The 71,873-nt window shown below is 46.2% G+C and overlaps 1 protein-coding gene and 1 pseudogene across 1 annotated transcript; one reads left to right on the top strand and one right to left on the bottom strand.

Moving 5' to 3' along the window:
* Positions 1-11,349: 11,349 nt before the first annotated feature.
* On the bottom strand, positions 11,350-65,553 carry BLM (BLM RecQ like helicase). Its single transcript, XM_028502191.2, has 23 exons — positions 65,439-65,553; positions 61,718-61,819; positions 60,106-60,815; positions 58,843-59,002; positions 56,323-56,447; positions 52,698-52,830; positions 51,702-52,402; positions 49,455-49,646; positions 47,350-47,468; positions 46,317-46,430; positions 43,882-43,980; positions 43,529-43,677; positions 35,240-35,346; positions 33,753-33,913; positions 30,654-30,849; positions 28,092-28,282; positions 25,409-25,553; positions 20,394-20,593; positions 19,753-19,945; positions 17,182-17,304; positions 15,059-15,235; positions 12,221-12,245; positions 11,350-11,977 (listed from the first exon to the last, which is right to left on the bottom strand). The coding sequence occupies exons 2-23, from the start codon at positions 61,813-61,815 to the stop codon at positions 11,800-11,802; spliced, it is 4,296 nt and encodes a 1,431-aa protein (XP_028357992.1). The 5' UTR covers positions 61,816-61,819; positions 65,439-65,553; the 3' UTR covers positions 11,350-11,799.
* LOC114488715 lies at positions 17,638-17,756 on the top strand (annotated as a pseudogene).
* Positions 65,554-71,873: the final 6,320 nt, after the last annotated feature.

Raw genomic sequence — 71,873 nt, 5'->3', positions numbered from 1 at the left:
CTGAGACGAAAAACGTGACTGCTCCCCTCAGACGACCTCCCTCCCTCTGCCCCCGGCGCCCGATTTTGATTCTGGTGCGTTCGCCTGGTCAGGGCTGAGAGCTCACCTTCTCTGTTCTGCTACCATAACTCTCCGAGATTTTCATCTCGGTACTGTATTTCATTCGATTCCATTGCTTTTTTTTTAAAAAAAAACTTTTTTATTGAATTTATTGGGGTGACACTGGTTCATAAAACTGATTCCATTGCATTTTTAAAGCACATTTTGTCCCTGAGTTTTGCATTTGGAGTCATCTTGTGCTCGTATCAGGAAAAACTGGAATGACTTTGAAATGGACAAAAAAAAAAAAAAAGGCTCCTGTGTGAGTCATGACTTTACCTTTAAAAAAATCAACCCTTTTCACGGTCAGCTAGATCTCACTGCTGAGTAATTTTCTTAAAGATTTATTTTATTCTCATTTGAGAGAGAGGAGAAGAGAGAGTGAGAGAGAGACGTCAGTGTGGGAGAGAGGCACCCATCCGCTGCCTCCTGCACACACCCCAGCGGGGTCCCAGCCCGCAACCTGGGCCCGTGCCCTGACCGAGAACCCAACCGGTGACTTTCTGGTTACAGGGCAATGCTTCAACCAACTGAGTCACGCCAGCCAGGGCAGCGATTTCATTTTCAAAAAGGCTTGTGGGCGCCACCTTCCCTGACCCTTTCTATAAAGTGGAACCTCCCTGGGTGTAATATTCTTGGTTTCCCCTTTTTCACACAGCTTTGAAGACTCAGCTCCTTTGTCTTCGAGTGTTGACGGTTGCTGTGGAAAAATCTGAAGCCAGACTGATCTTTCTCTCCTTGGTGGTGACGTGGTATTTCCCCCTGGAGCCCGAAGGGTTGTTTTCCTTATCTCCAAGTTCAGTGACAGCCTGGCTCGGCCTGTTCCCGACGCTGACCCTCCCTGTGGCCTCCCAGGCGGTACACTGGGTTCTCCCTTCGTTGCGGGGAGAGTTTCTCTGGCTGTTCTTTTGCTTCAGCTGTCGGGGAGTCCGCTTCGGGGACTCCAATCCCTTTCGTGTCGGAAGGTCTGGGTCCCACGACCGCCTCCTCTCACACTGTCTGACTGTATTTGTCCCTTTTCTCTGCATTCATCGTGATGAATTCAAGTTGCTCTCTGTGCTGCTAATCTGCTTTTCAGATGTGTGCACGGCACTGGAATTCAGTGTGAGATGTGCGGCGGGCCTGCGTTTGTCCTCCGCGTGTGCCGTCCCCTCTGCAAGCTCTCTTCGTACCTTCTGATGTTGTTTTTTAATCGTCTCTTCTTACATCCAATTTGTGCCCTCATTAGCTCCTCTCTATCCCGAAGCCGTTAGTTTCAAGGAGGCTGCTTTGACCCCTCTTCCGCTCGTGCCCTCGCGTGACTCCCTTCCCTTTCCTGGCACTCGGCGGGGCGGCCGTGCTCGATCTTTCCCTCTCGCTCCGGTCATTCGGCGACGCCGGCAGACGTTCCGCTCAGTGTGACACAGACGCCGCACCACCTTCCCCTCGAAGGTACCCGGGGGAGCGGGGAGCAGAGTCACCCCCCAAGGCCGCCCTCACAGGGGCCTGCAGGTCTTCCCTTCCCCGCCATGCCTCCCTGACACACTCCGCACCGAGGGCCCCTGCCCGCACGCACGGTGTGGCCAGGGCCGTGAGGATGGAGAGCCCGGGAGGCCACGGCCGTGGAAATTGTCTCTTGGTTTACTGGCACATTCTTTTTTTTTTAAGTTTCCATATCATTTATTTATTGATTGATTTTTTAAAAGAAGATTTTACTTATTTAATTTTTAGAGAAAGGGAAAGGGAGGGAGAAAGAGAGGGAGAGAAACACTGGCGTGCGGGAGAAACATCGATCTGTCGCCTCTTGCACACGCCCACCTGGGGTCCTGGCCGGCAACCCAGGCGCGTGCCCCGGCTGGGAACCGAACCATCGACCTTCTGGTTTGTGGGATGTCGCCCAGCCCATGGAGCCACACCAGTCAGGGCTATTGATTGATTTTAGAGAGAGAGAAACAGGAAGGGAAAGAGAGAAACCCTGATTTGTTTTCCCACTTATTTATGCATCCACGGGTTGATTCTAGCGTGTGCCGTGACCAGGCAACAAGCCTGTGAACTTGGTGTATTGGGACGATGCCCCAGTCAGCCGAGCCACTCAGCCAGGGCTATGAGCACATTCTCTTCACAAACACTTTGTGACTGTGACTCATTGTGTCAGGTGTTGGGATAGAGATGACTACCCTGTAATCCCACGGGGACAGGGACATTCTGCCTTCTACAGTCTGAACTCCTCTCCTAGGCAGCCTTACAAGTGCACATCTCCACGTGCTGCCCACCCGGAGGCCCACAGAGAGTCTCATTTTGTGGTTCTGGACAGGACCTGTGCCTCCGCGCCCAGAGCAATGTGGGTGTGCAGGCCTGGGGTTGAGGACCGCTGAGTCAGCCACCAGAGCCATTTGCATTTTTGTCAAATTAAAGGAATGCTGTTCTGATTATGTAAAAGGTCATACCTCGGGACATTTCAGGGTTTTGGAATGTCAGAGTGGGTGGACAAATGGGACCATGCATTCCATTGGTGAGGCACAGAGAGGGGAAGTGACTTGCACAAGGTCACACAGCAAATCAGCAACAGACAGGCACGAAGAATTAGAAATGCCAACTCCAGAGCTGGAGACTGGGGGTCAGGGTAGCCTCCCTCCCAGGGCAGGAAGGCCATTGCCCGTGGCATGACGACCTCCCACTCTGGGCCTTGAAGGGAGGACACAGCTGCAGCGCTGCCCCTGGGGAACTCGGAGCTTCGCTGGGGCTGGTGGTCAGACAGGAGGCAGCCATCAATCTCAGCCCTCCCAGGAGGAGTCACCCCACGTCCCCTCATGCCTGTCTCACCCTGTTCGCCCACTGCCCGGCAGCCCTGCTCTCAGCACGAGGAGGGCCTGGGAAGGACCTTGGGCCAGGTGGCAAGTGGGGCCGTCTGCCCGAGGAAGCAGCATCAGACAAGTGGGGGGTGCGGGATTAGCGCTGCGGCATGGGTGGGTCAGGCCTTTCTGGGAGGCCCCCATCTCCGCAGGGAAGGCGCTGCAGAGCGGACTGGGCCATGACCGGGCAGTGCAGCCCGACCCTCTGAGGAGAGAACTGGGCCGGGACGCTCAGGCCTATTGAGCCAGGCTGCTGGGGGCGTCCTGGGTATCGTCAGCCTCTGGCTGCGTCCTAGCCTGGTAACGGACATCAGGGAGCCCGTAACCACTCCTCGATGGGCCTGCCCCTGGCTCATTCCAGGGCCCTCCACGCCTCAGTGGCCCAAGGAAACCCACAGGGGCCTCTCCACGGGTCGAGGTGCGGACCACGTCCTGCAAAGGCAGGGAAGCAGCACCACGCTCGGTAACGGAGGCGCTGAGCTCAGAATAGATTCATTCTGCAAGGTACCGAGACATGGTTCACCGGAGACTTTTTGTGCGGAGACGAGGAAGGAAGCCCCATGTTGCCATTGTGCCGCAATTTAACTTCTCTCCGGGACACTTCTGTCCCTGCTAAATCCCCCCTGTGCCTCTTCTCCCACCTACCTGTCCCAGAAGCCCTTCTGCTGCTCAGTCCCGGCACCTAACGAACGACCGGTTGACGGAGGCCCCCAAGTGTGTCCTGGGGGGGGGGGGGTGTAAATCATGATGATGGCTACAGCTTGAGTGGCATTTATCATGCTCTGGGAAGCACTTGAAGCGACCTTGTGGTGGGGTCAAACAGCGCGGGGAGGCAGATTACCTCCTCAGGAAGCCCGGGCCCAGCTGCTCCCGCGGCTGACACCAGACACATCGCATCACCCGCATTCCCGGGCTTCACAGAGGCCCCGGTGGGAGGACAGGCCAGGCGGCCACCACCGACCCACAGAGCCCCACTTCTTGGGAGAGGAGGTGCAGCTAAGAGAGGCTCAGGGCTCATGTGGCCGATCAGCCACGGAGCCTGGACTTACCCGTTCGGCAGCAACTCGGGCCACTTCTGCGGGAGCTGCACCGTGGACTCCACACACCCTTCTGGTCCGTGGCTGGTTCCTGGCCTCCATGGCCGCCCTGCCGAGCGGCCCATCTGCTCGGCCTGTGCCGGGGCGGGTCTGCTCACCGTTCCACAACACTATCTCCCCGACAAGATTGCAGACAGTTTGTTGTTACGGCTAATTGTCATCGTATTTTTGCCAGGGGCTTTGCGCTTCCTGACTTGCTCTCACCGTGTTATTGGCTGAGTCCTCCCCTGACTTGGGAGAAGGCCTGGCTCTCATGAAAGGAGATGCAGGTGCGAGCTGCTCCCGTCTGTCCTGGCATCTCGGTTTCAGACGGGACCCGGTGTGCCTGGGAGTGGCGGCCCTGTCCAGGGAGCCTGCTGAGGCCTCTTTAGTGAAAGCCATGGCCGCTCTTCCAGAAATCTGCATAGACACACAAAATCAGTACATGAAATTTAAGGGTTTATACACCCTCTCATGTCTGTATCTTGATCTCCCAGGGGTCTGGGTGTAGACCCCCTATGCTATGGGGTGCCATCTGCCAATCCCCAGAACCGCAGAATCTGGATGCTTAATGATGGTTGGCTAGCTGGGTATGGCCATGCCTGAAGCAGGCTTCTTTTTCTGAGCGATCTCACAAAAGGATGAATTTGAGACTGGCCGAGCCCACTGAGGGAGAGCTATGCAGTCGCCTTCCGCACAAATCTATGCAACAAACACACCGTGGGTCTGTGCTCTGACAGCAGCAGCTCGTGTCCCGTGAGTGCCGGGCACTGTGCCACCTGCTGACCATGCGTCATCTCGTCAGATCCTCACACCAATCAGTTCTATAGGGTTGTGCTATTATTACCTCTCTGAGGCACAGAGAAGGTAAGTCACTTACTCAAGGTCACACAGTAAGTCGACTCTGCTGGCCTTGAACCTCAAGCCCTCTGACCCCAGAGCCATAGTCTTTCTGCTTATGAACTGGTGAAGCTCAGAGCTGGGGGAGGCTGGCCCCAGCCTGTTCGGAGGCTTTGTTCCCAGTTTGGCAGTTGGGTCCTGTTGGGCCCAGGTAGAGGGCAGGCTCTAAACAAACACAGAAATGGTGTTTTTCTGGAAAGCCTCTGAAACACACTGGCGGCCCAGGGCCCCTGTCTAGGAGTCCTCAAAGGATCGTATCATGAAGGGGCATTTGCCTGGCCTGGCAGGGAGACAGAACTCCACTCTCAGGCAAATTTGAGGGTAATGCGACCCCATTTGACTGCACAGGTTGGCAAGTCCTGGAAAACGTCAGCTTACACTCATTCCCACCGATTTCAAGGAGGTTCCTTTGCCTCCAGTTCACTCAGCAGAGCGCCCGCCGGGAGCGGCGGTTCTGCTTCTGCTTGCTGTGGCTGGGTCCCGCTTTCAGATGCACTTTGGTGCAGGAAGTGGCTCTAGAGCCTCGGCTTTCTCTTGACACCAGGCCCTTGCCTGCAAATGGCTCGCACCAAATAAGGCTAGTCCACATTCTTTCAGGCAGTTCCAAATCATCCAACTGCAGATGGAAGTAGCTTAGCCTTCATGGGAAACCAAGAATAAGAGGAGACACCTTACCCAAGGCTCAAAGCTAACATTCCCAGAAGCTGAGGTCTGCATTCACCTGAAGGCTGACACCTGGGCTGAGGAAGCGGCAGCAGCAGCATCACCAGGGAGCTCAGCTAGAAAGCAGGCCCTGGCTGGCATAGCTCAGTGGATTGAGCGTGGGCTGCGAACCAGGCATTGCAGGTTCGATTCCCAGTCACAGCATATGCCTAGGTTGCAGGCCATGACCCCCAGCAACCACACATTGATGTTTCTCTCTCTCCCTTCCCTCTCTAAAAATAAATAAATAAAATCTTAAAAAAAAAAAAAAGGCAGACCCTTGGGCCCCACCCCAGGCCTGCTGACTCCAAATTTTACGGCCCTCCTGTCAAGCTGAAGCTGTAAAAACCACTGCCTGGGGCCTCTGCCCTCTCAGCTGGGAATCTGAAACTCTGCAAAGTTAGGAATGACTAAACGTTTGGATCTCACCCCCAGCAGGCGTCTTGGTCCCCCACAAAGCCTTCCCTACTTGGGAGTGCAGACCAAGGAGCTGGAAACAAAAGCTGAGGACTGTACAAGTCTTAGCCGGGGGACTAGGGGGCTAACAACCGTCCAGCAAGGTTGTCAGGCTCTGCTGTGTGCCAGGTCCTCCAGGCCAGAACCCCTCGGCTGGCCCCTCTCCCCTGGGCAGTGCTCCTTTAGCCAGAATTCCCGCTGTGCTCCCTCCTGTCACTGGGCGGGTGGCCCAGTCCAGGGCCCTGGTCTCCTCAAAGGGAAGAGGGTGGCGAGGTAGGGAAGTGTTGCTTCCTTCTCAAGGAATGGGGTCCTCAAGGTAGTCAAGTGGTTGTCCCTTTGCTGTATTCTGATTATAAAAATGACAAATGATACAGAGCTTGTTGTAAAAAAACAAATCATTCAGAAAAGCAAAAATCACCACTGTTAATGTTTTGGTGAGCAACCTTGCTCACACACACACACACGTAAAGTTACAAATAAAATCTTTACTAGTCATGTTGTCCATAGCCTTATGCTTAAAAAGAAAAAAAGGAAAAGACAAAAAAAGAGCTGTCCTTTAGGAGACATGCAGACTGCTGAGCGGGGTGTGTGTGTGTGTGTGTGTGTGTGTGTGTGTGTGTGTCTGGCCCCGCCCACAGCCCACGTGGGAACCGGGGTCCCAGGCTGCGAACCATGGCAGCAGTGGGCCAGTACCATGTTGTCCTCCTCAACACGCTGCAGATGACTTTCAAGGTCATCCACATTCATCACATGCTCTTTAGTAAAAAACAAATTATTACAGAGTTAGCATTTTGTGTGTGTGGGGAAGTGTGTCCTTTGAGGAATTACTTGCCAGGCTCGAGGGCAGCGTGGGGTGGAGAGAATACCCGCACACACATGTGCGCACCCCACATACTGTAGGAGATCCTCCTGTCAAGGGGGCTGAGATGGGGCCTGGGCGGGGACCCCCAAGTGACCCTCCAGGCAACAGAGCATTCTTCTGGTCGGGAGGGGCCGGGACTGTGGGTTTCACTGACCAGAAGCACCATCTCTCTGGGATGTCTTCAAAGCATGTCGACAGCCCCGACCCTGCCCTACGTCCCCTCCTGGCCAGTGGGATCTGCCCACTCCTGTCACCTGTTACCCTGAAAGCTGCTACGTTTCTCACTGGACAAACAAGAGCCTCCTGCCCGTCTGCAGGTGTCCGGCCTTACCCTCTCCAAAAAGACCGTGTTTCTCTCCTGCTTCAGCGTCTTCCCTGAGGACAAGTCCAGAGTCCTCAGCCAGGACCGATTCGGCAAGCTGCCCCACCTCCTTCCGCCTGTCCTGAGCCCTGGGAGAACCCCTCACAGGCCCTCCTCCGTCCCACCTCCAGCCCTTTACCTCTGCCTTTCCCTTTCGCCTGGAGTCTCCTCCTCTTGTTCTCAACTCCTCCCCATTCTGCAAGGCTCCAAGTTCACTTCTTGTGACCCCCAGACTAAATGAGGGCTCACCTTGGGGCTCCCACAGCACCCTCAACATCCCAATATTGCTTCTGTTCTTCTGGGGTGTTAGAGTGTTTCCCTCACTGACTGTGACCTCACCGAGGACCAGGGCCATGCCTGGGTCTCCATGTCCTGGCCACCAAATGTTTGTGGAGTATCGGACCAAAAGGGTGCCCACAACACTTTGGGAGGAAGGGACTTGGCAATGCATTCATGGTGCCAATGAGAAGTTGAGGCTCAGAGAGGGCCCGAGCGTGCAAAGGCCACTCAGCTAGTTTGGAAGGAGCAGGTTCGCTGAAGACAGACGGAGTGTGGTCTCTGCTCACAGTGCACGTGGAGACACGTGGGTGGCAAGTTGCAGTGGGGCTCACGTGGGTGGCCTTCTATTTGGCACGAACTGTTAAACCACGGCCGCCGCAGACACTCATGCTTCTGTCTTGAGGTTAGCAGGGTTACTGCCTCCCGGGTCACGAGAGGCCCACGGCCTCTCACTGGGGAAGAGGCCTGAGGGTGCTGGGTGCTCTAGACTCCAGCCGTAGGTCTAGTTCTCAGAAGCCTTTCTTTCCAGAGGAAGGAGATTTTGACGTCTGTTAAAGGAGGTTCCTCAGACCCTTCCTGACTGCAGTGAAGGTCAGCACCAAGCCTCGTGGCTCCGTTCTCTGCTCCACAAAGGGTCCTCGTGGGAGGCAAGGACCTGGGAGCCCCACCAGGATTTGATCTTCGTGGATCCTCAAGGCTCCTGGCGGGGGCAGATACATGGGGCCAAGACAGGTTGATCGATGCCTGCGGCCTGCGTGTGGGGCCCACAGGGACAGACAGCTGGGGCAAAGTGCATCCCGGGGAGGCCTAGGCCCAGGGGCCGTCTGAGTCACTGCATCTTCTGTGGGGTGCAATGACACCGAAACCCCGTCATCCACACCTGCAGGCCCCAGGGATCCAGGCTCAGGCCCACATCCCTGCATGCGAGAGTGCCTCCTTCCTCTGCTGGGGGTTCTGTCTACTGTCTCGTCCCGTCCTCTCCGCAGTGACCAGGAGAACAGGGACCTGTTCCCTTCTTCCTTCCTCTCAGCCAGCAGGGAACATGGGTCTGGTTGGGAAAAACTATTCTGGGGCTGGGAAGAACAGGAACATGAGTGTTGCAGAAAGCCAAAGCTTTCTAAAGGCCAAGGGTGCTTGTCCTAGCAGCGTTGGTGGTGCCCTGCCCAGATGTAGAAATTGAGTCCTTGCCTCATAGCAACCGAGGGCTGAGCCCATAGACTGAAGCCCCTGGCAAAGTCTGGTCAGGGACTGGCTCCCAGAGCACGTCCCCCAGCCTGCCTCTCTGCACTCTGTCTGTGAGGCCACATGGAGGCTGTGGCTGCTGTACTGTGGGACAAGTGGCTGCTGGAGCCTCTTGGACACTCTACCCTGGCCTCCATAAAGGGTCCACAGGCCACTGCCCTCTGCCCAAAAGCCTCTGTAGAGGTGGGAGCCCAGGGCTTGGTGAGCCCCACGGCTGCTGCTGAGAGCTGGAGAGGCTGGCTGGGACTCTGGGAGCCTTCCAAGGACAGGGTGGGCCCCTGAGCAGCTCCAAGCTGTGGGAGGAGAAGCAGCAGTTTCTTAGGAAGAGCAAGGGGGCCTGGACCACAGCCTCTGCTTCCTCTTCTGGAGAAAAAAACTGCAGCTCAGCTGTGTTGGCTAATTCTGAGGCTTCTGTCCTTGGAGCCAGCTCCAGGGTCCTAAAGTTTTGAGCAGGTGGTGGCAGATGGCCCCTGAGGCTCTGGATGGAAAAACAGGGTTGGGAGAGGAGGTTGGATTGTCCAGGGAAAGAGCAGAAACCTGGATTCCTTATACTGTATTGTCCACACTGGAGCACTTTTGAGAATGCAAGGATGCGGTCTTGACCATTACACCAGGGCAGCGCATGTACACCGGGACTCTTCAGGCCAGACCAGGATGTATGTTACCCTACTTACTACCACTTCCTAGCTGTGTAGATTCGAGCAATTACATAACTGCTTTCACTTCTAGTTTCTGCATAAAAAAGGCTAATATCATGTGCCTGCCTCCGAGGGTTGTTCAGGGGGGATTAAAGGAGTAAATTCAATTCTGTGAAACTTCCTAGAACAGCCCTTGGCACAGGGTAGACGCTCCATGTTTCTTCTCTTCTTGAGAGGTAGCAGGTTCCCTGTCCCAGGAGGTAAAAGCAAGAACCTCTCAGCTCTCTTGAGTGTTCATGGTGGGACAGTGTGTATGTACAGTTGAAGAGTCAGATTCCAGTCCTTTCAGTGTCCTCCAGAGTGTGATGGGGACGGTGGGCCAGTGAAGCATCCTAGGCTGGAAGTCCCTGGTGGACTGGTCCCCTCCCCTCCTCCCAGGTGGCAGTGACTTCTGTGCCCACAGAGGGCCCCCACCAGGACCCAGCCTGGAGCGGCTTTGCTGTCACCAGCTCTGTGGCTGCGGAAGTACCCAGTTTGGGTCAGGACAAGCCCGTGGGCTTCTGTTCTCCTGAGGTCGCCCCTTGTGGATGCAGCCGCATCCTCCGGGGCTGTTGGTGGGGGATGGATGTTCTGGGAAGGCTGGAGGCTGAATTGAATGAGGCCACTTGCATTTTCTGTGCTTGCTCTGGGCCCTTATGGAATCGAAACCAGGATTGTTAAAAAGAGCTGGCTGTGGGGCATGGCTCTGTGATTTGATCCTATGCTACTCAAATGTCTCCAGGCCTCAGATCCCTGCTGGGAGGTGGAAATGCGTCAGCTCTGTCCTCGGGGCTGTGGTGAGAGACACAGGTGACAGTGCTGTGCACAGTGCTAGCTGGTCACAGCTTCTACACTGCATCCCTAGGGCTCCCACTGCACTTCCTTCATCCATCTTCCCTGTTGCCTGGGAACCCTAGAGGCAGAGTGGACACCCCTGAGGGGACAGTAGCCTTCAGTGTCTGGGCAGATGAGGTCCTCGGTAAAGGAATAAATGCATTCCTTTCCTATCTGTAGCATCAGCTTTGTGCAGAAGCTGCCCCTGATCCCTCAAAGCCAGACCACGGTAGGCGGAAAGTATGATCTCCTGCAAGATGCCTTTGTGCACCGCCAGCTCTGCAAACGTGACCTCATGCTGGGGACATCCCAGCAGCCTCCACTACTCCTGGCTACTTTGTCCCCCATCTCCTCTCCTCACTCCAAGAAGGTGCTTCTGGCCACTTGAGTCAGGACTTGCTGAAAAGATGGTTTCTTGAAATATGTCAGCTCCAGAAGGCATCGGAGGTTACAGTGCACAGCCCCAGCAGGCTCCTGCCGAGCCAGTCAGTAGGGGTGTGCTCCCATGGTGGCCCCTTAGGGTGGGTACAGGGTCCACCTCAGCACTGATCTCCAGGCAGAGGCCACGAGGCTCCCAGCTGACTCTGCTCTTAACTTTGCCTCAGTCCGGGCCGAGCCAGCTCTATCCTCTTGACTGAGGTCAAGAAATGGGCACCAAACAGGTCACCAAAGTTACTTAGAGCTACCGAACAAAATGTCTCCAAAAATGGGGTACTGGAGTTCTGAAAAGAGGTGCCAAAATTCCACGTTAAGACTTTCTGGCCAATCAGCCTATTAATGAAGGGTCTGGCAAAGAAAGGTGCTTCACAAGGAAGGACTACACCAACATTTAATCTATTCTCACCAACAGAGTGGCCGTTCTCTTGTTGTTCCCAGATTTGGGGATATTAGTGTTGACAGTTCGATAGGCAAAAGAAAAGGCATTTTATTGTTTTAAATTTATATTTTTTACTAGGCAGGCTGAGTATCTTCCCCATATTGTGGGTCATTTTTACCTCTTCTGAAAAGAGCCTATTCGCATCCCTTTTTCCTACTGGTCTGCCTTTCGTTAACGATTTAGGGGTACTCTTTGTGTATTGCAAATACGAGTCCTTTGTCATGTATCTTTCCTGTTTGTCTTCTAATTTTGCTTACATCTTCTAGAGAAAGCTCTACCCTTTTACAGTGCTGCATGCATGTCTTTTCCTTTGGCTTCTGTTTCATGTCGTGCTGAGAATCTCTCTCGCCGAGATGATTCAGCTGCCACTTCAGATGTTCTCAGAAACAGCAGCCACAAGGCTTGCAGAGGCAGCAAATCTTGCTTATTCAAAAGAAAATGGTTATTTAAAAAAACAGAACCATCACCCCAAGCATTTATTTAAATATTAATAGATACGGGTAAAAATCACAAATGGAATAATGCAACTAACGACTTTATATTCACAGATGGTCAGACGACAACAGACAAGAAACGGGATCTCTGCACACTGAGGTTTGGTTGTTATGAAAATGCGTATGAAGGCCTGAGGAACGCTCTGTTTACAGGCTTTGGTGGGGCCATAATCCCCAATTTTCTACTGGCTCCTGGTGCCATCTGAGAACCATGCCCAGCTGATCTTGGCCCAACTGTGCCGGAGGATTTACTTTTAGAAGACATCTTTCTGCATGCGGTGGAGCCCCTAAAATGTGAAAAAAGAAAATTGGAATGTTAAATAAAACCTCAAGTGAGCAGTGTTTTTTCTCAACCTGAAAGAGCTATGCAGCCCGTGATTTCCTTTGGTGTTAGAGTCTCTCTGCCTATAGCCCCTCGGTGAGGTTAGTTCATTTTACAATTCAAGGAGGAAAGGACCGCTGTTCTTCAGACACAGTTGTCTCCCTGAAATGTCAAGGGTTGTTTCTGAATTCTGTGACTTGAGGCCAACCCATGTGCCTTTTCTCCACCCACACCTTCACAGCTGATAATCGCAACCCTCCCTCCAAACAACAGCCAGATCCACATTCCCAGATCTATCCTGACCAAATACAGGAAGCTAGGCTACCTTGTTTTAAGGACCCAGATGCTCAGACGACAGACACTCTGGAATTACTGTGCTCACACAGTCCAGAGAGAGGTAGCTGGCTGCGTGGAGATGGGGCGGAGCAGAGCCCAGCTTCTTTCCACCCGGCCCCAGCCAGGAGACGGCTGCCGATGTGGTTCCCCGGGGGCCTGTGAGTGGCTGCTCGGGCCTGGCACATCTCTGTCACGGCCACGTCACCGGCAGCTTGCTGGATTGCCTACACTCCCAGATCTGTGTGCTCGCACCTCCCACTCGCTGCCTTTAGAGCTAGGAAAGAAGCCCCCGCCATAGCTTCACAGCTTATTACAAAGTCCTTCCAGAATTTTACTTCCCTCACTGGCCTAAGATAATGGATATTCTTTTTCCTTCCTCCAAAGTAAAAAAAAAAAAAAAAAAAAAAAAAAAAAAAAATCACAGGGTCGCATGTTTACAAGAATAACAGCTGGCCACATTCTCTAAAGAAGTCTTTTCTTACTCAAGTATTTCTTGCTGCTTTGCTTTGTAACCAGGCTGAATTTATGCCCAACACTAATTCCATAGCATCAGGGCAAGCCAGTGGCCTCTCGTGTCTGAATTCAGGGGCTACCTGTGTGTGGTAATGACATTCTGGTGGGGCTAGGTGAAGAACGGTTTTCAACGCTGGTAACTTTTGCTCCAGGGCAGTGTTACTGCAGACCTGGCGGAGATGTGCTAAAAGAACAGAGAAGCAGCCCTGCATTTCCCCACACTGATTTCCTGCCGGGAAATGAAGCCCCGAGCAAAAACCTGCAGTTTATGTTGACTTGTGGAATGCATCTGCCAACAGGAGCCTCCATCTCACCTGGCCACCCATCTCACTCCCACTCAGAGAGCCCAGACACAGCTCCTTCGTGGTGCGTTATTCTGAAGGTGCAAAGTCCTGGGGGGGTAGGGTGGAGTGTTAAGGTCCCTGGCAAGGAACCACATTTATTCTGTCACTGTGCAGAGCCCTTCAACCAGGTGAGCAGCGTGGAAACCGTGGGAACTAGCTGCCGAAGAGGCTGGGTAGAAATGAGGAGAGTGAAGCGCAGATACAAAGAGGCTGTCACAAAGGTAAAGGGAAGTTACGCCACTAACTGGTCTCAGCCAGCAGGGATCAGAGGAGAATCCCCTGTTGGACACACAGGCTAATTAAAAACCAGCATCGCAGTTGGGACCAGTGTGAGCCCAGGCTCGGGGCCAGAAGGCAAAGCGCTTCACTCATAAACAAAAGTTCTGAAAACGGAGTATGGGATCAGCTGGCAACGAGCACTAAAATATGGTTTGCTTTGTCCTCACAAGTGAACACAAGGTCAGAACTGTTTTAGGGACGATGTGTAGAAAGGAAAGTGCTTTGTGAAGGCGTGGGCAAGCCAGTGTCCAGTCCCCCCTGTGAAACCGACGTCGGGCCGGGTGCGAGCTGGCACCAGCCTCGCGGAGGCCAGGCCTCGGCTTCCTCCTCATAAACCCCAGAGGGTGGGACCAGATGCCTTTTAAGGACTCTTGCTCTGTGTGGGCTCCTGGGGAAATCAGTATTTCCCAAAACGGAGGAGGAATAAATGAAGAAAATAAAATGTCCCTGCTGAAGAACATCTGCTGGTGGGTCACTTGCGCATGAAAAACCACAAAATTAAACTAGCATTTACTAATGCCTTTAATTTCTGTATCCTGGCAGAAGGATTAGCACATACAAGATGTTTGTTTATGGAATTAGCAAGAAAATGAAATTTGGTAACATGTGCCTTTCCCTCTCTTCCTTCACTCAATTTTTTATTACCCAGAAGGAAAAGAGGTATAAAAACTGCAAAAGAAAAACACAACAGCTTGCGGAAATTTACTGAGGACTTGTTTCCCTTTTCTGCAAGCATCTCTGTGACAATACGCAGGGATCTGGGGGCCACACTGCCCAGACTGATGGGACGGTCACAACCCTGCCAGGCCTTATCTACAGGGCGAGGACACAGGGCAGAAGACAGGAAAGGGGCTGCCCGAGCAGTTCTGACGGGAGGCTGACGCTGCCCAGGCCCTCGCCCCCGCCCGACAACACTATCTTTGTTCCCCTTTGATGTGCGAGGAGCCCTGCAGCACAGCAGCCCCAGCCCAGGGCCAGGCACGTGGGAAAGGACGCATTACCCCTGGAGCCCCTACAGGCCTGCACGGCCTGACCTCCTGCTTGTCCTGCTGTGGCCTCTCCTCTGCGGCCCTGTGGGGACTGGGGCGTGGCCCTCCCGGGTGTTAGTGAACCACAGGGACTGCGCAGGGCGTCCAGGTGGAGGCCCACGGATTCTGCTCGAATGGAAGCTGTGTAGCGAGAACGGACAGAATCACACAGCAATGAGGAAACGAAGCCCTGTATTTACTCAGCTAGTATACGATTTAGAGTATTTTGGGTGGAAAAGTCTCTTAAAGAAGAGCAATTATAAAAAATTTCTTTTCTCCCTAAGTTAAGGTCAATACTGGAGGTTTTTCAAACCAGAAAATTTTAGTGATAATTGACTTAGGAGTAGATAGTTTAAAAATCTGAAGTGAATGTTTCGGATACAACTTTAATCTTCACTCCAGTAATTACAGAGATAACATTTAATAATGGCTTATTTTTAAAAATGCCTCAAAGGAAACCAGAGCTGTTATACTTTTGGAGTTTTCTCCCTTACACCCTACATTGCAGAACACGCCATGGAACTTACACTTTTGTTTTGAAGTCACCAGTTTTTCTCCTTTTGCTCCTTTGGCAGGCTGGTGCCCTTTTCCTCTTCCTTTCATTTTTGGTTTTATTTGCAAAGTAGTGAGAAGACACAGGCGCTTCCTCATCGAAGCCCTCAGAGTCGTTTCTCCCCGTGCCTCTGCTGCTGGACGGGCTCGGCCGCGGGGGAGCGTCCTCAGCTACAAGCGGACAACGCAGACGTTTACCGGGACGCCCTGCCGCCCGGCGTGTGAGTCTACCGCAAGGAGACGCACAGCACGGGGCAGCTCGGCTGGCACCTACCTGCTCTCCTGGTGTCTCTCCTTGCCACACGGGTTTGACAATTCCTCAAGAATGGAACCCCCCCCCCTTTTTTTCAATTTATTGCATAAAGCCCCAAAGTGCTCAGTGGCCATTTATTTTTTAAAGAAAGAGGATTAGAATTCATTAAAAAACCTGTGATGCTCTTTAACGTAACTAGAGACCTCAGGTTTTGCTCCTGCTGTGTTGTGTACGGCCTACCCACTACTGCTTGGGCAGTTAGTCCTGTTAAGCCCTTTGAAAGTATAAAGTGCCATGTAAAAGACAAGTTAATGTATCATTTTACATATGCTGAAAAAACAGCCCAATATAAGAGAAACATACTCTGCCCTGTACCTCACTTGTGAACGCCAGTCACTCAGTAAATGACTGTCAGAAAATTCGACACCATAATTCCCTCTTCAAAGACAAAAACGTCTCCGTGCACAGCGGCTGTGAACATTTCAGGTGCCACGCAGGCCGTGGGCCTGTATGAAAGCACACGTTGGCAAAGCTGGCAATTTCCACAAGCGTCTGCAACCCCACACACACACAGAACACGGAGCCCCTCCTCACAGGCCCACAGTGGCCCCGCTCCCTTTCGTGAAGGGTGGTACTTTCTGGCTGGTCTGGATCACCCTCGGGCCACCCTGCTGCCTGGGAGGAAGGGCCCTGTCCCCCCAGCACGGGCTCTCACAGGGAGGCACTGCAGCTGGGATGAAGTGTGCTGTCATCCCTGCGGTGGGACGCCAGGGAAACGAAAAGGCCTCACCCACGTCCACCTGTAAAATGGGTGATGTGATCGTCACCACCCTGGCTGTCCCCACAGAGCGGCCCCGTCTGATGTGGGGAAGCCCTCCCAGGAAGTCCCCGCACTGACCAAACGTGAAGTTCCCACAGCGACTGTCGGTGCAGTCACAGCAAGACATCCAACACGGCAGTGACCACACAGAGGCCGACATGAAAACCCTGCTTTCTGGCACTTTGTCCATGGGTCAAAAGCGACGATGCACAGACAGGACTTGAAATGCATACTCGCTCATTCCTCAGCCTGCTTACCGTTCCCATCGGCCTGGAGAAGAGGCCCCTCCCACGTCTCCTTACAGACACAGGGAAGACACTGAGCATGGCCTGTGGGTTGCGTTCTGCCCCTCGGCGGCCGTGTGTTGGAGGAGGCCCTACAGACTTCCGCAGCCATCCTGTCTCCCACGCCTTTCTTTGTTCTCAGTTTTCCCTTAGTCGGTGCTTTCTCCAGCCCACTGAGGAGGCTCGTAATTGGAAGTGCTTTGTGACCGGCCTAATGCAACCTTCGGGAACATCTGCTAGGATGCCCTCGGTCGGGCAGATTCTTTCCATGCTAGTAACAGTAAGATCTGCTAGCATTCCAACTCCATGTTCGTTTTTCCAGAACGCTTAAACTCCACTCTTAAGTTTTATCTTTAGAAATGCTTTCCAGATAACTTGTTCCTTCCTCAGATAAGGAAGCTGGAGCACAAAGAGGTTATTTGTGGCCTGCCAAGGACCACAGAGCGCGAGGGTGGCAGACCCGCGAACTGCACTCAGCACTCCTGTTCCCTCGGGCATTTACCTGAAGAGCGCCAGCAACTTCTGGGCTCAGAGGTTAGCGGGTTCAGTAGCTGGCACTCCCCAGGGGGCCTAAGCACCACTGTCTTGTAAGAGGGGCTGGCACATCACCGGGGGCTGCCCTGAGCACCGGAGCACCAGTGTGACAAGGTGCAGGAGGCATGAACACAACCCAGAAGCCACAGAATTTTAATCTAGTGAGATGCATCGCTTAACATTAAAACAGGCTTTTAGAAAACACATATTTGGCTGTATACTGAACCTGGCAACGTCCACTCAGAGTATTTCTGTAATATTGGAATCACTTCTGCACCATATTTTTCCAGTTTGTCTTCAGTGACACCATCAATTTGAAGCAAAACCTCAGGATCAGAAGATAAAGACTCTGTGCATGAACATAAAATCAGGAATTTAAATTACCACCAATAGAAAACCCACTGCATTCATGGTCATTCACCCATTCAGCACGTTTGTTAAGTGCCAACCAACTGCAGAGCACTGGGCACATGAGCCAATTTTCTACAAGGCAGCTGGTGCCAACAGAGGCAGCAGACAGGCCCAGAGGGTAGGATCCCATCATCCAGTTCCGGCAGCCGAGGTGCGTTAAGTCAGGGCAGAGACGGTGGGAGAGGAAAGGACGGGGGAGAAACTGGAGGGGGGACCTGTGCACTGTGCCTCAGAGCTTAACCAGACTTCGCCCTGTTCTCACAACAAAGACATATCCGAGGACATTATATTAAATGGGTTTTTGGAGCTGGGAGATGGAATAGGAGCTTGCTCCATCCATTCCACGCACTGACCTGGTATTGCAGGACTTCCAGGAAAGGTGCGCTCGCGCGTGCATACACACACACACACACACACACACACACAGAGTAAGTGAATTCTTACACTCCCCCAACCCAAACCTGTTCTTCCTCCAATCTTTCTGCCTACAGGGCGAAGCAGGTAATATGACTTTAACAGTCAGGCTGCTGAGTCCTCTGCATGCAGATGGCGCATCAGTCTTGTAGCTGGATAAGCCTGTCATTTATAGATCATTCTGGCTGCTGTATGGAGAATGGATTATGAGGGAAAGAGTAGAGACTGGGAGCCCAGTGGGAGCCGCTGAGGACCCAGCGAGGGTGCAGTGCATTGGGACGTAGCAGCAGAGAGAAGAAGAGAGGGGCTCGGATGCACTCGGAGGCTGGTCTGGTTGCGCCATCGATGCACTGGCTATGGGGAGTGAGGGAGTAATAATCCCTTCGCATTTGACTTGAGCAAAGCATGGATTTCCAATCTGTGATTTTCACATCATCTCTGTGTGTGGAGGAAAAGCAACAGACCTCTGGGAGAGACTAGAAGGTTTATGGAGGGAGTTAGTGGAAGATAAAGTGGGAAAGTCAGTAGAAATGCAAATCCTTGATAGACTTTGTACTTTATCTGGAGAACTGTTGGAGCTTTGGCAGAAGTCTTGCAAGATTAAAATGTATACCACATTCATATCTGGAGTTAAGGAGACCAGTGAGAAAACTTTCCTAATAGCCCAGGAACAAGATACTGTATTTCATCAACTCTAAGACACACTAACTCATGGTTTGACCTCCCCGAGGTCAAAGGGTCTTACAAGTGCTGACGGAACGGCAGCTGCACTGCGGCTGCCGCTGCCTGTGCACGTGAGAACTCGGTCACAGCTCTTAGCACTGTCGGCACGTCCGCAGCGTGATGGCGGTGCCGGGTCCTCATGTGTTGAGCTTAACAGCCACATGAAATGACCACAGAAAGACTGATTAGCATGTGAAGGCAGGAAACCACAGAAACGTAGGGACAGGAAAAAAATTTGGCAACTTGCTTTAATTTTATGCATTTTTCATGCATGCAAAGTATAAACAAGTCAAAATAATCTACAACAAAAACACTGCTTAGTAGAATTTGTTCTTTTTTAAAAATAATTTATTTATTAATTTTCAGAGAGGGGAAGAGAGGGAGAGAGAGAGAGAGAGAGAGAGAGAGAGACATCAATCGGCTGCCTCTCGCACAACCCCAGCTGGGGACCTGGCCAGCAAGCCAGGCCATGTTCCGTGACCGGGAATCAAACTAGTGACCTCTCGGTTCACAGGCCAGCACTCAACCTGCTGAGCCATACCAGCCAGGGCAAATTTTTTTCTTTCTTAATAGTTCATGAAGTAACAGTGTCATAAAATAGATGGCATCTTAGAACTGATGAAGTACCGCAATGACCTGTGGTGGCGGGAGTGGGAATGGAGGAGAGAGAAGGCAACGACTGTCGGATTTACGGAGGAAGAACAGGGAAGGTAGCGGACACTGCTAGTCAGTCCCTGACATCGTAACTTGTTTTCCAGGGACTTCCCTACTAGAACTCTGGTTGAGCTGCGTGAAGCTATGGCCGTAGCTCAGGACGGCAGGCATGTGTGGACGGGAGACACAGAACAGTGCCAGAGCCAGATTCAAAGAAGCGGGAGACATCGCCTCTTCCCATAAGGAACTTAGCTTCTCACTGCAAAGACATCTGCACACAGCACAGCTAAACATCGCCCAGGCAGGCAAAAGTGGACAGAAAAATCATCGAGTACCATCTGGAGTCAGAGGCTGCAATTACCCGTATCTGACATCCAGCACGGGAGGAAGGCATAAAATTAAAATTATGTCAAAGCACTACATATCTCTTACAGAGTATATTTTATCTCAAGAATAAGTTTAAATTGTTTCTCTGAGGTTTCAGTGTAGTGATTAACTAAAAATACCAAAGACTGAGCTATATTTATGCACCTTAGCAAGGCTAACTTTCGGCCTGTAACGTACGCCACACAACAGAAGACTCGCGCACACCTACCTGCAAGCTTCTTGAGAGTGGCGGTGTTGAAGATGTTGAAGTAATGGACTCCAAAAACTTTCCCCAGAGATTTGCAGACTTCTGTTAGTTCTCCAAGACATTTCTTCACCACCTCTTCCCTCTGAGATATCTCTGTCACTAAGGCTTTTTGTTTTTTTATAAGGCTGGAATTTTCCGTTTCCATAAAGTCTACCTTTGTGTGTGTGTGACAGAGGGAGAGAGAGAGAGAGATCATAGGAGCGGGTGTGGGCACATTTATTTAATATATAATTGCATTTTGGGGGATATTTCTGTCATGCCCAATAGACAGTGAGCCCCTTGGGAAGGGGAACTGTGCATTCTCCATCTTTGTATCCCCAGCACCTCGTACAGAACTGCTTCTTGATAAGTGTTAATTTAGTAAACATATGATGATCCAGCGATCTGATAACCCATTAAATTCACTTTGACAGGTATTATATTACTTGGGTTCAGTTTTAAGATCTCTTAGCAGATTAATAGGAAAGAATACGTTCATATAAAACAGTAAAAATAAATTCAGTATCCCTAAGCTTTGGAAAGGACAGTTTAATTTTCAGTAATATGTCTTCGTGCTCTCACTGTTTAATAATAAAATGAAAAAAACTTTTAGAACATCATACCTTTAAATGCCCATTCAGTAAAGTTTGGGCCTTACTGCCAGGCATCACATAGGCAATTGGCTGGTCAACGGCATTGATAAACAAGTCTTCATCCAGGATCTTGTCAAGGATCAGCTTTTTGAAAAGTCTCTCGGCATTGTGTCGTGAATACGCAGACCCCTTCCCAAAAATCCCCGACTGAATCTTCGCACTCTTGCTACCTGGTGAGAAGGTAAAAGAAGTTAAATGTAGGTGCGCCATACCCTCTAACAGAAGAGGCTGAGGAGGCCGTTCACGGGCAGGCCTGCGAGAGGGGGACCAATAATCTGCTCCATGGGAAAACCATGGTGTAGACGCTCGATCCCATGAAATGCTAATATCACTGTGGAACCCTAAAGTTTCCACGGTCCTCTGTGCTTTTCCTCATCTTTTTCTAACACACATACTGTTAGAAAAGTTAATCATTTAGAATGTTGCATAGCCTATAAAATTGTATCAGAGCAAGGAAATCAAAGACAGAGGTTTTTGTAAACTTTAGTAGCTTCGTATCACTGTGCTCTGTTAGGATAACTGCATTATTTTTCTGGTTACAAGAAATTTTTGACAATCAGTTTTATAAATCCTATCTCTATTGAACTCACTATTGTTTATAATCAAGCAGTATTCAAGCCCCTACTTTCTGTTACTCTCATGGACGGAGCCTATACGAATTTCAATCCAAAGGCGCCCCACTGCACAAGACCGCACGCTCCCCCTCTGCCGCCGGCCAAGGGCACCACACTGTGCTGGGTCCTCGGTTTCACATCCAGCTGCTATCATGACTCATGTCCTCGATGTAAATACAATTTACTATCAAAAATCTACTTAGGAAGCCTTGTGACACTGATAATAATCAGAATTAACAGTTACTTTGTAAAGCTTTAGCACTATTTTAATAGTTCCAAATAACTACATTATTATAAGTGCCAGATGACTTCTGGCCACATATTTTGAATCATTTACGTTTTACTTTGTTTGTGGGGTCTGTACCCCTGAAATGCCACACAGGATCAGGACCACTGCTCTGGTAATGGTGAGCTGGGAGATGTAGACCAACCCTTGTGCTGAGGGTAACTAGGAAAGTTGGATGAGATAGAAATAATTTTCTTGAAGACATAAAAGAACTTAATGAAAAACTGAAGAATGTGTCAGAAAATGTTTTAGTATTTTTTTTTAAGGAATTTAAATGAAAGGCAAAAGCAGAGATGTAGCTGAAGGTGTATGTAGAAGGCTATTTAACACACCATTACTTATAATAGAAAAATATGTCCTAAAATAAGGCCACTTAGATACATTTCATCAACACAGTAAAACATAATTAAAAACTACTTTAGCGTAAGTGTCACAGGTTCGATTCCCAGTCAGGGCACATGCCTGGGTTGCAGGCCATGACCCCCAGCAACCTCACATTGATGTTTCTCTCTCTCTATCTCCCTCCCTTCCCTCTCTAAAAATAAATAAATAAAATCTTAAAAAAGGAGGAAGTTTCTTAAAAAAAAAAAAAAACTACAATAAAAACATTAAGAACATGCTTACACACTGTTACACAAAAACAACATACATTAGATGCACAATATGACGGGCACGTGACTGGGAGCAGACACAGAACGTTAGCATCTCCTGGAGGTGTTTGCACCTTTCGGCTGTCTGCACACTGCAGTGCAGAGCGATCATATCTCACTCTTACACGAAGTTATTTATCTGCAACCCTTTGTCCTCCCTGAAAAAGGTCCAAACTATAAGGCAAGAATCCAGACAGGGAAGAGCAGAACTAAAAGCTGCTTTTGTCTTGAGAAAGGAGCAGACTTGGAGGAAACAGTTGAGAAACCAAGCAAACCATCTTCCTACTCCAATCTTAGGCTACTTTTTTTAAAAAATGAAAAAAAAAAAAGAATGAACCTGTTATTGCTTTCTATCTTTAATGAATGCAGCACACGGGGAATGGACAACAGTACAGAAGGGTGTATAATGGAGGCGACGCGCCTCTGTCCCGCCCTTCCCCTCCTCAGTCTCGCTTCCCCTTTCTAGGCAACCGCTCTTGAAGCAGCCTTTGTTTTCGCCCTGCGGTTTCCTCCACAACCGCCCCGGACCCGTGCCATCCTTCCCGCAGCCACCCCCTTCTCTTCACCCTGCTCTGCATTTTGCTGTAATCCTGGCTCATCGCTTCCATACTTCTGTAGCTTTAGATAGAACTTCTGACCACCGTCCCTCCCCTCTAGGTGTATTATTAGCACCCCGATCCTTCTGTGCATTCCCTTCTTTTATTTTTATTGGTTGCACGTTTATTTTTATGCCATCAAGATTAACACCCACAGCCTGTCCTGTCCTCTGGCCGTGTGTAAGTCTATACGTCGACTCCAACTGCTGTCGTGAATCAACAGCTCGGACGAGTTTCCTTCCGCACTTGGAATGCCGTGACTCTCGCACAGCCCTAAGGAGGATGTTTACTGCAACCAGACAAATGGATCATTTTTTGTAGGTTTTATCAATTACTCAAAATCGTTTAGCAGTTTCCTTTGTTTCACTTCTGACGTTGGCTCTCTTTCCCCTGAGTTTCTAAGTGCCTGTCTCCTTTTTTTGGTGAGAAGTAACATTTGTGTTCTGTGCTGCCATCAACAAAATATTTCGTTTCCTGTTCTTCCTCTCCATCGCTTGGGCCGACTTTCCTTGCCTTTGTTGCAGTCTGCACAGATGCTCACGGGACCGGCTCTGTGGCCGTGTCTCTGGGCCTTCTTCCCACGGCAGCCCTCGGCCAGTCCCCATTTCCAGTATCCTATGGTGTGTGTGCACTCACATTCTCGGCCTTCTAGTCTCCAGAACTGCTGACATTAACCTCAGACCAGTATGGTTTTGGTTTCAGGACTCTCTCTGAAGGGGTCCAGAATATGCCACTTGACATAAAAACCATTGAACAGAAGGCATTTGAATTCCTGAAATCTCAAGCACAGCCCCCTCCCCTGCCTCCCAAAGGACTCAACCAATCGTCCTAAACCCCCTCCTTGGGAGCAGGCAGGGATGGCTGGCTCTTCATCAGAAAGGAAGGCTCTGTGTCAAGTCCAACCAGACACTGTCTTGACGAGAATCCTCCCTCCCTCCCATCTGCTCTCCTCAAGGCCCACTTATCTTTCCGAAGTCATGTTTCCCCAGAAGCGTCCTTTCCCCTCTCCCCTTCTCTTAAGATGGTATGCAGGCCCCCAAATCTAACTGACCCTTTGAGTTGCATTTTTCTATGAATTCCCTTACAGACATGATTAAATCTGTCTTTTGTCAGTTTAATTCGCAGGCTCCCTACTACTAAACCTGACAGGATAGAGAAGTCCTTCCTCCCAATAGTCTTGGTATTCTTTTTTTTTTTTTTAATTTTTGTTTCTTAGTTTCTTTTCTTTTTACATTTCTTACTCTTGGTATGGTATTCATAAATCTTATACAGCAAGTGATTTGGCATTCAGTGGGCATTTTAATATGAAAGCCTTTTTCTCTGCCCTTCTGGGAAATTTTCTCATATTATTGATTTGATAATTCCCTCCTATTTTCCATTTCAAAAATGTTATTTGTCAGATTTCATATCTCCTAAGAATTGACCTTCTGTATTTTTCTCTCATATTTTCCATATATTTTTTTGCTCACGTCTTAGAAGAGTTTCTAGATTTTATCTTCCAACTGTTTCACTAAATTTACTTTGTCAATCATGAAAATTTATTCATTTATTTTTAAGAAGTTATTTATTTATGTTTAGAGAAAGGAGAGAAGGAGAAAGAGGGGGAGAGAAATATGGACGTGTGAGAGGAATACCAATTGGTTGTCTCTTTTATGCCCCCTACTGGGGACCTGGCCCACAACCCAGGCATGTGCATGTGCCCTGACTGGGATTTGAACTGGCGATCTTTCAGTTTGCAGGCCGGCACTCAAGCCACTGAGCCATGCCAGCCAGGGCTCATTTAAAAATTTTAATAATTCTTTCTCATTCATTTTTTCTTTCCCATAATGTTGTGAAGTTTCCTCTTTCCTTTCTCCAAAGCTCCTGACTCTTTTCTAAGTTATCTCTATCCCTAGGGTCATCCATTCTACTTACTTGGTCTTTTTCTTGATTGCCCACTTACAGTCAACCTTTAGAAACCAGGCTAAATGACTGTTCTATCAAATCCACGTCTTCGTCCCCAGATTCCTCCCCTGAGCGGGGAAACCCAGCCATCAGGTTTGCTTTTGAGTAAGTAGGCAAGACCAGATTTCAGATGGGCTGGGTGCCACCCACATGCCACCTCGGGACTCTGGCCCCTCACTCGGCTCTCTTTCTAGTCCTCAGTTTATTTATTTTTGATCCAGAATCAATGCCAGGCTGGCATTCGATGCCGTTCTTCCATGGGCAGACCATTTTAACCGCCCCCTCCTATTTTCACCTCCTTGCTTTCACTTCCACTCCCTGGGCTTCCAGGCTTCCAGGCTGAGGCCGAAGGGTAGCGGGGCTTTGCCTGGTTGACAGGTGCTCCTCTGCTTTAACTCCCTCCTACATTTATTTTCTATGGTGGGTCACTGAATTTCATTCCATTTGTCAACTGCTTCTATCCATTTCCTCAGTCTGACGATGGTCTCTTTCTGGTTCTCTATGCCATTATGGATTTAATTCCTCATTTTATTTCCTTTACCGTTGTAACAGGACGTCAAGCCAAAAAAGAGAAGAGAGAGACAGATACTTAATGCTCAGGCTGCCATCTTGAACGGAAGGAAAGTCAGTTAATTCTCTAAGCAAGTTATATTCCACTCACTCAGGTGAAGCTGTATAAGCTTTATTATTTTATTTTTTGTATGTGAAAACTTATCTTAGTGACATATACACATTCTATAAAAATAAGTGGCATAATTCATAAAAACTGATTTTGTTACTCAAAAAAAGGGTTTTATTCTAGAACCCTTCACCTCCATTAGAACATAGACAAAAGAATTCTTTAGATGTTCAACTTCAGCTGATACAAGATAAACTAACAGAACAGATGACTTACCCAAGAAAATGTCGACCAGCATATTCATCGTAAATCTCCCACAAGGACCTACATGCTTATTTCTCATTCCTTGTGATGAACTATGTTCTTGAACAAATCTTACAATACTTTTCACATCGTCAGTCACATCTCGTGTCTTATAAGCCTGTGAATAAAAAGAGATTATCTTCTGTAATAATTAAGATAATGATACCTAGACTGCTTGGTTTACTAATCATCAGTGTCATAATAAACTGTTTCCAGACCAAAAACCAAGGGAGTTTCCAACGTTCATTCTTTTCTCAGTTCTTACTTTAACCTTGTGTCTGGAACAATGAGCACTCTGTCTATTTTATTGCCGTTTCGCAGACACAGATCATGTCTTTCAGTGCCTTGATGGTCCTCTGTAGGCAAGAATACTCTTAGAAAAAAATATCCTCCATCCCTCCGACGACAGCAGTCTGTCATGTACTGGCTGGTGACTTACGAGATGAAAAACATGCAACTTTACGAGGTTCCAACCCCTTTCGCGTCTTTGGTGCCACAGTCTAGCCTTCTGACCATCTCCTGTCACTTCCCTTTCCCACACCCCCCCCCGCCTGCCTCCAAACGCTGCCTACTTTCTGAAGCCCCCCTTACTGAATGCTCTCTGCCTCCATCTGCTCCAGTTCTGCAAACCAGCGGTCTCCCCGCCTGTGCTTCTCCAAAGCCTCGCCATGCCTCTGTGCCCTGCACACGCAGCTCCCCATCTTCTAATCCTCGTTCTTCTGCCACATTTCAACAACCCAAAGACTAATGGGGTCCTCGTTTTTTACGAACAATGGGTAGTGATCTGAGCTCCGCCTGGAATCATCAGGAAAAAGTCCCCTGTCTCTCTCCTGTGTCATTCCTGCCGTGCTTGTTGGTGACTCAGTACACAGAAAAGGCCCTCCCACACCTTGGCTGTCAGCATGTCAATCTCTGCTCCAGCGATCCTGTCCTCCACACACGCCAGTGACTCACTCCCATGGCCACACCCACTCCTTCTGTGGAACTAATCATGGCTCTTCATCCTCCGGCCACCACTTCCTACCTTTCCCACCTACACCATCCAGTACTCTGACTCCAGCAATGCAGTGGGGCTCCCATCGACCCTCATCCTCAGACGTCCACCAACTCCGCTGCAATTCCACAGACGACCATTACACTGCTACCGTTCATGTACCCTCGACTCCCCTGCCTTTAGAAGCCACTTCGTCTCCTTGCCTCACAGACACATTAGGTGCACTTCCCCAGCACCCACGCCTGCACCTCCGTGGCTAAACTTGGCTGGAGAAACACACAGAACCGTGCTGACTGGTTGAACTTTCAAAACATGCTTACAGACCTCAAGGAGACCCCTGACACTGCCCGCTGATCTCCATCCATCCTCAGTCCACCACTCCCCTATCCTCTTAGAACAGGGGGCAGCAAACTACGGCTCCGGCCCGGAATGCCCAAGTCCACAGAGCTGCTCAGTTAACTCCTTTCTTCAAGGTTCTGCTCCAACGTCATCCTAACAGTAACACTTTCCTGGGCCACCTTACCTAACCCTGTATCCCATCCACTAGTCCTGCCTCCTTACACTGCTGTTTTTCACCAGTTCTTATCCTGCAACATGGGCTTAACTGTGTATATTGTCTGTGCTCAGCCTCCCCCTGCTAGAATGTAAGATCCTCGAGGGATCTGCATATTTTGTTCAGTGAAGTAGTCCAAACTCCTAGAACAGAGCTGCAGGTCACAGAGCAGGCACTCAACAAATATTTGCTCAATGAGTGACCTGATTAGCAATGTCTGTGTGTTGGGTGCGGTGGGTGGGGATGGCCATAAACCCACAGAATCCACCCAAGAGACAGCAAGTGACCTCTGCTCTGGCGAGTGCCGTGTGTCTCTGTAGTTGCACTGACCACATACATGTCTGTCTGTCCTTCCTGCAGCCAGTCTATGAACTGGCCCACACCACGCTCATTTGTGAATCCCCAGCACCTTACGCAGACATTTCAAATAATATATCAAATGTGAAAATGCTCTGTAAACTGTAGACATTAAAACACAGAATTACCATAATAGGCACAATAAAGTGTCCAATTTAACAACCCCCCAAGGTTATTTTTAGGACAGATGACAGCAAACTCATCCAGAAGTTATTGCCATTATTTCTCATAGTTTAAAAAGCAAACAAACAAACCCAATTTATAGAGTAATCTAACCGATGTGAATTCAAACACACAGCAGTCCAGTTATTACAACTCTTTTGAGAACAGACTCTCTAAATATAGATCAGAGTTAAATTGAAAATATTTTACCTGCTTATGTTAGATTTTTTTTATATTTACAGATTTATGATAGTTCTAAAATATCCTATAATTATCAGTGTATGTATATAACGCCAGTATTTTGGATAGGTCCAGAATATTTTTTATGGGCTTTTAGTTCCAAAAATACTCTGCAGAATTAATATTAAAATGTTTCTATTCCAAATTACTGTGGGGAGGAAGCAATCTTCCTTGTTTAATTCCTTAGGGCCTGTTATTTTCATCTAACTTTTTTCTTTTTCTTTTTTAGCAAGGAAAGGTTTATTGATTGAGAAGGCCTAGCTACAGAAGACAAGACAACAAATTCTCAAATCCACCTTTCATGTAACTTTTTTAAGATAAGAAGAGAAAATTTTTTTTTCTTATTTTACCTTTGTTTTACAGCAGTTATCACAAGAAACATCTGGGTATTTCTTACAAAAATCAGGATTAAATCCAATTTCACCAAAGTAAGCCAAAAGCTGTATTCGCCTGCACTCTGCTATATTTTCACAGTAATGGACCATACTGTACAAATTATTGAAGTGAGTTTCTCGTGTATGATGGTTTCCATCTTTTTCCACTAAAAGAAATGAAGAACATAGCAAAACATACTTATTAGGGTTGAAGAATCGTGGAGAATATAACAGAACTATTTAAATTAGGATCACATAACTTTAAATATTAAATGAAACTATTAACAGCATTATATATCCACGTGACATCATTCTCCATGGTTAACTGAATATTTATGTTAACCCCATAAGACATTAGTTGTATAGGTGTAAGTGCAGATTGTCGGGAGTAGGTGAGTTTTTTGCAGATCTTCATTATTCCCAGCGACGAGGACTTGCATGAGATTCGCTGTATGGGTCAGACAAGCGCGCACCGAACTGAACGGCCAGAGGAAGCAGAGCACGGGGCGTCGGCAGTGGGCTGCGCGCCCCACTGAGTGTCCGGGGTCCAAGTGGTTAAGCCAGGGGCCCTGAAAGCATGTGCCAGGGAGCCTGGGGCACCGCGGTGAACTCATGGGACCCTGGCAAGGCATTTCAAATGTTAGGGAAACAGCAAACCTGACATCTGTCGAACACCGTTCAAACTACCAGTTTGAGGAAGTTCACGGTAGGCTATGTTCCTTTCAATGGCATTTTTTGTGACAGTGAGTTTCTGGCAGTTCTGTGGAAAAACAAGTACCTCCAGAAAATCAACGAGAAGCAGAAAATGAATGAGGGTGCCAGTGTCCAATCTGATTCCAAGGTTTGAGAACAACATGTACATACTTTCCGTCTGTGAGAACTGTGGTTAGTTAAGAATGAAGCAAAAAGACATTTCCCCCCTAATTTATGAGTTTTCTTTTTTCAGATGGCTCTGAGTGTGTAGGACTTCAATGCTTCCTAAATTGTTTGAACCTAACAACTTAACATAGGTTCTGTTTAAAAACACAGGCAGACACCTAGGTTTAAGAGTTTCATTTTGCACCGAGAACCATCTTGGCACAGCGCTGGGGCCAAGGACTGTGGAGTCTGACGACCTTATCAGCTCTGCACCTCATTTCCGTCCTCTGTAAAGGAGTACCAGGAGCCGGCATCCTTTTGGGGCGCTGTGAAGATTAAATGAAGTGACACACGCACAGCACTTGGGGCAGAGCACAGGGTGAGTGCCGAGGAGATGCTGTGTCCCTCAACGGCACCACTACCACTCCGCCAGCCACGGCTGCTGCTGCTGCCGCCGCCGCACCGGCACTCCGGGAGGCAAGTCAGAAAACCTCCCGAAGCTCACTTTCCCACGGGACTAACTCCACCCCGAAAGCCGGTGGTCAGGAGCGGACAGGGAGATAAATTACTCAGCATAGTGCGTGGTCAATGCCATTTCTCAGGCTCAGTATGTCTGTCAAAGTTCATTCAAAAGTGGTCTCAGAGTAAGCAAGTTTATTTAGGAAATGTATTTATTTAGCAACCCTGACCCAACAGTAAAATGGGCAAAACACCATAGTAAGATTCTAAAATACGTATTCACTTTGACTCAGCAAGTCTAACTCTAGACATTATCCTGTCTAGATAACTGCTCTAACACCCAAAGATATCTCTACAAGGATATTCAATACTGTACTGTTGATAATACTGGGAAATAACAAGCCATCAAAATAGCTATTAAAAGGGGACTGATTATATAAACATGAAACAGCCATACAATGGAATTCTATCTAGTCAAGCTATGCCTAGTGACTGGAGTCATAACTACATCTTAGTGTTAACGGAGAAATGAATCAGGTATCTATCTGATGTGTGTGTGTATGTGTGTGCATGTATACATATGCACATACAACACAATCCCATTAGCATTGCAAAATACATGCATTCGGGAAAGGTAAACACCAAACACAAGATACTGCTGTCCCTAAAGAGGGGCAGAGGGATGAAATGGGAGATGGACACACGCACGCACACTTGAGGTTTTGGTTTCTAACCTGGACGGTGACACACGAGTCACTGTTCCCCCCGTACCTTTCCGCATGTTCAGAAGATGTGTAATGTGCAAGCACGCGGCGGAAACTAGGCCCGGCAGAACAGAAAGGAAACCCATGACTGGAGCTGTTTCTTGGGGCAGGAAATGGCATGGTTTGGAAATCTTCCATCAGATACAGTCTGTATCCTTTGAGGTTTATTCCCCGCCCCCCTAATGTGTGGTTGCCTCTCACGTGGCCCCCACCAGGGACCTGGCCTGCAACCCAGGCATATGTCCCGACAGGGAATCAAACCAGTGACCCTTTGGTTCACAGCCACTGGGCAGGGCTCCTTTGAGTTTCATGTAATAACATGTAATACTTTTATCATAAAAATGAATAATTTCTGTATTCACCTCTATTGTTCTATGACTATCTAAGGCAAGCTGGACCAAAAGTGCCACAACAGCAGGAGCAGGTTACCACTATCACGAGCCCGAAGAGGACTTACTCAGGATAAGTCTCTTCAGTCTGGTCACATCGTAATAGGTGTAGAAGAGCAGGCAGTGAGATACCTCCCCGTCTCTTCCAGCCCTGCCGGACTCTTGGTAGTAGCCTTCCACGGACTTCGGGAGGGAGGCGTGGATCACAAACCGCACGTCGGGCTTGTCAATCCCCATCCCAAATGCGATCGTGGCACATATAACCTGACGGGAGAGCAAAAGCCTATCAGACTTGTAATGCATTCAGAGAACCATTCTAATAAGATGCCCCTGAACACTTTTTGCCTTAAAATGTACTCTGTACGACCACCTCGTATCTTAACTTGGTCCCCTTATTTGGCACGGCCGATATGAGACGTCCATACTGGCAACCTTCGGCTCAATTTAGACCCAGAAAAGTAAAGAGAAGCTTGGTGTGACAGGCACGTTCCTGTGTGACTTGGTATCACGTTCCGGAGCCAGAATCAACAGCGGCCGCCTCTCAGAGTGCTGTCCTGTCTGCTCTCTCGTGGTTTTGAGAGGGAGGTGGTGGAGGGTGCTGCTCCCACTGCTGGGGTGTCCAGGCCCGTGCCGAGCAGGACACTGTGCTCCCGGGCGAGGAGCGGGGGGGGCGGGGCTTCGGGGTCACTACCGCCAGCTTCTCCCATGAGTCAGGCATGGCGGCATTCTCACCTGCTTTGGTGCTTCACCCCCCCCCCACCCCCTCGGGACAGCAGCTCGTCACTCACCAGCTCCTTTTGTTCGCCAGCAAATGTCAAAGTCAAAACGGGAAATTTTTTTTTGGAAATCACGTGAGAAAAAGTCTGAGAGTTGCTTACACTAGAAAAATAGGCTGGAGACCCTTGATCTTGGGCTCCGAAAATTACTTAATGGGAGCACAGTGACAGCTAAACTTCAGGAACTTGATACATCAGTTTTTAATAAAAAGTCATTTTTAAGACTATACATTTCAGTTGCAAATTTAGGATCTATTTAACCCAGACAAAAGCATTATACCTGCAGGCAAAACTACATTATACAAATAAAGCTGCAAAAGTTTTTTTTAAGCACTTAAAAAAATACATCACTACTGCAATAACGGTATTTCAAGAGCCACTGAACTATCCGGCAGCCGGACCGGGGCAACGGACATGACTTCAGGAACTGTGAGACCCAGAGAAAGGAACCGCAAGCTCCGGAGCACGTGGACGGCAGACGGGTGCCTCCATCAACGCTGGGACTGGCAGCAGCCATCCCTCCACGTTTATGGGGAATCTCCTTGGAAAGAGGAAGTGTGCTGTAGCCTCTAGTGGGGGGGGGGGGCTGTGGAGCAAGACGTCCCCGCCCACAGGCTGCAGGGAGCGGCCCACAGGGTTCCAAGAAGCCCGGGGTGATACGGGCACTGGACTCAGGACTCCAGGCCACCAGTGACGCCAACTCTTCCTGAAAGCCCTGTTTCATTCTTTGCCTTTTTAAAAATACTTTGTTTATTTTTAGAAAGGGGAGGAGGAGGAGAAAAAGAGGGAGAGAAACATCAAGTGGCTGCCTCTCGAGCCCCCCTACCGGGGGCCCGACCTTGCCCACCACCCAGTCATGTGCTCTGTCTGGGAATCGAACAGGCCACCCTTTGGTTCGCAGACCCACGCTCAAACCACTGAACCACACCAGCCAGGGCTGAACGCCCCCTATTTCTTCTAACTGGAAAACTGGCTTTGTCCAGTTGTTACTTCCGTCTTTATTTCTGTGTTGCTTTTAAAACTTCAGAGGACAATCATTTCTTTGTGAAGAAAAACAAGCAAGTTTTATTCTAGCTCACAAATCTAACAAGATCAAGGCTGTCTAGTTGAGGATATTGTTGTACCTTGACTATAAGGATTAGCTGGTCTGAGAACAAAAGCAATTATTGTCCGTCCATTAAAAATTTTTTAACCAATTTTTAAAAACTGTATTTTTTATCAAAGTGCTCTTTATGTATATGTGTGTGTATATATATGTATATATATATATATGCGCATCTATACTGCAGAATATTCATACTATATTTAGATTTAGAAGTTGAAAAAATCAGCTTCTTTTTTTCTTGTCTATGTTTCTATTCCATCCTCTTTTTTTATGGTTGAGATTACACTTTTGAACTCTATTCTTCACTACCTTTACCCGTCATTAACATCTGAACATGTTCATATCTTAAAAAAAAGTCTTCGTAAACCGTTTTCAATGGCAGGAAGGCAGCACCACGATGTCCCCAGCTGTTCTCTCAGGACACTTCGGCTGTTTAGCAGCACAGAGCTCGGAGGGTATTGACTCTTCAAGATAACTCTGCTGTCACTTCCACGCCCACACTGCAGGGCCAAGGCTCCTGGCGGGGTCCGCCATACCATCTTCCAGAAGGGCTCCTTGTGGGAATCTGCCTCTTACGGCACCGTCCCCAACAGTTACTAAGAGCTTGCTAATACAAGAAGTGAAAATAGTTTGTTTCATATTTTAATTTTTTCGATTATTAGCAAAGTTGCACTTTAAAATAAAACATTTGAATTTAGTTGTTTGTAGTTTTTTCTATCCAACAGTCTCTTGAGGGCCCATAGGGTAATTTATTAAGACCCCTGTTTTTCTTTTGAGATTTTTACAAGCTCTTCATTGTGTGTATTTTAAAAAAGATTTTATTTATTTATTTTTAGAGAGAAGGAAAGGGAAGGAGAAAGAGAGAGAGAAACATCAATGTGTGGTTGCCTCTCATATGCCCCTACCTCAGCCGGGGACCTGGCCTGCAACCCAGACACGTGCCCTGACCGGGGAATCAAACCCACGACCTTTCTGTTCGTAGGTCAGCACTCAAGCCACTGAGCCACACTGGTCAGGGCACTGGCTTATAAACTGTGAAAGGGTGAATTTTATGGTCTGTGAATTATATCTCCATTAAAGATTTTTTTCTTATTTAAGGGAGAAAAGGCAATTTTAGAAGTCTTAAAAAAACCATGTTTTTCCATTCCAGTCTTATTTTGATGTTCACTACTTCCGGTGAAAATGACTTTCACTCTGCACATGCAAGTTTGCTCATATCCTATGGAAGTTATTTGACGTGTGTGTGTGTGTGTGTGTGTGTGCGTGCACGCCCTGAACTCGGTCACCTGGCAGCCGTCCTGGTTGATCCACTTGTGCTGCACTTCGTCCCGGGCGCCGTCGCTGAGCCCGGCGTGATAGGCGAGCGCGGCGAGGCCGTGCTTCTGCAGGGTGTCAGCCATCGTGTCGCATTCCCGCCTGGAGAGGCAGTAAATTATCCCCGAGTCATCTGTCAAGAAGTGAGGACTTGTAACACAAATAGCAACACAATTCACTTCATGTTCTTTGAAATCTATGAAACATGAGTAGACCTGTGCACTTTTCTTATAGCCGAGGAAGATCACACGGGCAAAAAGATGCACGCAAGGAACTGACGAGCACTGAAAACAGCGAGGTGTGACCTTGAACTCTGTCCCTGCACCTCCCTCAGACAACCCAGACAAGCCCTGGGCTTCTTGTCACGTTGGCTGTAGAAGGGGAGGGCACTCTCACACCACCTCTGTAGAAAGCACATGGCAATGCCCCTGCCTTCTGACTCAGTTTCCTTCTAGAAAACTAATCTGGAAAATAAAGTAGTACAAGGACTTACGCAAAAAGTTGTATTTGAATTTTTAGAATTAGAAAAATTTTAATGACCAACATTAGGGGACTAAATAAGACAGGAAATTATGAAATAAAATATAGTATAATTATCAAGTATTTTCTATATGTTTAAAAAGACATGGGGAAATGCTCAAGAGATACAACAGGTTAAGTGAGGGTAGAAACACAGTATATGTACATAGTATGCTAATGAAGAGGAAAACTCGCACAGAAATTACTGGAAGAAAATAAACCAAAACGGTAGCAATGACTTGCCTTGAGGTGAGCTTTGTCTTTGGCTGCTTTCTAAATGTTCTTCAGCGAGCATGTATTGTATTTATTGTTTTATGTTGTTTTTAAAGTCAGAAAATAAAAGGTATTGAGAAAAAGGCACCTCTCTGTGGCCGAGCCGGAGGCAGAGACGTGCACACCTGCTGAGCTACTCGTACGAGCTGCCAGGAGAGGGAAACTACTGGCTTCTCACGGTCTGTCTCCGCACCGTTTGATTCGTGCAAACCAATTTGTACACTGAGTTCTAAAAAAATGAAATAAATATGCGTAACAGGAAAACTCCCCGTTGAAAAGTGGGTTACGTGGAAAACCACCATGAATTTCAGAATCTCGTTTTGGCTAACACAGCTCGAAGGCAGACACGCACCTGGGAGAGCGCGCCGGAACGGGGCCCCGTCTAAGGCACGCAGCGGCAGCAGCCGGAGGAGAAGCGCCGAAGCCACGGGCTGCGTTACAGGGCTGTGGCAGGGGGTACTTAGTATTTTCGTGTTACGGCTTATTGTTATCAAACCAAATGAGATTTTACAATACCCAGAACTGAGAGCTGCGATATTCTGCTCTATAAATAGCAAGTCGGTGCTATCATAACGAGAAACGTTTAATGTGCAATTTAATATATTCTATTGTGGTACTAGAAAGACATTTATCTTCTAGACATGATTCATCACATGGCAGTACTCACGTGGGTGATGCTTTCGGATCCACTCTAAGCAGTCGTATGCCACCTTTTTAGGCTTTTTTGGTAACACATAGTATTTCAGATTATGTCTGTTAAAGCTCATGGTAAACCTAAAAGAAGTCCCAAAGGTAAGATTTTATTATGAGAAAATACAATTTTAGCCACCCTCAAAAATTAAATGCTGATGTTCCACAGTGCACACCTAATTATCTGGCTGTGTGAAACTGAATACTGTCGCCCGAGCTCACGTGACGGAACACCGACCCCTCCGTTCCCTCCCTCCAGGGCCAGTTTCTCAGGAGACACTTCTGCTCCCAGCCGACTAACCACAGACCCCATTTGTTCTCGGCGCCACCGTTGTACCTTTCCCCATTACCATTCTACCAAAACTGTTTTCTCAAAGCTTTTAAAACTAAAGAAAGGCGACAGAACTGTGACTGGATCCTTGGCCCTGGAGGGCCCCTGCACTGCTCCAGGCCCCACCATCTATCTCTGGCAGAAAGAACAAGTTGGACTCAGAGCCCTGAGACCTCCCGGTGTTACAAGGTGTAGAGATCAGAGGGAGGAAGCGTGGGGACTACAAACCGCTGGCTTTTTGTCTTTGTATCTAAATCCAGATTAGCCCAGCTTTTGTAGGATAAATGTGTTTGGTGTTAGGACTAACCAATGCCTTGCCTGTGGAGGCCGTAGTAACACCGCCCCCCCCACCCCGCCCCTTGGTCTTTTTTCAGACCTCACCCTCTGACTTCCCCGTCAGGCCATGGCTGGCTATCCGTACTGAAAACCTATTAGCTTTCACAGTTTCATATTCCCTTTATCTCTGATTTCTTGAACTCCTCTTCCCCTGTCTTTAAATAGTACCGACATACCATTCCCAGGAGTCCCAACTTATGCCCCCAGCTTAGTCCTTAAACCACAGCCCAACTCCCTTTTACAGAAGCTCACAATCGGGTGTGGGTGCCCCTAGGGGGTCACAAGGGCTTTCTGAAAGCACAGGAGCAAAGGCAGTCTCGAAGGGATCAATTTCCAGACCCTCCATTTTACACATACTCTCCGCTACAAGCCTGATCTACAAATGCTCTTCTAGTCAAGACATCCTGTTGGTTGCTGCTGTCCCGTTTTTCCCTTTTACAACTGTCCCCCCACTTTCTAAAAACAAACCCTACTTTTGACCCGTTCTGAACTTTACTACTGTGCACTGTGCCGGGTGTAAAAACCTCCAGGACACCAAACCAAAAAAAATTGCAGTGTGGGTGTGGGTGTGGACGTGGGTGGAGGTGAAACTTTCTTTAATCGAAGAACCAGAAACACCCTTGATGGGCCTTCATGTTTTTCAGTGTTTCACGTATTTCCGTCGAGGGTAGGGTACAACAGCAGGAAGGAAGGATTTCGGGCTTTACTGGGAGGTGCTGGTTTCAGATGTACTGAGCAGGGTGCTGGGAGAGAAGGTGATTTTCACTGGATGACGCGCCTTCCTTCACCCCAGCTACTGGCACAGAACGCCCTGCTCTGAGCCTTTTGAGATGACAGCCTAACAATGCTTTAAAACCAGCCCTCCTCTGATATCACTTATACAGAACACTCGGAAGCTTCTTTTAGTCCTTGGGATGGCCGAAGAAGGTGTAGCAGATTGTGGCCCAAAAGGCAGCAGATAAAAGACTGATAAATCCCGGGACTGTTTTGATGGTTCTCAGGTCATCGCTTACATGGAAGAAAAGGGGCCACATGCCAACCTGACAACTCAGGGGAGGCCTGCGTGGCGGCCGTTCAAACTCAGAGACCTGAAATGACCACAAAGTCGGTCTGAAATGAAAACTTATTAACTAAAAGCAGTTCATGGCAGGTCGTCAAGTCCTGGGCTGGTATCTTTCCCTAACAAAGGTCGATCTTTACCTTAACTGAGCCTGTCTGTTGTCTGTTTGCATCCAAGATAACATGCCTTCGGGAAGTCAAGATAATTTCCTTTTTTCCAGACCCCTCTGAGCACAATCTCCCTCCAGAGCAGAGATCACTGGAGCCCCTCATGGTCGTCTTACCACCTCCATGTGCTATAAACCTTCATTGTTACCTACGGTGTCCCTGCCAGTGTAAAAGAAGTATGTGTCTCTCCATTTTACTTTTTATCCAACCCCAGAGACTTCCCCACTTTGCCTTTCTCCTGCCTCCCTCACCAAGTTTCCAATGGATTTCTTGTAATCCCCTGTGCCTCCTCCTTTGACTGTAACGTATAAAATAAGGTCTTCAAGTACCCCTGTCCCAAGCATTTCTCAATCTGTTGAGATTTTGCCTCCCAGCAATTGTCACATCAGTTTGACTCAAATACACTCACAACAATTCTCTATACGTTTGAATGTTTCTTACATTGAAACTTACAACCCCTGCCACAGCAAGGGGAATGGACTGCAGTCCTGATACAATTATGGCATAAAAAGAATTGTTCAAAACTTATTTGAGTTCATTTGGACTTGAGCTGGGATTGGTGTGAGTCTCCCTACCAACAGGAAAGCTGAAATGGCTCTACACAAGAATGGCCTTATTGCCCCTTCCTATATTTTACACCACACTTTAATTTCAGAACAATGCTTCACACATTAAAAAATAAAAATTAGCCCTGGCTGGTGTGGCTCAGTGGATTGAGCACTGGCCTGCAAACCAAAGGGTTGCTGGTTCTGTTCCCAGTCAGGGCACATGCCTGGGTTGCAGGCCAGGTCCCCAGTGAGGGGCGCTCGACAGGCAAGCGCACATTGATGTTTCTCCCTCTCTCTCTCTCTCCTCCCCCTCTCTAAAAGTAAATAAAATCTTAAAAAAAAAAATTAAAGCAGTCTCGGCAAAAAAGACAAGACAACAGCAATGCTGGCGGGAACACAAAACGGCGCGGCTACTTTGGAAAACAGTCGGCAGTTCCGCAGAAGGTCAAAAACAGAGTCACCACACACCCCACCAACCCCACCGCCGGGTCTGGATCCCCGAGAAATGACAACACAGGTCCAGACAAAGACTGGTACATGAATGTTCACAGCAGCGTTACCCATAATAGCCAAAAGAGGTCAACAACCCCAATATTCACCAATGAACAAATAAAACGTGCCACACCCATGCAATAGCATTATTGAATACTATTCAGCACTAAACGTTGAAAACATTATGCTAAGTACAAGAAGCCAGTCACAAAAGACAACCTGTTTGATGATTCTATTTATAAAAGGTGTCGCACAACAGGCAAATCTAAAGACAGAAGGCAGATCAGTGGTTGCCTGTGTCTCACAGCGAGTGTGAGAGAGCGAAGAGGGGGACTGACTACCAATGGATATGGGTAGGTTTTTTTAAAAAAATATTTTACTTATTTATTTTTAGAGAGAGGGAAGGGAGAGAGAAAGAGGGGCAGAAATATCAATGTGTGGTTGTCTCTCACATAGCCCCCTACTGGGGACCTGGCCCGCAACCCAGGCATGTGTCCTGACTGGGAACCAAACCAGTGACCTTTTGGTTCGCAGCCCGCACTCAATCCACTGAGCTACACCAGCCACGGCTTGGCTGTGGGTGTTTCAGCAGGACAAGGAAAACGCTCTAAAACGGACTGTGGTGACAGCTACCCAGCTGACCGCACTACAAACCACTGCATGGTACGTTTCAAGTAGGTGAATTGTATGGTATGTGAATTGTATCTCAAAAAAACTGGTACGTTAAAACATCTGACATAAAAATCTGAACGTTTTTTGATTTGTGACATAATTGAGGAAAACTTTGAAATGTTTACTACTTTAGTCAGGCAAATGACTTTGACTAAAAATAATAAAATGACATGATATTAGGACATCAAGTTGTGGATCTCAGATCCAATTAAAACCAAAACAAGCATCTCTACAGCAAATGGCCTGCTAAAACTGCGGCAGATGGGCCACTGACTAAAAGCAGCATTCCCACAATTTGTTAAAATGAAAACGAGAAGCCTCTCGGAGTTTATTACATAGAACAAATCTCACTTGGCCTGCTGGAAAGTGGTATGTTTAGAATTACCACGCAGTCTAGTTAGACAGCTGCCATCAACTGATAAATGGATACCTAAAATGCGAACGTCCCTACATTGGGGGATGGTCGCACAACTCAGTGAAAATAAAAAAGTAAAAATAAAAGTTAAAAAACCCACCCACTAAACTGTAACCTTTACATGGGTGAATTTTATGGTGTCAATTACATCATAAGATTTTGTTTTTGAAGAGAAGCATTGGACTCCACTGTATTTCATTAAGGGAATATGGATGCCACCATCAGAAATCGAGAATATCACCAGGTCCAGGGTGTCAAACTCACGTCATTTCAAGTGACATGAAAGGAAATGGAATCAATCTGTGCCCAGCTCTTGCTGCTTTCGGAACTGAAACAGTTGCCATGAGGATATGTGCTAGTTTATGTGAATTGAAAAACTGTCAGGATTTTCTTTTTTGTGTGTAAGAAAATAAGTCTGACTTGGCTGATTGGGGTGGCAACAAAAACTGGACCCCCAATCAGGTAATACAGCGGCCATGTCCCATTATCTGAAAGTGCTAACCAACAGCCACAAAGCTTTGGCCAAACTGTAATTTAAAGGTGTATCACGATAAAAATCCTGTCAAAAATACATCAGGAGAGGTGTACTGAAACTTAAAGTGTGCTGATTCCCCGACTCTTCTGAATATATTGGATACAAGGTTCCTTTCTGTGGAGAGTGACAAGAATACTTAATGGTCACTGGTTAAGTCTCGGTGGTGCACTTTGAAAGGGGATATTTCCCAGAAAAAGTGAGTAACTAATGATCTGACTTATTTTACCAGTCAGATGGTTTATAATTCTTTGCTTTCAACAAAATTTGGAGGACCTCATTGAGTTTTCAGCTGAAATATCATTAAAATTTCCAGGACAGCTCATTATGTAATTTTGGCATATACGTCAGAAGGAATTCAAGTAATTGAGTGTTATTACTACAATAAAATGCTTTCCATTCCCATCTCCATGTTTATGTGAGCGATGTTTCTCAAAGCTTACATCTATAAAAGAAATCTGAGCTGACTGAATTCATTTATAGATATATAACCTAATTGAAGAAAAAAAAGTCCTATTTCCATTAAGTTACACATTTCCACTCAAAATTTATGCTTAAGAATTGTTTTAAAAATACACTTGAATTGTGTTCGCGGCCACTGCCACGCCCTCACCCTCAGACTAGTGCAGCCTCTAGTTTGCTGAGCTACCGCGGAAGGAGACGGGCTGGGGGGTGGGAAGGGGGTGAGGAGACAGGCCTCTATACCAGGCTCCTGCAGAGCGGAGGGCCTGCAAACCAACCGGTGGCACAGCACCATTGAAGCAACTGGCCACCAAAGCCACATTCGAGGGGGCGCCCTCTGTTGGAAGGGCGAGGAAACCTTATCGTTACAGGCCTGACATTGTGGCCCTTCGTGCAGGTCCACTGAACTTGTGATTTGCAAACTTCCCTTCCAGTGTCTGGTGCAAGACATTGCTCAAGACTTCAACACGCATCTGTGATTCCAGAGCGCCGCTACTGGCACTTTGCGGGAGGCCAGCGAGGCCTCAGCAGGCTGGCGTTTTTGAAGACACCAACTTATCCATGCCAAATATCTAACAATTACGCCAAAAGACATCCAGCTAGCACACCGTGTGCGTGGAGAACATGCTTAAGAGTCCACTATGATAAGAAGCATTTCATTCAAAAAAAGAATTTCTCTTCTTTCTGTTACTGGTAGTTCTGAACATTAGATTTTTTTTCATGGGGTCAAAAGGCACCTAAGCATATGACTGCAAATGGAAAACGGGGCACAGACGTCAGGTATTAACGGTTTTTCCATTTTCATCTGTGGCTTTTTTAGTGTAAATGCAGGAACATAGAGCATTAATGCAAATCAAAATGTTTCCGTGAACAAGTTTCAGCAGCTCAACTTCGTAACAACTATAAATAAACCTGTTAAATTTCTGCGGACAATGCAAGTATTCAGATTTTTAAAAAACGAGTTAATTTCTTATTGATGGCAACTAAATGTTTATAGCGTTTTCATTATACAGATTTCATCCACTCAGTTTACTTTTCTGAGTTGTCCTACGTGCAAGTACATGTTTTTAATGTTGTCTTTTGTTTTCTTAAGATTTTATTTGTTTTTAGAGAGAGGGGGAGGGAGGGAGGACGGAAACACTGATGTGTGAGAGATGGACTGACCGGTTGCCTCTTGCACACCCCCAACTGGGGACCTGGCCTGCAACTCAGGCATGTGCCCTGACCCGGAACTGAACCGGCGACCTTTCTGCTTGCAGGCCAGCATGCAATCGACTGAGCCACACCAGCCAGGGCTTATTATTGTTACGTTAACTGTCCATATGTCTGTCTCCTTTTCCCAGTTCCTATTTTAAAATGCTAAGGAAAAGGAATAAAATCTATTTTATTATCCACCTTGTATTTCCCAAAACGAAGAATAATATCTCAGACCAGCATCAGGAGAGGAGCAGGGGCCCACGGCTCCCACCCTGCGGACACCTGGCTTCTCCAGGCCCACGGCACACCCGCACCGGGCAAACTCAGTCCAAACCAGGGGCTTGTCGGTAGGAGAGAGGATCAAGAAAAAAATGTACCAGAAAAGTGTTCGTTAAAACTTTTCACTTCCACTAAGGGATTTAAACCTTCCCAAATATAGAAGTGCCAAATATATTAAAGACTTGCCCAAATTTCCACATTTTACCCACATTTACCAAAATTCCTCCATATGTTTCATTTATTCATTCTTACCTCGTGCCAAGTATGCACAGGGCGCCACATGCTGCACTCAGGAAGCGGGTAATCTATTGCTTGAGCAAGCAGATCCCTTCCCCACACCGCTAGGGGAAGATATGAGAGGTGTCTGCCGCCAAACACACATGTGCAACATCTACTCAACCAGAAATGACAAATTCTGTACTTACAAAGCGTAATCCAAAAGGACTGAACTTACTGAATAAGTTCAAGTGAGTTGAACTTATATAATTTTCTTTTAACTACGGGCATTTGGCAAATTAACCTTACTAATCTAAAAGAACAGAAGAGTGCTTCTGGCATAAGTTGATGAAAAAAACACTAAAAACATTGCCTATTAAAAAAAGAAAAGCTTTCATAGACTGAGGTAGTATTTGCAGAAGCAAATTTCTAGCATGCAGGTCATTCACTAACACCTGAAACATGACACCTTTAATAGATGTGATGTTTATCAATTATGGAACCAAAGTATACCCCCCCATTTTATACAAACACCCCTCTGCAAGGGAGATGAAAACATGCCATGCTAGGTTTTGTGATCACACACACGCACTGCTTAGTAATCACCAACCAAGAACGCCACTTTCATCTGCAGAGGCCTCTCTGCAGCCACCCTTCTCTGGGACCCCCGCGTCCTCCGGGCAGCCCTTCCAGTTCCGACGGCCCGCTGAGAGAGGCTGTTACCGTTTCCACTGATTATAGTGTTCACAGAGCCAGCGCAGTCTCTTTATTTCCAGATGGACAAAAAGGTGAGCTTGTAAAAACCACCCCAATATTTTAATCATTATTCCTTCAGGCATCCCTCAAACTCAAAGCACCATTAACAGATTGGAAGGAAAAAAATAGTTTAACCTTTGTACACAACAGCTATTATGTGCTGAGTGAACGCACCTATCAGAGAGTGCGCCCGTGTCACGAGCGCGTGCAGAGGTACAAAATGGCCCAGCGCAGCCTATATACGTGGGCTATGTTTCTGCTGTGGTTTTTATTATTGAACAATTACGGATTTGGTGCCAACAAGAAGCCCTTTGCTGTTGAGATGGAAACGGAGTAAAAAAGCTGTTATACATAGTTTCTGGGCTGTTTTCAACATTCTGGAAGTCACTGGGACCTCAAGGAGAAAGGACAGAGTGGGACCACGGGTTCACGTCACGGTATACACTCTAAGATGGGCGGGAGTCAAAGTCAGACAAATAAAAGCTAACGTATTACTGGGGTGACCCCAGGTCTAACAGGGACAGCGTGCACTTCACCCCTACTTACAAATAGGTACCGGGAGAAAGTTCTCATTTGAGTAGGGAAGAAAAGCCCCGGGCCCTGGTTTCCAAATTTTGCTGCATATTGGAATCACTAGGAGGTTTTTAAAAACATGTTGACTCCCAGCCCCAACATGCTGACTTAAGTGGCCCCAGGCACAACCTGGGCACTGGGGCGTGTAAAGCTCCGTAGGAGGTTATAACGTACAGCCTTCTGAGACCCACTGCCCCGGGGCTTTAAATTCGTGCCTTTCCACCACTTACACTTGAGGTCTGAGGATCTTCAGCTGAGTGAGGATGTCCTTCTGCACCCTGGGGTTGGCTGTGGCGGTGAGAGCCATCACCGGAACAGAGGGGAACTTCTGGCGCAGCATATTCATCCTTTTGTAATCCTGACGGAAATCATGTCCCCACTGGGTGGGAAAAACACACCGCTTTTCAGACCGTTAGAATCTCCCCTCTACACAAAGCACACGGCTCGCTGCGCCCCGAACCACCTGTTCTGCAGTGAAACAGCGCAGTAATCCATCCAATGTTTTCCCCCTTCTATTCTGAAGATATACAGAGCTGACGGTATATATTTATCGATATTTCAAGACATAAAAAACAGCGTTTACCTGGCTGACACAGTGTGCTTCGTCAATAACAAACCGTGCCAAGAGCTTCCTGTCGTACAGATTCTCCAGAGTAGAAATTAGTCTGTTGCTCGCACAGACCTAGATCAGAAATGGATTAAACATTTAAACACCACATCATCTCAAGGATTCTGTCATCTTTAAGTTCCACTACCACTTAAGCTGCATTAAACCTTCAGAGGAAATTAGTTCTTATTTTAACCTATGATGAGAATTAGCAGAAGTAACAGAAAATAGCAGAGACATTTTCAAATGGGTTAGCAAATAGTTACGTATCAGGTCAGTGGTTCTAAAGTTTTTTTCTGGATCATGATACACCTGAGGGCCATGTTTACACTGGGGACAGTGTTACAGACATTTTACTTGCATGCACATACTTTGGGGGGTACACACACACATATATATTTACATGTGTATATTACATACACATATATGTGTGTATGTACATATATTCATATGTATGTATATATTTTGCAGCTCTGTCCATGGCAGGGCCTAGACACAGTGACACCCTAGGATCAATGACCACATCTGGCACCCACATCTTGAAAGACGTGTCAAAAGGACACAGAGGCCAGTTTGACGGTGGTCTTCCACTGGCCAAATCTGAGACAATTAGAACATTAAGTTACATGACAGAAATCGACCAGAGCCCACCATGTAAATTAAAAATCCACAATTTCATAGTAATACAAATAAATATGCAGGTAAAAGGAAAAGCTCTTCGTTATAGTAAAATACAAACTAAAGTAGAAAGGTCTTCTGGCACCCACCGTAATAGCAACTGATGGGTGATGCAACTGTTAGGTAAAGTCTGATGAGTAACAGGGTATTTACTCTCAGACAACAAAACACCTATTACAAAGGGAAAAAATCACCAAAAAAATACACTATTAAAAAAAGAGAAAAAAGCGACTTTACAGCGGGGAAATCGGCAGACGCCCCTCACAGGACGAGTGGACATCAGCGCCTCCTGACGGGGCTGCACCGAGAACGCGCCGCCACTTCCGACACTCCTGCTGAGCTGAGTAACTTGAATCGCGAGGACACGTAAGATAAACTCAAACTGAGGGACAGTCCTCAAAATAACTGGCTTTGTCCCTTCAAAACTACCAAAATCATGAAAGACATAGAGATAAATTGAAGACACATGACAAATAAATGCAATGCATAATCCCTAGATTATGTATTTTCTTTCATTATAAAGGACACCATTAGGACAACCAGTGAAACTGAAATAAGGGATATAGACTAAGTGACAGTGTGGTATCAATGACATTTTCTGATTTTGATAATTCTCCTGAGGTAAGAGAATTCCTTATTTTTAGGAAATGCATGGCTAAGTACATGGGATTAAAAAGGTATCATATCTGCAACTTTCAAATGTTTAAGGGAAAAATATAGAGAAAGAATGATAAAGCAATTATAGTAAAATGTTACCATTTGGAGTTTCTGGATAAAGTCATACAGGAATTTTTTGCATTATACTGTATATCGCAAATGTGTCAAAATTTAAAAATCTATGTATTCTAGTCAGCTTTTAGGAGATAATAGAAAAAATATAATGGTTTCCACTCCTAGTTCCTGGCACCAAGCTCCTGGAGCCCCAGAATTTCCTAAGGGCCAAGGGCACCTGGAGCACCTGTGACTGTGCGGAGGAGACCCCGGGGGGCTCCTACACGGGCTGGTCACCAGGATGACCGAGCCATGGTGGGAAGCTGGGAACCTTCACCACCACCCCCATCCTCCAACAGGGGGAGGGGCTAGAAATACGCCTACATGAGGAAGCCTCCAGAAAATCCCAGAAGCATGGGGCTCAGTTTCCAGGTTGGCAACCACGCCCACCCCAGGAGGGGGGCACCCCACAACTCCATGGGGATGGAAGCTCCTGGGTTCAGGACTGCCTCAGACCTCACCCGATGCACCTCTTCACCTGGCTGTTCACCCGTACCCCTCTGTCGTGTTCTTTAATAAACCGGTACACTTAAGTGTTGCTCTGAATTCTATGGCACATTAATCAAACCTGAGGAGGGAGTCACAGAAACTTCTGATTTGTAGTCAAATCTGGCGGAAGTTGTGGGTAACCTGGGGACCCCCCTGTGACTGGCATCGAAAGTGGGGTGGGAACCATGCTGTGGGTCGGAGCCCTTAACCTGTGGGACCTGACACTGCCTGTGCACAGGCGGGGTCAGAATCGAGGCAAACTCGGGACGCCCGGCTGGCGCCGCAAGAATTGCTTGGTGTAAGGAAAAAACCTCCGCACATCTGGTGATCAGAATGAAGAATTCTCAGTGAGTAGTAAAGGAGAGAAACACAGGAGAATAATACTAGGGTTTTCCCTGCTCGGGTGGGAGAACTGAATTGTATTCCAACACAGAGTTAACATCGCATTTGAAAAAAAATGATAACATACAAACCTTCTCTGGAGTAACATAGAGGAGTTTTATAATCGGGTCTTTTTTTGACAGTTGGAGGTAAATACTTGTAGCTTCTGAGTCCGTCTTATCGCCTGTCAGATATGTAGCTGGAATCTAAGCATAAAAGGAGTAAATAATTAAAATTTTATACATTAATCAGACTGAAGCTTATATTTTATCCTTAGCTTTTATAAATACTTTACAAGTTGTACGTGAAATCTGTGAAAGATAATCTCAATGTAATAAAAATAAGAAACAATCAGTATACATTTAAAAAACCCTTACTAACTATAATTCAAAATATTCTTCTCATTGTTTACTTTTTCTTTTTTTTCTCTGTGCTTTACTTCCTTTGCTGCTCACATTTGTAAGATAAATGTGAATTCAGCATCAAAGAGATCCACCCCTACTGTATAGCTACACTGTTTTTAAGGTAAATGCATGTTTGGGGTTTCACTGCATAAGACCGATGATGACAGGGCCGTAACGTCACGCACGGTTGGGCAATGGCCACCCCCTGCCCCCGCACTAAGACATACTTTGCAACAAAAATCGAACAGGCGTCTCGTTGAACGCTGGTGGCTCATCACCCTGAGAACATTCTGTGTGATCACGACATGCAGGACTTAGTGGGAGGCCTTCGTACACGTTCTTAACCTCAGCCAGGAGGAAAAGGACATGTGGGTGGACGCATGCATGTGTGTGCGCCTTAAGATATGAAGCAAGTAAGCCAAGAACTTACACTGACCTGGCAGTAGTAACAAAAAGAAATCCTTTTGTATTAGTAAAAAAAAGTTTATATCAGCAAAATACATTCTTCTAGAGTAAAGTCAGATTGAACTACAGATGGTTATCTGTGTCAGAATTTTCAGGTTTGTGCTTAAGGTACAACTTAACGTCACTCCTGAACTTTATTCTTATAATTCATAAACAAACAGAAAAGTTAGCCCAGAGTGTTAAAATGTAACTATTTTTAAGTTATGTCTTTATTAGTATTTTTATTATAATTGGTAGTGTTTTGCTTTCAGCTTACATCCAATGAAGTCAGCTTTTGGACTTGATCGACTATAAGTGACCTCAAGGGAGAAATGACAATAGTGACCCCAGGAGACACACAGGCGGGGAGCTGGTAACACAAACTCTTACCACCTCCTGAAAGAGAAATGACAAAAAAATACCCATCAGGTTCCAGCGTGAGAGCATGAAGGCAAAAGTTACACAGCAAACCACATATAATATTTAAGGTAATCAATTAATAGGACATCAAGTGATATTCCCCGTGATGCCCACAATTTGCCATATTTGAATGAGCCAAGATATTTAGGCAATTCAAAAAGTGTGTAAAGATTACCTTTTAGGGCATCTCATGTAGGTACATATGATAGCAAAAGAAAGAATCAGGGCAGGAAAATTAAATGCAACAGAACTGTTCAAAAGTTTACTTGGGAAATGCAAACGCAGTACAAGGGGTACTCTAGATGTCACACTAGAATTAAAATATTTTATATATCTCATTTTTAAAGAGTTACACTGTGATAAAATATAGACCACTAAAACCCGAAGTTCCCATGGTTTAATATTTCTTTGATGACCCAAGGGGCACGTCTAGAATCTCAGCGCCGTTAAACCTCTGGCGTGAATGTTAGAGCTCTTGTTCCCCGGGCCCCTGTTCCTCTGAATGAAAACAAGGCAGACCTGCATCTGCGTGCACTGACAGAAGAAGAAGGGGAAGAAGTTTAGAGACAAACGGGTGGGTGGACTCTCTCCATGTAACTCTGATTCAAAATGGCAAGACCACCAGCACACGCTGAGAGGTGACTGAAGTGACTAATCCCCAGTCTTCAACCCCGTCAGTCTACTAGTGGTAGAAACTCGTGCCAGGCAGTTTCCGACTTTTTAAAAAACACCACGTGCCATTTTTTCTGCACATGTATTAAGTGAATCTCACTTGGTGTGTGTGTGCGCGTGTGTGTAAATGCCAAGGCAAGAGCAGGAAGCTGAATCCTAGTCTCTGCTCCACCACGTACTACGTTATGTGACTTAGACATGCCATTTAACCTCACCGTGACAAAATGTACTAGATCAGGGGTTTATAGATTTTTTTTGTCTAAAAGAAACTATATTTGGAATAAGTATTTGTCAAGAGGTTGAAATTGTGCGGAAGGACACTTAAAAACACCCCCTGGGAACCCTAAAGGACCACTGGACTAGCCAGGGTCATTCCCTGCCTTCGTTCTGAAGTCCCTACTTGGAGTCGACGCAGAGCAAACAAGTTAATGTGATAGGAAATGACTACTGAGCCAACATCACCTAAATTTTAAAATCAGTTTGAAAAAATTCAGATGCCCAGGCAACACCATTTAACAATGATGGCAACAGCAAATTGCTTAAGGTGACGACAAGCGGAATGAGGGACAGAGGCAGATCACAGGCGCAAGCACGGGAACTCCGAACTCCCGCGCTGCTTACCCTACCTAACTGCTTACTCGCTATTCTGACTCGGATGACTATAAACCATCAAACGGCTGTTATACACGTTCATAGCACAATGAAGAGTCCTGGATGTCTTCAAAGCAGGCCAAGAAAGAGCTACACTAAGTGTTTTGCATTTAATACCCACAACGCTCTGTGTAGCAGGAACTTTGTGAGCATCCCCCTGCATGCACGGGGCTCAGGGAGTGGAGTGCCTTGCTCAAGGTGGCACCGCTAGGAAATGGCAAGGCTGTGCTTTAGGCCCCGGCCACCACCCCAGAGCTGACGATTTCAACCGCCGTGCGACACCAGGCTGTACCAAATGCACAGCTGGGAATGCTCATGTCTCTATTCCGGTCCTACCTTTTTACTCATGCTCCAGACTAACGTAGACTAGGGAAAAAAAGAAAGAAAAATTCCCAGGGAAATTCTAGATCAGTTCAACACAACGAGCTTTGAGGTGAACATCTTACAGGGCTACAAATGTTATCACGTCAACAACTAGAATAGAGGCAATGAGGTAACACACCATCTTCCTATGGCACGGGGGCTCGGGGGCCCAGAAGCGATAGAAACACTGTGTCGGCGTTCTTGTCATTTCTATTAAAGGGCTCTCATTTCACATCTGCCATGGATTCCTGCCAATTCATATCTAAAAATACATACCAGTGGGCATTAAGATAAAACAGTCTTCGCCAAGCAGCGCAGCATTGATCGCCTCTAGCTGATTAGTTCTAAAATTATGCAGGCCAAATTTTTTATGAAAAATCTTCATCATTTCTTTTGTATGAGGAAAATCAAGACTTTGGAAATGCTTGTGTTTCACATTTCTGGATGCTAAGTTTTGCACCGACTGGTCTAAGAAAATAATCAATGGTAAGAAAAAAAAAAATCAGTGCATTAATGTCACAAGTCAGTGTCAGCGTGTACCCTTTGCCCTGCATGGCCTCTGGCGTAACTTTCCCCCCAGCAAATTCCGTCTTTAACCGTTCCCAGAGTACCCTCGCACACATTCGGCCTTCCTAAGGACCACATTCAAGTCTTTCCTTGATTTTTCTACAGCACTACCACTAGTCTTTGTTTAAAAAATATTTTATTGCCCTGGCTGGCGTAGCTCAGTGGATTGGGCACGGGCTGCGAACCAGGTATCGCAGGCTCGATTCCCAGTCAGGGCACATGCCTGGGTTGCAGGCCACGGCCCCCAGCAACTGCACATTGCTGTTTCTCTCTCTCTCTTTCTCCTTCCCTTCCCTCTCTAAAGATAAATGGATAAAATCTTAAAAAAAAAAAAGGCTTCTTAGTCAATGGAACATTAAAAAATATATATATATTTTATTTATTTATTTTTAGAGAAAAGGGAAGGGTTGGAGAAGAGGAAGAGAAAATCGATGTGACAAACATCGGCTGGGTGGTTCTCGTACGTGCCGTGACCAGAACCAAACCCACAGTCCAGGCACATGCCCTGACTGGGAACTGAACCAGCAACCTGTCTCTTTGCAGACCAATGCTCAACCCACTGAGCCACTGCTCTTCATCCCCTCCTTCCTCTTCTCTTTTGACTGACCTTTCAGACAACTGTGTGTTTAAATTCGCTTTCTTGGTTCCACTTCCTCCACCTGTCCCTTAAATTTGGTAGTCTTTCAGACACTTGGGGCTGGGTTCCTTAGACGTCCTTTTTGGAGTTCTCCTAGTCCTGTGACCTTAAGCATCACCTATGTGCACAGAAGGCCTGGATCTCTCTCTTCAGATCCAACGGTCTGCTCCTACACTGCAGTCCTATATGCGTGTCCAACTGTCTGCAAGACATTTCTACCTGAATGACTGCTCAACACTGTAAGCTCAACAAGTCTTGAAATAGGCCTCCTCCTCTTTTCTCCAAATCTGCCTATCTCCTGACTCCCCTATTTCTGTTAATAGGGAACAAGAGGAGATCAGACACCAGTGTTGGCAGTTACTCCATTCCCAACACTCAACTGTCTCAAAGATAATTGCGACCGTCAGGCATGACACATTCTAACACGATACAAAAATAAATCCATTAATGGCTGTTTTAAAGGTCAACAGCGTAACTAAAAGAACTACCTCTGTGGTATTAAGTCATTAACAGCAAAAATAGGGAGGGCTATAGTTTATAGAACTTCACCCATCTGAACTTGTTTCAGTTAAAAAAAAACAACACTTTGTGATAGTTTTATAGGGTTGATGTAAGGTTTTAAAATTAATTTTGGCTTTTTTCCCCACCCTTCATAGAGGCTAATTTCACTCCTCCAAAAACTCCCCTCACTACACTGTGAGCTCCGAGAGGGCAGGAACTATTATTTATCTAGTATCAGAATCTAGAGCAAAACATGCTCACAGGAACTATTTGTTGAATGAATTTAAAGGATTTCAAGCCAAAAGTAATCATTTGATTGATTTAAGAAATTTGACTTCATATCTTTCTTAGACTGCCCTATATTTTAATATTTTAAGACATAAAACATTTCTCTACTTGATAAATTGATCAGTTCTCATCAACCCAGAATTCTAAAAATACACTTACATTTTAAACATATAAATTCAGCTTCGCTTTCGTGCATCCCCCAAAATATTAAAAACTTGGTCCTCGTGAGCTTTATTGCTTTAGGCACTAAAGAAAATGTTAATTTAAAGGCAAAGCACATTGTAATGACTTTAGAGCCTCACTACAATAGGTTATAATTATACATTTTATAAAACTACAGCTGCTACAGACAAAAGAGCGACTTGCTTTTGAAACTGTGATTTGTAATTCATATTATCAGCAGAAATTTGCATAGGAACAATGTAGTTTTCAGGCAATGATGACTTGCTATGGTTTTTCTTACACAATTCCAATTTTGAACAGTCTTGTTTTCATGTAAAATATAAGCATTCAATTTACTTTAAACTTACCAGGGTAATTCTGTATTGACTCTGAGAAGTTTTTATTTTGAGCAGTAAATGTTGCTGGAAGAGCGTTTGTCCTGGTTGGAGAAATTCTTTCTGATACTGATTTAACTGGCCGACCTTCTTTAATAGGTTGACAGTAGGCAGCTGTGGATGATTTGCTGGCTGCTAAGTTAAGCATTATATTTTCCCACTCGTCATCATCATCTAAGTCCTCGATGTCAAAATTATCAATCTCATCGGAAGCCTGCATTTCTCTTTCTAAGTCATCTATTGAAGCAGTATGTTTGTTCTGATCTTTCACAGCAGTGCTTGTGAGTACATTTCCTGGGAAACGAGAGCTCTCATTACTTTTTTCTGTCCTTGGGGTTTCAGCCCAGTTGCTACTTACAAAGGACTTCTGTAAATGGGAATTGAATAATGGTCTTTCAAAGAGATTCTTCTTGGTGGCTGAGAATCCTGTCTTTCCTGGGGTAGTACTCACTACACGCTCACCAGAAGAAATGGAATTTGAGGAAACTGGGAGAAAATTTAACTCATCAGAACTCCCTGTAGGGCAGAAATCGCCCTTCGGAAAGGCATACGGCGAGGAACCAGAAGCCGTGTACGCCGTGGGGTCAACACCTTCACCAGGCCGGCACCTCCACACTGAGCCAAGAACACTGGCGTCGTCCGGGTCAAAACCTGCTTCAGCCAGGAGTGTCCTTCTGAAGGGAAAACACACAACGCCGTATGAAGTGTGAGTTGTCTACCACGGGAGGCCACACAAGCATAGCTTGAGTTCTCATCCCTAAGTGCAGCAAAATACACCCTCTTTTTTCCAATTTAAAACATCTGGATACAAATACTAAAGGAACGATTTGAAAAAGGAAATAAATAAATTTAAAACATAGTGACAATTTATCCTGTTCAGAATGCCTGAAACTTTTGCCTTGTACCTTTCTCATGTAGAGTGATGGAAATGCAGTCGGGTCCACTCCAGAAGGAGAAAAATCAACACACCTTATGTCCCGCTGCTGGAGCAGGTCATTCCCACAATCCAATGCTTTCAGTTCATCGTCAGGAATAGCATCAACTAAGTTACAGATGCGGACCATCACTCGAATAAGCTGCTGCTGGAAACTCATCTGTCTACCTGTAAAATAATTGTGGTGTTAATATTTTTCCTTGAAAACAAAAAAGACTTAAGATTTTCAAAGTCAGGCATGTAAAATCTGAAGTAGTTTAAAAACAAGATTATAAACAACCTCACGCTGTCCTTATTAACTGCCTATGAAATAATTTGAAATCAGATTGTCTCTATTCTAAACCACAAGAGCTTGTAACTGGGCTATCATTCAATTTCATGTCAATTCTTAATATTTCTCCGAGGGTAACTGAGGTCATTGGAAAATAAAGCCTTACCAATTTACTATGATTTTTACTCACTTTTAGGTGTGAATCTCACCAAGTATACCATAAAGGGCTACACAGAAACCCCCCTCCGACCACCATGGCTCTGGTCTGCCCGGCGCCCAGGCTTCCTTTCAGCGGTGCCAGCGCAGCTCCCTGACTTTCTTCCTGCAGCCCTCCCCCGCCCCGCTCCCGGCTCCCGCGGTGGCTCTTGGTATGAGGGAGCTCAGTGAGAAGGAGGTCGAGCTTTCTGGCTGGCTGGAGAGAAGGGCCTCTCTTTCCAGTGAGCCAGACAGGCTGCTGGGGACCCCCTCTGCCACCACGGAGGAAAACACACAGCTTCCCTCTGGGGAAAGTAAGTCGAAGCAGAAAACAGAGATAAACAGAAATGGAGGCTTGAGATGGAGAGATGAGACCAAACAGGATAGAGAAGGCAGGTGTGAGAGAGAAAATTCCTGATAACAATGTTTGGGTATCTGAATCCAGCCAGCCAACTCCTCATTTATTTGTTTAACCCATGTAGCTGAAAAATAAATGCCAAAGGAGGAGAGGCTTTAGAAGAAGGAAAGGAGACCAGTGGGTCAGGGAAGCCAGTGGCACGCCTACGCCACCCCTAGGGCCCAAGGCAGACAGGAGAAACAAGCAGTGAAGGTGGGCTGCAGAGGAAACAGTATTCTCAGGACACGATCCGAGAAATAAGGGAAGAAAATGTTCAGAGAAGAGAATGGGGCTACTGGGAAATGGACGAGCAAGTGCAGACAGTTGAGGGGTCTCCCGGGCGGAAAGAAGAGGAAGAGAGAACAGATCAGGCGGTGTGCAGTGCCATGCAGGAACAGGCCTCTGTGGGGAACTGTGGGCTCTTCCTGGTGACCGATGTAAACAGCAACAGGAGGTGTGAGGGGGAAAAGTGGAACCGCCGAACTCCTCCTTTACTTCTGTTTTCTCCGCAAGGAGAATGGCCACGAGATGGGAAAGAGGAGAACAAACAGTGGTCTGAAGGAAATGAAAGCCAACACAGGCCCGGAGAGAGATACGGCCATTGCAAAGGAGCTCAAGTCTCCTTGTCTAGACAGATTATACTCGGGAACACAAAGGAAACCTGCAAACAGATTTCGATGATACTCGAGGCCTCTTGTGAATAGTAAAGTTGATGGAAGAGTGAAGACAGGCAAACATTGTTCTAATTTTCAAAAAAATTGTACTGAGCGCCAAAAGCTACAAGCTGGTGATCTTGATGTTCATTCAAGGCAAAATTCTAGAACATGTTATCAAATGGCTTCTTTGTGAACTCTAAGAAGCCGAGGAAACAATTATAGAGTTAGCAAGAGTTCATGAAAATAAACCAGCCATCTTAATGCACTACGTTCTTTGAAAGGATTACTAGACTGGCACAACAGCCACCCTTTATCGAAGGCCTGCAGTGCACTAGGTACTTTACCTTGAATCTTGACAACCACTCAGCAAGTTAAATATCATTCTCCCCATTTGATAGAACAAACTGAAATCCAGAGAGGCTTAACTCATTTGCCATAGCCACATAGCCAGGGGCAGGAGGAGACAGGTTTTTATCTCAGGTCGGCATCACTCTACAGCCAGTGTCCCATCGGATCCCTCTTGCTGTCTCAGGCCTTGAACTTCTGGGGTCCTATGACCAAGACTACTGCATCCCGTGCACATGGGAGAAAACTATGGCATGAAAGTAGATTTGTAACCAGTTGAACAAGAACTGGCGATGGATGGACTGATGTCAGCTGAGAGGGAGGCCTCCAATGACATCCTGTAGGACTCTGTCCTGGCCCCTGTCCTAGCTAATCATTCTGGAACTTAACAATGCAGAAACGTTACAGGGCAGAGGCTATCAGTGTAAACTCAAGCACCTTAAGACTGCTGGGTTCGAATCCCAGCTCCACTGCTGTCTAATTCTATGACCGTGTGTCATTACTTAGCTCTCCTGCATCTGTTTCCTTATTGGAAAATGGGGATAACAGAAACTACCTCACAGGGCCATTGTGAGGATTAAATTGGTTAATATTGTGAGGCACTTAAGAATTGAAAAGAATTTGGAACAAACAGAAACAACACACAGAGACCACCACGCATGTGTGCGCCCCCGCCCCCCATATACACAGCATCCACCAAACTGGAGTAGAATGGATTACAGAAATATTCAGAGAAAAAAGAGCTCTGGGAAACTGACGGATAAAAATGAAAAATTCCGTGGAAGAGTTAAAGATAAAATGGAGGCAATTTCCCAGAAAGCAGAGAAGCAAGAGATGGGAAATAGGAAGATAATTAATGGAACCCAAACATCCAAAGAATACACGTTTCAGGAAGAATACAAGAGAAAAGAATAAAAGGAAATACCAGAAAACGTCCAGAACAGGATACAAATCTGTAGACTAAAAAAGCCTCTGGGAAGAAGAAATTAAGAGTGAGAAAGGAGACTGCTGTTTTTCAGTCCCATCACATTATTGGATTATTTATACTAGATATTTAATATTAAAAAAATGTAAGGAATCAAGAAACAAATCCAGCAAACTAAAAAGCATTAAACTTTAGGATCCAAACCCAGACTCCGTACAAGGAGAACCAGGAGGGTGTCTATAAACCAACATCTGTAAGGAGTAAGAAGACCTAATAATACGTAGACTTAACAAAAAATCCCCAACAACTTCTGGAAGCTTTAACTTACCTTACAAGAATTAAGTTATAGAAAGGCAAATTTTGGTTCAGTACACGAAATAATTTTCTAACAAGCAGTGTTTTCAAAATAAAGAATGAATTACTTTGCAAGAACATGAAATTATTGGGGTTTTTTTGAAATTTTTATTTACTTATTTTTTATCCTCACCCAAGGACGTGCTTATTGATTTTAGAGAGGGGGAAGGTAGGGAGAGAGAGGGAGAGAAACATCGATGGTCTGCCTCTCCTGCGAACCCCAGCTGGGGACCAAACCTGCAACCTAGGCATGTACCCTAACTGGGAATTGAACCCTCAACTTTTCAGTTTATGGGATGAAGCTCCAACCAACTGAGCCACACCGGCCAGGGCTGAACATCAGTTTACAAGCTGTTCGAACAAATGCTGTAACCAATGAACGAGGATGACTCTAGGGCAAAAGGAACGATAAATTTGCCGTCCTATATTATACAGTCACAGGTAAAAATACAATGTATTACTTGGTTTTCAAAATAAGTAGTTAAAATACGCGATAGGTCTGAAATACTGGTCGTACCGTCACAGTCTGTGCTGGATTTGCGGGGCATTGGCTGAGCGGGCACTTTCTCCGGTTGGGACGCGTCCTCGGGCGTGCTCAGATCGCCCGTCTTCCCGTCGCAGGTGTCAGGCTCCTTTAACACACTGCCAATTACAACAAACACATCCAATCGACGTGTAGAGCACGTCAAACACATCACCTTTCCTCTAACGTTTCTCCACGACATATAACATAAGAGAGAGACATGGTTCTGTTATCTTCTCTATTCTGAAACCCCTGAGCTGGCCCTCACAGTCTTTCATCTTCTAGTCCAAGGGACCTTTCCAACTTCACCTCCAACAACATCCTTTCAGTAATCCCAGCCTCCAACGACACCTGTCCTCCTCGGCCCCACCCAGGTGTTACTTTTGTGATTTCTCCAGCAGGTGGTCATTAACGTCTCTCTCTTCTGAGATTCCAAAGCATTTTATCCAGACCCCTCTTATGCCAGCATGTCTAATGTGTATATCTGTGTACATAATTAACTTATGCACATCATATAAAAACACATTAACAGCTGTAAACACGGTCAGTCTGACTGGATATATGAAATACCTGAACAGTAATAAAATCAGTACTAAGTGTTAAAGAGAGGGCGCTGTGGTAATCCAAAGAAAGACGGCCCTTTCCAGAACTCCAGAAGGCTCTGCAAAGGGGGTGGGGTGGGCAGAGACCCTGAAAGATGGACGTGAGAAGTGATGGACTATGAAGAAGAGACAGGCAGACATTCCGTTCACTTGATATCCAAGAACCAACTGTACTTTTCTCACAGGATTTCAGGATGCAATCTTCTAGCTAAATCAAACGGTGATGAGCAAACCTGTGCTTTATAAGATGACGTGGTGTTATAATAAAGAAAGGGCCTTACATTTTCAGCCGAGTTTCCCAATTTGTCCCATTGGGATCATCGGAGCTTCAGGTTATTGAAAGGGCACAACTAGCAATAAAGCTAAACGGCAGTTTGGGGCCTGATGCTGGAAGATTTTGAAGGCCAGCTATAAAAGCATATTTGTTCCTCTTTTCTGTTATATATTACCCGACCTTCACACCTCTGAAATCGATTCAGAAGTCACAACCAGCATTTTAAAGTGAAAACAAAAAATAAAATTCAAGTGTACTCTGCACGTAAAGCACCATTTGTGAAAATTCTATCTGTGTTATAACACGCACAACTATGTCCACAAGGTTGCAATGGGAAACATACAGAGAGGCTCCACCTCAGAAAGGACCATTTTCCACGTGCTGGAGAGCTACGTACAGCTAGATATGGTACAGCCACTCAATAGTATAAAGCCATTAATGGAATAAAAATAAAAACTAGATAGCAATATGGAAAATGTTTTAAAAATAATACTCAGAGAAAAGTACCAGGGTAAAAATTATAGTTACATGCTGATCACAGCAATGCAAAAATTATACACATGTAAAGAAAAATCCAAATGTTTGGTTTGTTGGAATGTTGAGACTACGCTAGGAATCCTGTTAAAGCGGCTGCAGTGCTGTTTGTGCAGGCACGCTTTTCAAATAAACAAACAGAAAAGCCAGGAAACAGCACTGTGCTGCATCTTCTTCATCTGTCACGGATTTTACCATCTCGGGCCATCCCCTGCCGCACCTGCTAAGGGATGATGCTGACTTAGAATCCGCACTCTACGGGAACTCCTGCTGAGTTTTCTACTTTGTGCATTTCTGTCTGAATTTCTACCGGAAGGGAGAGGCAGCGTGGGCAGCTGTTAACAGTATTTTAGTTTTGTCATCAAATAGTAATCATGCTTCAACCTTTCCTGCCTCTTCAAACATCCCCACACACCTGTTAAAGCACAAACTGGGAGAAACTAGGTTATGCACACAAACACCTCCTTCCTGTCTTCCTTCCCTTACTAAGGCAATATACTTTAGGGATCTATTTCTCATCAAAATATTGGTTAATAGCATAGTATATGCTCTACCACTCGACTGGACTGTGATTTAGGTTGGGGTGAACATCGAGTTAACAATGCCTACTAGTATTTTAAACTATTGATGAGCTGTGTGGGCAATGTATCCTTTCCCATAACACTACCAGTTAACCACAACCATGTCCCTAAATTTGCTAAAATTCAGTGAATGTCAAATACAATAGCCAATTCTATCCTGTAAGATGAAAAACATATCACTTACCAAGTCACTTTCCACACAAGGAATTGGCTTTGTGTCATTTCAGGTCCAGGAGTTTGGAAATATAATATTTTTAGGAATATACTCCTCACATTAAAACCAACTACGTAAAATTGTTTGGAGGTCTCATGTAATTACAATTTTGATAGTACTCTAAAGCTGGAACTTTATAGCTTTAGAATACTACCAATTAAATAAAATGTATCAACAGGGACTTTCTAAGCTTTCATTTGGATATAAACTGTGCAGCATATGAAATTATACAGAAATGATATTATATAACTAAATTAGGTTATTTTAGATATTCTAGAAACAAACAATAATGCTTCTTAATTATTTTACCTAAAGCATTTTAAAGAGGAAGAAGAGGTGGAAGTCATTTCTTCTGGAGAAGGTGGAACAAAATCTATGTTGTAATCATCTTCATCAAGTTCAGCACACGGAGATTTCTCAACTGAATGTAATTCAGTTTCTTCCAAGTTTTCTTCCTTTTCAGTATTCTCTAAAGTACACAGTTGATAAACATAGGTTATTTAAATAACTAGTGAGACAGAAAGAACAGGGCATAAGCACTGAACAGTGAGTGCCTCAGGCAAGTCCTCAACAGTAACATCACCCTCTTCGTCAACGATCGAGTCAGCTGGAGTAAGTCCAATGAGCACCGGACTGAGGCCAAAGTTCTGCTTAAGGATGCTGGTGACTGTCTCCAGTAGGATGATGAAACCCATACTTAGCATTAGCATTTTTGTTTTTCTATTTTTGGCTCATATTTAAATAAAGGTGAAGTGAGAGAAATGAATCTGATAATTGTACAAACACTGTGGTTCATATAAACTACTTTTACTTTATCACAATGGCCTCCTAGTGACTTAAGTCCACCAAATTGTGCTTCTCTCCTGAATATAAGGAAAAGCACAATGTCAAATTCTTGCTCTTTACCAAAAAGTTACCAAATTTTTTTCTTTATCAACAGCAACACATTTGATTAGACAATATAGTTCTGCTCATTATGAATCACTTTTTGGTCCTCTCTCATCTTACAGTAACCTTAATGGGATTCAGGTACTTAAAAATTTTAGCCTCATATTCATAACTATTTCATAAGGTAGGTACTTCCACATACGGCTAATCTTAGCTATTAAGTTCTGGACATCTAGTAACTATGAGACCTAAACAGAAAATAGTTTGAATGTAATTTATAATGTTTACTATCATAATGAGATCATATTATATAGCAATATTAGGTGGCAGCAAGCCATAAAGGAATTATAATAGAAAGGCTTAGCTTCACTTCCCAATTCTACTACTTCCCAAGCCCGTAGACCACTAATAGGCCATTTTAACCTCTTATGGACCTTATTTTCTTCACATATAAAAATCACAGCGCTAGCCTTGGTGTTAATCTGAAAGTTTTATTAGCAGAATAAAATCTCTCATTTCATCAGTATGCCCTGCCTCGAGCATGTGATCACCATACTGTTCAACAAGCGCCTCCAATGATCCTAAGAACAAAGCTACATCGTATTTGCTCCTGTTCCAGTGCCTAGCTTTGCATGAACAAATATAATCAATATATTGAAATAAAAATAAAATAGCAATTTTTACCTTTCTCCTCTCCCAAATGAAGTTTGACGGAGGGACTATCCTGAGTATCTTTACTTGTAAACTCTTCACAGTCGGGGCCATCGTCAATACAAATCACGTCGCTACTCAGCCATTCGGAGGCGGCCTTCTGTTCCTCAGTCGGACGTCCTTGCTTGCACTCAGGGGAGGAAAGGGCCAGATCAGCCTTTCCTGTATTTGCTTTATGAAGCTGTGCTTTAAAAAAGTTTTTCTTAGACTTCTTTGATTTCTGAGCAGTGCTTACTCTCACGAAGTGATTTTTGACTGGTGTAAAAAATGCTTTTGAATTTCCAGAGGTATCAAAGTCATCCATATCGTCCCAATCATTGATGGTAATAAGAGAGTCTGATGAAGAACTAAATTCTAATTTCTTGAAAGTGGCATCACGGGATTCCTTTGTAACCGGTGTGCTCTGGGTGGTACGTAAAACTGCCTGTGGAACCTGCGCAGGATCTGGCAACAATGGTTTTGAACCAATTCTCTTGGTTTGCTGTCCTGTGGCAGCATTTTTAAAGTCACAGATCCTTGTGAGGATCTGTGAAGTCTGCCGGTTATAGGGGGAAGTTTCAATGAAGGAACAGTCATCAATAACATTCACGTCTTTATCACTTAATGCAGGTGTCTTTGCCACTGACACACTGGTCACAGCTACATCATTGGCTGAAGGTATTTTCTTCTTGAAAGTGAAAGCACTGGACAAATTGAAAACCCAAGTTAGGAAAATTTTAAGAAACCCACCAACTACACAAAACTCTGTAACTCTTACTAATTTACATAACTTACCTTCATTGTATCACCAGTGAGCAAAGTCTCTATTCCCCTCTCCGATTTAAAAATTTACTTAAATTATACTCTGTGTGCTCTGGTCCTTCCTATTCAGGGGCTAATTATCCAGGCCATTCCCACAACTTTATTTCTCAGGCTGGGAGTCCTTAATTAACAGCACCTCCAGAGGGAGGGATAGCATAAGTGAAAAACAGAAGAGACTCAAATGTGGCTGCTTATTGCTACTCTGATAAAAGTTTTACGGGGGGGGGGGGGGGGGGAGTTAAAAACTGCTCACTATACTGAGATCTGGAGGAAAGCAAGAGTCCTGGACATCTCTGGATCTAGTGACATAAAGGTCAATGGCAACTTTGAAGTCAAGTGCCCAGTCTAGAACCTGGTTAAGACTACAATAAGGAATATACATTATTGTTAGATATCATTAGGAATTTGGGGTATAGCTTGGGGAAAAGAACAGAACCAGAGAGCTACAGTTTCCTTATAAATTGTTTTTAGAAAGGATATAAAACTATATTAAAATGTTAAAAATACCCATTTGCCCAAATTTACAGAGAGACTCATTATTTATTCATTTAACGAATATTTACTGAGCAAGCATTATGTGTCAGAAGCTGCAGTCGGGCTGAACAGTTTATTACCTGGTGCTGCAAACACATGCTCTGCCATCAATTTGCAAAGTGGGAAAATCACTGACCTCACAGCTTTGCTTACTCATCTGTACAATGGAAGGGTTGAAAAGGCAGATATCACATTTGTGTGACACTGTGTGTTAGTGCCTGTGTAACAACAAAACAACCAAAACACTTACGAAGGTTTTGCTCTTGAAATACTTAATTTATTGTCCAATTTTCTGGCTGAATGACGTTCCAGTTGCTCCTGTAGATTATTTTGAGGAACAGCAGCCATGATCCTAAAAAGAGAGGGAAAAAAGATCAGGAGACTTATTACTTTGCATTAATCACCATATTTTGAGGGGATTCAGGGAACAAAGCAGGTAGAGAACTCTTCCAACTTGTACGCAAAGTAATGAGGCTTTTTTTAGTCAATAAATTGTTTTGACATATACAACTGGCAACATTTGAAATATACAATCTTTAAATAACTGAAGGCTCACTTGAATACCAAACTGACCTGGTTTCCCCCCCAGTGCTAAAATAAGCACAAAATACATTAGGGAAGGGATTAACAAGAAAGGGCCTGCAGAAAAATGGTACCTGGACTGGGCTCGAAGAATAAATAGAAACAGGCAGGGAGGGAGGTGGGGGAAAATACTCAAAGCCTACTGAACCCAAAGAAAAAATGAATAACTCAAGTCTCTGCCCAAGGGGGAAAAGAAAGAGCACCACCCATGGAAGCAACGGTTTACCTGCAAGACACCATACTTCGTAATTACTTAGTTTAACCTGAAAGAATACTTTTATCAACCGTATTTTCCCCTTGTAGAACCAACTGATATTGCTGAGCTACTGCCTAACATAATGTACAGCTTAAGCCACCTTAACTACATCTTAATAAAGTTATTACCAAAATAAACGTGAAAATGTAGACAGAAGGGTATAATGAACTCCTACACAATTACCATCTAGGCGCACATCCCAAGGTCCTCATTTCACCATTCTGGAAGCTGACCCCCCAAAATGGTGGTATTTTCATTGTCATTCCTTTATTTGTCATTAGCTGAAATACAGGGTGGGCCAAAAGTAGGTTTAGAGTTGTGAGTATGCAAAACAGAGTTTATCTTTGTATTACTATTTATTTTCTATACAAACAACTGTAAACCTACTTTTATCCCACTGTATTTCTATTAAGAGAAAGCTACTGTGACCGACTATGTTGTTACCCAGTAGTACGCTCACACAAGAGACAGGATAAATGTTCAATTCCTTTCCTTCATTTGTTAATTTTCAAAATAATGAGTTCATACTCTGACGACCTCCAATGGTGATCAATGTTTTCTTAGTATCATTATAAACTCATGGATTGAACATATTTTTGTACATTTCCATCCAATACAGTTATCACTTTTACTGATTCTCAAGCTGTTTCATGTTAGGCCAGTAGGAACCTTTACGGGTTGGTTCTTCATTCCATTTGACATGACCTTGGTAGTCTCTAAGAGTTCCCTTACTATCTCGAATGAAGAGATATCCCAAACTTATTCTCTTTTTGTCCCCAGACTTAGAATTAGCCATTTTCCCAGAGAGCCCTGATTTTTTAAAATTAAATGGAGAATATTTCAAGACCACAATCCTTGCAAGTCTAAAGGCACCTCCCCATTTTGAAGGACTATATCATTTGGAAAAAGATAAACCAAAATTAAACCCCACTTCCATCCCAAGGTGCCTGTGTACAAGTAAAGTTAGTAGCTGCTGAGGGACTGACTGGGACAGACCTTAAAACCACAAGTCCAAGATTCTTTTCAACCGAATTTTTATACAAGCATAATTAAATACACACACACACACCCCTCAAGTCATGAATTCAGGTTAAAGTGATTCTAACTCCAAGGCACCTGGCAGAAGCAAGTGCAAGCACATCTCAGGAGAAATACACCTTTACCTTAGGTCTTAAATAATGCCTGCAAACAATGTTTCGAGACAGTGTGTACCAAACACAGGCAAAACCAGCCAAACACACAGGGAAACAAGAATGAAAACTAATTGTAGCAGAAGCAAACTGCATCAGGCATAAGAGTATAAAGCAACTACACTTACTACATTTAGAAATATGAAAGACAAGCTTGAGACAAGTAGAACTTTTCAATCAGGGTGGAGGTTGTGAAAAAGGGGAGTTTGCACACTATTTGTGCAACAGACTTGTACAGTGATTCCTGCCAGGCAATGGAGACCCACTGGGGCTTTCAGCATTTAGTTCCCAAGAGTATTTTGCAATTACTTTGGACCTCTTTGTTCTATCCTTTCTTTCCTTAAAAGAAATATATTTTTTCTTTTTATTTGAGGGAGTCATCATCAATAAAAGAAATATATTTAAAAAATAAAGAATACATATGTATTAAAATAAAAAATACATAGGTACCAAAATATACACTTAATATTATATTTAATATATAGTTACATTGAGCTATTTCTTTGAACTTTAAATATTTAAACACACAGAAAAATACGCGAAGTAAAATAATAACCCTGTACCCACCAACTGAACTTAAGAAATTAACTTCTATCCTATTTCTCTCTTTTACAGCATAAAACATTTCAAGTATGTTTTAAAGCCCCACTCGCTCCCCTTCTGCCTCCTCCCCTTCCCTTCTCACAGGTCGCGCTGACTGTCCCCGAGTGGGTGCGTGTCATTTCCCCGCAGATCTGTTACTGTGTGAACATCCAACGGCGCTGCCTTGGCCCAGTTTTCAAACTCGGGGTTTCCTCCCCAGCACAACGGAGGCACCAGCTGACCCCAGAGGGTCTCCTCCCAGGAGGCTCTAAGCCACTTTCTGACAGCTGACAACATGTTGGTGCAGCTTCCTTCTCCTTACTCTTCCTCCCCACACAGGAGACCTGCCTCCCCCTTTCCAACTTCTGATCCCCCGCTCAGTCCCTCCCATGAGAGCTCCTTAGCCTGCACAGGGGCACGGGCGCCACCCACGCTGGTGGCACCCGGAGCTCGGCAGGCACCTTCTCCATCGCAGGGCATTGGGGGCCACCGTCCTGGGACACCTACGGGCAACGGGCGATAGCCTGACGTGGACGGAGGAAGACGCTTGGGAGCCAGCCCTCAGTTCCAAGCCTGTCTCTAGCGCGGGAGCACCAAAAGCCCGTTCAGCGCGGACAGCGTCTCCGCGCCTCAGCGGCTCCAGGAGCGCAGTTCGACCCACTTCGCCTTTGAGTAACGCAAGCGGAGCCCTTGCTGTGCAGCCAAGCACTGTTGGAGGCATTTGCTGCATTTACTAAATCGTGTAATCCAGACCCCTCGCCACTCTCCCCGCAACCCCACCCCCCCAAAAAAAAAACAACCCAGGATCTTTTCGCCTACACCTCCACATCGGAAGGAAATCGAGGCACTTAGTTGAAGTAACGGTGGAGTCCGAGGGGCGGGGAAGGAGCGGGGATTCGAACCCGGACATCTGACCGACGGCCCTTTGCTGCGGGCTCGTGACGCGACACTTGTCAGTCCACGCGGCACACAGCGACACTCAAAACACAGCAGCCGGCCGCGGGAAGCCACTGAACGGAGCGGCGTTTTTGGTTTTCCCTCCGGAGGGAAACGGGGACGGGGCAGCGCCCTGGGCTGGGCCCGGCCGGTGACCACTCTGAGGCGGACACCGCGGTCAATGGCTCTGGCCCGGCTCGGCCCCAACGCCCCGGGCGGCTCCGGGACAGCGCGCCCCCGCCCCGGGCCCGTCTCCTTCAGGGAACCTTCTCTGCTCTCTCCCAGGCAGCCGGCGAAACGGCGGGGCTCAGCGCGCCGAGCCGGGGCGAGCAACGGAGGAGCCGGCGAAGCTTTCTTCTCCGGCCCGGCCGGGAAGACGAGCTGCGCCGGGGCGGGCCGGCCCTAAGTCCGCGCGCCGCACTCACCTCTCTCTCAGGCTCGTAGCGGGCGGAACCAGGGTCCAAACTCCCCGCGCCGCCTCCGCAACCCGCGCGCCGCGCGCCAGCTCGCTTCGCGCCAGATGTCGGCGGATTCCGATTGGCTGCGCCCTGAGGAACCCGACCAATACCGTCGCGCCGTGGCACCTGTCCTCGCCCCCTTGGGCTTCCGGGGCGGGGCCACCACGCGCCTCTAAGGAAGCACATGTTCTCAGGCCCAATCATAATTCGCGATGCCGTGTCAGGTGACTAAGGCTAAACCCCGGGTTTCCGGTGCTAGTTGGGGCTCTGTTTTTGTTGTGTTTCCTGGTGTTGGTCAAGGCTTTTCATACAAAGCACGCAGCGGGATCGCGGGCTGCGGTGGGGTTGGAAACCCCGGGGTTTGTGAGGGGCTTGAGACTTGCCGGTTCCCACAGGCAGAGAGGCTCTGGGCCCGGGGCCGTTTGGCTCTGACCGTCTGAGGTTCCGGTGGCCTCTCCTCCCCCTCAGTAACGCGGGCCTGGGCCTCGGCCTCGCCCGTACTGCTGCGCTCGAGCGACCGTAAGTTGTCATTAACCGGGAGAGGGGTCGCAAACCCGGATTCCTCCGGGGACCTGTGCAGTCCTTGAGTGAGAAGCCAAGCTGTGGCTCCCGCTGATGGCGGCCACGCGAGACTCTGGCCCGATGGTGCCAAAGCTTCCTTTCCTTTTTTAAACTCCTTCCTTTACTTATTTCTCTTTTTAAGGAAAAGGCGAAAAGCTGTTCCTTTTTTATGTGTGAAGTCCGCCAATTTTTAAATTTTACAAAAAAGAAATGCTGGCAAACAAAACCCGTTGTTAAATTACTCTATAGTGGGGGGATAAAAGCAAAAGCAGAGTAGGTTAAGCAGACATTTAATAGCAAAAATGGCCGAGTAGGAAGCGGGATAGAGACAGGGTTCAAGCTCTGAATAACCTAAAGAAAGCCGCTAACACTTAGACTTCTAAGGATACCACCTACAGCACCAAGGAGGACCCTCTCAGAACTCAAGGAGGGAGGACATTCAGCTGAAATGCCTGTTCTACACACGACCGGAACCCTTTTCTTGCCTGTATCTTCACTGTCCTTCAACTTTGCACCCTTACCTAGTGCCAGGCGTTGTGCTCGGCCCTGGAGAACGTCCTAATGGAGCTCACCGTGTGTTAGACGCCTGTTAGAAAGCGGCAGACACTTGTACCCTCCCTAACAATGACGACATAGCTGTGAGAAAGAGGACGGATATCATGGGAGCACCCAGGGGGGCCACAGAGGCAGACCTGGAGGGTTCCGTACGGCTTTCAGAAGGTGTCCTCACACCTGAGAGATGAGTCAGTGCTTTTAATGTTGGATATTGGATATGGAGGCCCTAATGGATGGGGCTGAAGCATTAATGTAGTAATCCACCATGGGGCTCCCGTTATGGACTGAACGTTTGTATCCTCCCAGAATGTATGTGTCAGAGTCCCAACTTCCAATGGGACTGTATTGGAGACCAGACCTTTATGAAGGGTAACTCAAGTTAAATGAGGTTGTAAGGAGGGGCCCCTAATTCGATAGGATGGGTGGCGTTGTAAGAAGAGGAAGAGAGACAGAGAGATTGCTTTATGTTACCAGCGGGAAGGCCATGTGAGGACCCAGTAAGAAGGCCACCGTCAACAGTCCAGGAAGAGAGGCCTAAGTAGAAGCTGAACAAGTCAGCACCTTGATCCTCGACTTCGCAGCCTCCAGAGATGCAAGAAAAATCAATGTCTGCTGTCTAAGTGACCCAGCCTGTGGTATTTTGTTATGACAACCCTAGGACTTTGCAGTGGAAGAGCAGTGGGCCAACCACCCCTTCCTTAATTAGGTTTTGTACTATAAGTTTTAATCCTTGGAGGCCCTGTTTTATATTGGACCGTTTTAACTATTTTAACTGGGGAGCCATATACTCATTGTGTTGGCCCAATGTGGGATATTTTTCCAGCTATGGGTATTGTCAGTATGGGAAATTCAGGCAAGGCTATAAAGCAAGGCATTCCTATTTTTTCATCTGTCATAGGTACTTTCTTAAGATTAGAGGGGCACAATGTTTACATTTAATGGGATCCCCAGGTACAGCTATAATTTGAGCTCCCCTAATTAAATCCATAAAGTTTTGCCAATCGGTGCAGTTAATTTAGAACCTAGGTTGCAAATGCACCAAAGCCAATCAGCACCCTTTTTATCTTCTTATATAAATTAGTAGATAAATTTTGGATTTCCAATTGGGCCAAATTAAGGATCTTTGCTTTAAGGTAGTTACAGATCACATATATCATGTATCTGTTATATGGCTTTTAGCTGCTGAAGCTGTGGTTTTCTTTAGTTTCTGTCTCAGGCTGATAAAAGGAGAGGAAGCAAGGAGGGCACAGAACTTCTAGATAGCAGGTGCTTCCCTCTTTAGCCTAATCTGTCCATCTGTCCCCTTCTTTCTTTTTTTTTTTTTTTTAAGATTCTATTTATTTATTTTAGAGAGATCGGGAAGGCGGGGGAGAAAGACAGGGAGTGAAACACCAATGTGTGATTGCCTCTAGCACACCCCCTACTGGGAACCTGGTCTGCAACCCAGGCATGTACTCTGACTGGGAATCAAACCGGCAATGCTTTGGTTCACAGGCCTGCACTCAATCCACTGAGCTACACCAGCCAGAGCTTGTCCCCTTCTTTCCATAACCCCTTTTTTCCCTCTTAAAAAATCTTTTAGAACAGCTAAGCACCTGTATCTGTAGGCAGGTAAAGTTTTATTCCTGTCTCTGACCATTTTCCCCCTTTTTTTCTTTTGAGTATTTACCTGATAAACTCCTAGACTGAATAATTCCAGCAAGATTTAGGGCATAGGGTCTCTCCCCAGACGTCTGGTTTCTGGCCCTAGGTTGATTTAGGGCAGGGGAAATATTGGAGTGGTGTGTGGAGGTGATAGACGAGGTGGCTGTGGGTGTGGACTTGGGATTAGTTGGACGGTTTGTAGTTAAGACTTTCCATGCTTGCAGAAGCAGCATCACAGGAAATATTAGTTTGGTCCTATGGTTAATAGATGCCAAGTGGACAAATACAGGATCAAAAAACAAAAACAAACAAACAAACAAAACACTGTTAGGGCAGCTGCTCTCCACACCGGAGCATTTTCTAAGAGGCCAGTGCCAGGAAGCAGGAGTGGCCTCAGCCACATGAGCAGGTTCCAGGCATGTGAGAGTCAAAAACCCAAAGACAAAGCAGCACCTTTTACGGTAGACATGCTTTCACCAATGGAGAAGCTTCTGCTCACAGCACCTTGCTATTCCTTTGGGGCGCCACCTCTCCCCAACTCCCAGGCCTTGTGCCTCATGCCAGTGTGGGACTGGATGCTCAAGTCCCGGGCTTCAGAGGTGGTTTTGTGACTTAGACCTAGCCAGCACAGCCCACCAGCTTGGCCTCTGATTGGTTCAGCGATGAGCCTATGACTCTAGCTCGTCCAGTGAGAGCTCTCCCCAAGACTTTCGTTAGATTTTCCTGGGAATATGCGCTTTCTGCTGGGGTTTTCAAGCTGTTAGGATATCCTCACGCAGCTGGGATGGGAGTGGCAGGAGCTAGCCTGAGAACGAAGCCACCGCAGAGGGGAGTGCAGGCAATTGAGGAAAAGGGAAAGAAATGGTTGTAATATGAACGACTGAGGCCCAGGATCCTGCCGTGTTGTTAGCCATGCCATGGACTTAGTTATGTGAGCCAATGCCCTTTCATACTTTAAAAAAATGCAAGGTGCAAAATAGTAAATATGGTATACTACTATTTGTGCAGAAAGCAGTGATTATATGTGTCTACGGGCATTTATACTTTCCTGTTAATTAAAAATCTAATTACCATGGATACACGTTGGGGAGTGGAGACTGGGTAGATGGGGAACGAAACAGACTTCCTTGTATGTCCTTTAATTGATCTTCTGACGTTTGCACATTTAAGAATCTTACCTATTCATATTAGAAATACAGAATTTTAAAAATACAAAACAGGACTTCTGGCCAAGATGGAGGCATAGGTGGATGCACGGTACCTCCAGGCACAACCAAGATTGGAACAACAACAATTTAGAGGCAGAATAACACCCAGAACTGACAGAAAATTTATCTAAATAGAAGTCGGACAGCCAAGAAGTTGAAATAGACCCATTCATCCAGACCAGTAGGGGAGGTGGAGACAAGCAGCCAGGCGTGGGTCGAGGTGTGGAGAGCAGAGAGAGTTGGGTGCATAAGGCAACTGGGAGCGCGTAAGGCATCTGGAGCGCCCAAGATCGCAGCGGGTGGACCCTGAGTACGCAAGCGGCAGCTGGCAGACCCAGTGAGACAGCGATTGTGGATCAGGGTAGAGCGCGCAACCCAGGATCCCAGAGGAGGGACTGAGGTCCCACAGAGAATGGAGCTACCACCATTGTTCCCTCTCAACCCCGCCCCCACATACAACATCACAATCTAGCGACTGGGGTGCGCAGTCCTGGTGAACACCTAAGGCTCCGTCCCTCACTGTAACAGGAGCGACCAGACCCCCCCACCCCAAAAAAAAGAGAGAGAGAGAGAGAGAAATGGCTCAAACAGAAAAACAAGTCAATGTCCCAGAACTCATCCTTTTAAGTGACTGAGAGATAGCTAACCTACCAGATGCACAGTTCAAAACACTGGTGATCAGGAAACTCACAGAATTGGTTGATTTTGGTCACAAATTAGATGAACAAATGCAGGTTACCATAAAAGAAACGAAGGAAAATGCACAGGGAACCAATAGTGATGAGAAGGAAACTGGGACTTAAAACAATAGAGTGGACCAGAAGGAAGAAAGAAACAACCAAACAGAAGAGAATGGAGAGATACAAATTCAAAAAAACGAGGAGAAGCTTAGGAACCTCCAGGACATCTTTAAACGTTCCAACATCCGAATTATAGGGCTACCAGAAGGGGAAGAGGAAGAGCAACATATTGAAAGTGTTTTTGAACAAATAATAAAGGAGAACTTCCCCATTCTGGCAAAGGAAATAGACTTCCAGGAAGTCCAGGAAGCTCAGAGAGTCCCAAAGAAGTTGGACCCAAGAAGAAACACACCAAGGCACATCATAATTACATTAGCCAAGGTAAAAATGAAGGAGAGAATCCTAGAAGCAGCAAGAGATAAGGGGACAATCACCTACAAAGGAGCTCCCATCAGACTGTCAGCTGATTTCTCAAAAGAGACCTTACAGGCAAGAAGGGGCTGGAAGGAAGTATTCCAAGTTATGAAAGACAAGGACCTATATCCCAGATTACTCTATCCAGCAAAGCTGTCATTTAGAATGGAAGGGAAGATAAAGTGCTTCTTAGATAAGGTCAAGTTAAAGGAGTTCATCATCACCAAGCCCTTATTTTATGAAATGTTAAAGGGACTTATCTAAGAAAAGAAAGTAAAAAAATGTATAGTAAAAGGACAGCAAACTCACAATTATTAACAACCACACCTAAAGCAAAACCAAAAGAAACTAACCAAACAACTAGAACAGGAACAGAAACACAGAAATGGAGATCACATGGAGGGTTAGCAACAGGGGAGTGAGAGGAGGAGAGAGGGGGAAAAGGCACAAAGAATAAGTAGCATAGATGGTAGGTTGAAAATAGATAGGGGGAGGGTAAGAATAGTATGAGAAATGTAGAAGCTAAAGAACTTATGACACATGGACATGGACAAAAGGGGGGAATGTGGGTGGGGGAGGGTGTACAGGGTGGAGGGGAGTGAAAGGGGGAAATGGGACAACTGTAATTAGCATAATCAATAAAATATATTAAAAATTTTTCAAAAAAAATACAAAACAGAAGAGGTTGTAATGGTCTATTGAATAATCCAAAATTCCTACACATGCAAGGAAACAGGAAAACGTGCCAATAGTAAAAACAACAGGGAGTCAATAGAAACTGACCTCAAAATGGTCCGGATGTTGGATTTAGCAAAGATTTTAAGGAAATTATTGTAAATATGTTCAAAAATTGAAATGAAGATATGTTAAAAAATTAAAAGAAAATATTGCCGTAATGAATGAAGTAATGGGAAACCAAAGCCCAAAGGCATGCAGAGGCAAAGGGAATGCAGAGGTCTACCTGCTCCTCATCACTTTAGAGCCTCCTCTCCTCCCAATTCCGGAGATGCCTGGCTCTGCCAGTGGTTATGCTTTTTAGGGCTCCGTGGTATAAACCACCTTGGTTTTCACTTTTGCCCACTACTAGCCCAGGAATTATCCCTTCCTGCATCTGCTACAACAGTTAGCATTTCTCTTCTCCTGTCTAGTTTCCACATTTTGTTAGTCATCTCCTCTGTTCTCCTCATCCTTGTGGATTTACTGTAGTTTAAAAAAAAAAAAGTAGGCCCTGGCTGGTGTGGCTCAGTGAATTGAGTGCTGGCCTGTGAATCAAAGGGTCA

Source organism: Phyllostomus discolor, chromosome 12 (assembly GCF_004126475.2).
Source record: "Phyllostomus discolor isolate MPI-MPIP mPhyDis1 chromosome 12, mPhyDis1.pri.v3, whole genome shotgun sequence".
Taxonomy (NCBI): domain Eukaryota; kingdom Metazoa; phylum Chordata; class Mammalia; order Chiroptera; family Phyllostomidae; genus Phyllostomus; species Phyllostomus discolor.
Note: the sequence above shows the minus strand (reverse complement) of the source record. Positions and strands in the feature narration are given on the sequence as shown.

Excerpts from the sequence above, each read along its gene's own strand:
- BLM (XM_028502191.2), bottom strand. The coding sequence starts at position 61,815 with ATGGCTGCTGTTCCTCAAAATAATCTACAGGAGCAACTGGAACGTCAT. Across the intron at positions 56,448-58,842 it reads TCCTCTTTAAAATGCTTTAG|TGTGTTAAAGGAGCCTGACA; the intron begins GTAAAATAATTA and ends TGTAATTGGCAG. Across the intron at positions 43,981-46,316 it reads TCTATGTTACTCCAGAGAAG|GTCTGTGCGAGCAACAGACT; the intron begins GTTTGTATGTTA and ends TTTCTGATCTAG.